General features: G+C 31.2%; 2 protein-coding genes across 6 annotated transcripts; both read right to left on the bottom strand.

The window, feature by feature from the left end:
• Window positions 1–33,486: 33,486 nt before the first annotated feature.
• Window positions 33,487–35,592, bottom strand: LOC111619728 (RING-box protein pip1-like). 5 transcript variants are annotated; one of them, XM_023361525.1, is made up of 7 exons: window positions 35,510–35,592; window positions 34,373–34,447; window positions 34,284–34,320; window positions 34,126–34,176; window positions 33,969–34,036; window positions 33,796–33,881; window positions 33,487–33,718 (listed from the first exon to the last, which is right to left on the bottom strand). In XM_023361525.1, the coding sequence occupies exons 2-6, from the start codon at window positions 34,445–34,447 to the stop codon at window positions 33,855–33,857; spliced, it is 258 nt and encodes an 85-aa protein (XP_023217293.1). In that variant the 5' UTR covers window positions 35,510–35,592; the 3' UTR covers window positions 33,487–33,718; window positions 33,796–33,854. The 5 variants fall into 5 exon arrangements, with proteins under 5 accessions (XP_023217293.1, XP_023217289.1, XP_023217291.1 ...); XM_023361521.1 differs by having other exon boundaries at window positions 35,434–35,584; XM_023361523.1 differs by having other exon boundaries at window positions 34,284–34,311; window positions 35,434–35,582.
• Window positions 35,593–55,356: 19,764 nt separating this feature from the next.
• On the bottom strand, window positions 55,357–56,661 carry LOC111619727. Its single transcript, XM_023361520.1, has 4 exons — window positions 55,980–56,661; window positions 55,849–55,917; window positions 55,688–55,777; window positions 55,357–55,548 (listed from the first exon to the last, which is right to left on the bottom strand). Exons 1-4 carry the CDS (start codon window positions 56,349–56,351, stop codon window positions 55,450–55,452), a joined length of 630 nt encoding a protein of 209 aa, XP_023217288.1. The 5' UTR covers window positions 56,352–56,661; the 3' UTR covers window positions 55,357–55,449.
• Window positions 56,662–72,089: the final 15,428 nt, after the last annotated feature.

The raw sequence follows: 72,089 nt of genomic DNA, 5'->3' as shown, positions 1-72,089 counted from the left end.
CAGCATCTCTCTTAATATAACAAAGAAAAGCAAACTGTATACCAGTGTTTTTGAACCTGTGGGTCGCGACCCCCAGATGGGTCGCAAAGCCATACACGGGGGTCGCGGGTAAAAGAAAAAGACAAGTGTTTGTAGGTCCTACACTACAATAAAGAAACTACAATTTCAGTGAGAAAGCTGTGCCTGTTTATTTTACAGTACAATTAGTTTTTTAATCGATATTTAAATCTCAACAAAAAGAAAATTAAATACGTAGTTTTTAAAATCACTGACATAGTTTTAATATGCCGTGGGGGGTCGCCAGAATTTTTTAACTTGTAAAGGGGTCGCGTATTCAAGAAGGTTGAAAAACACTGCTGTATACTATTGGTGAAGAGATTATAATAGCAGCTATAAAAAATGAAATTCAAAATGTTATGAAAAAAGACTGTCAACTAGATTTAAAATGCATACCATTAAGTGCAAATATTATGCAGTGACATACTGAGGAAATGGACGATGACATAAAAAGAACTTTGACCTCTGAGCTCCAGCATTGTAAGTTTGCTATTCAACTTGACAAATCAACTTTCATAAGTTCAAATCTTTTCATGGCTTATGTTAGGTTTCATAACACATCCTGAATGACACTGTTGATGAATTTCTATTTGCTAAGTAGCATCAAACTGATTCGAAAGGCGAAACAATTTTTTTTACGTTTGAAAGATTATTTGAACAAGCACAGCATTCCTTTCGGGAATATTACTGCAGTAGCTACTGATGGTGCACCTGCTATGGTAGGCCGTTACAGAGGATTTTTCGTCTTTCTGAAGGAAAAGGTTCCTAAATTACGTACTGTTGAGTGTGTCCTACACAGGCAGCATCTTATAGCCAAAAAACAGAGTGGCAAACTACATGATACTCTAAAAGTGTGCATTGGGTCAATAAATAAATTAAAATCATCCTCTCAATTCCAGACTGTTTGCGAAGTTATGTGAAAAAATGAAACTTTTAACCAATTAATTACTTTTGCACATTGAGTTAAGGTGGTTGTCAAGAGGTGATAGTTTACAGAGGCTTGTTGAGTTGTACGACACAGCTGAAGAGTTTCTTAGGAATGTGACTCCATCACTAAGTGAGCAGTTAAAACAGTGCAAGAACCATCTGTTCAATTTGTCAGACCTTTATTTGAAATTCAATATACAGTTCACCCTTGATAGTCGGACGTTTTGTAATTCGACATGTTCAGTATTCCGACGTTTTTTAATCCGACATGCTCAGTAGTCCGACATTTTTTAATCCGACATGCTCAGTAATCAGACATCTCAGTAATCCCGTCAAGGTACCTGTCCCTAATACGTGTCTGCTTGCACAGAAGCATGTCGCGACGTAAATCTCCCCATCCAATTCTTACACGATGACATACATTTCGTGTGTTTTCTGTGAGCAGTTCTGTTCGAACAGTTCGAGTAGGGAATATGTAAGCTACTGCTAGCAAAACAATGCAAAATATGTAATTATTTTTGGTAATCAGGACACTTTTGGTAATCATCCAATACCACTTTGGTCCCATACCTGTCAGACTGTCAAGGGAGAGCTGTATTACAGAACCATTTGCAAGGAAAAAATTTACAATTGTTCAAGCTTGAATAGTCATAATGGCCTTTCAAATAACAACGGAGTTATTTAAATCTTCACTGGCATGATCCGATTTTAAATATTTTTCAAAATTGCGAGTACTAAAAGAAAATGAAAAGATTTTTGATCGTGATTTCGAAATACAGTAGAGTCTCGAAAACTCGGCACTCGAAAACCCGGCAGTCCTGATAACTCGGCAAAAACCTGGCAGGGCAAAAAAATCCTTAGTTAATTAATTTTCATTATAGACAGCTTTATGCCTCATAAAGTATTTTTCTGAATTCTGTCTTATCAGGTAAATTACTGTACACAGTGTATTCATTAATTTTCACTTTCATGTAGTAAAGGCTCTATGCCTTCATAAAGGACGTGCTTTTCCTTTGTGTAAGGGTATTTGGGCAGTTTATTTGTTGTATTCTGAAGCAAACAATACATACAAGTATAGTACAGTATTTTCTGAGGAAACACTCATACTTATTTTTTTAACCCCATTCCCGATAACCCGGCATTTTCACAAACTCGACCACCTTCGGTCCCCATTAGGCCGAGTTTTCGAGACTCTACTTGGTATATATTAAACATCTTGATAAATTAAGAGAAGACTTTAATTAAAGAACGTTTCGAAGACTTGGAAAATATGCATATTCCCGAATGGTTTGCTAATCCATTTGCTAATAGATAATGAAGATAGTGAACCTAGCTTAGAAGATGAATTGATTGAAATATGTGTAGATCTCGAAGCTAAAGCGTTGTTTAAAAATGAAAACCACAGTGAATTTTGGAGCAATAACAATATCACCACTAAATATCCCAAGCTCAAAGCAGAAGCCGAACCTTTCTTACTTGCATTCCCAACTTCATACATCGTTGAAGCTGGTTTTAGGCACGCAAACGCAATTTTGACTAAACAGAGGAACAGACTTAACTTTGAAAACTGTGGTGATTTGCGACTGAAATTTACCAGTTTTCAACCGAATATCAATAATCTTGCTGCATCTCTTCAGCCACATCCATCCCACTAATATCAACTATTTAAATAAAAAGGTATGTTAACATATTTTTAAGGTATTCAGTAGTAGTTGCAAAATGACAGTAAGAGGTTTTTTCATCCAATATAATTTGTGTTATGTTTTCAAAGATAATTGTGTATTTAAGTATTATGACACATACGGTTTAAGAACTATAGGCAAATTTCTATCTATCCATAATTTTGCTATTATTTTAAGATTATAAATCAGTGAAAATATCTCCTTTTTCTGTTAATGTTATTTGGTGGATTTTATACGATGTGGGAACTATAAATTCTTTCAATGGGTTGTTATGCAGGTCTCCTTATCGCTTAACATCAGAAATGCAAAAAATGATTTCATGTTTTTGTTAAATACTTAATCTGGAGGTCGATAAGAGAGCAAATATTCTATAAAGGGGTCGACAGGATAAAAGTTTGGGACCCCTAGTCTAGATTATGGAATTAAGTATACAATGACTACACAATAGCCATATTCAACCATTGCATTGATTTTTAAATAATTTAGTTTAAATAATATCTGAATAGAACTGAATGTGCCATATAAACAACTCTATATACATTTGTGATAATCATGATGAAATATATTTGAAGCAGTAAATAGAAGTGTTAACACTTTATGAAGAATATAAGAACTATTTGGTTGAATGTTATTAAATGTAAAGTTTGTAAAAAATGTCGCCGATATTACCTTAAACATTTGCGTTAATTACCGAAAAGCAAACCAATGATGAATTAGGTATCAAATTTGATTTAATTCTGTAATTTTTAAACACCTGTATGTTCTTATAAAAAAGGTACAATTCAAATGCTGTAGTTGTATCTTAACTTTAACCGCGTTATACATTTTTAATAATAGATACTCAAATTCTTAAAAATTAAAAATACCTAACATATTTGGTATACTACAATATGGTAAGACCCTGTTTAATGCTGATTCAATATAACTGGGTGTGCTTGAAGCCTAATAAAAAACTCAAAATGTATGCTGATTTAAATTATCACGGCATTTCATTGATTCTTATATCATACGATTATTTCTGAACACGAACCAATCAGCAAAAGGTCACAATTCGCGGTAGCGCTGTACTTCCTCTCAATCTGTATTTTTTTAATGCAATTTTGGAAGCAATATAACATAATGGATTTTGGGAAGAATTAACTGATAAATGCATGAACGAAGTGTAGAGGAAGATATGGCTAAAAGTATCCAAGAATTCTCAACTAGAAGAGCCTATCGCTGTATCACTAAATTGACCAAATTCTCAAACTAATCGATGCAGCGGGACTAGGAGATGTAGACTAGCAGAATATTGAGGAGTCACTGCTGGTTTCTGGTAAGAGCCTTACCAAAGATGACCTGCACAAACTGGCAGAACAGGGAATTCATATAGAACTGGAAAATAGTGATTCTTAAAACAGGAATGCAAACAATTTTTTTACAGATTTTTTTAGTAAAACTTTGGTAATGATAACCAAAAACGTTGATCAAATTTTAGAAAAATGATTCTGATTTTGAAAGGAGTGCAAAAGCACGTGGATGCGATTTCCTACTACTGAGGTTTGATTACCAAAAGAGAAAAAAAAGCAACAAATGACACTAGACAATTTCATTCCAAAAAATAAAGAATTTCAGAAGAGTCAGGACCTACATTACAATAAATAAACTTTACATTTTGTGTTTATACGTTTGTATTTAACATATGAGTAGTAGTGATTCGATGCAATTTCGGATATACTTTTTAATTTGTATAGGAAATTAACGTAAATTTCTGATAAATTTTGAATTATATTAATATAAACTCTGAGAAAGTTTGGATTATATTTTATTTTAACTCAAAAATTAAATAATTCTCGATAAAACTTTCGTTTTATCGAAAATTTTTAACCTTTGACAATTAAATAATTTTAAACAAAACAAAATTATTTAAATTGATTCGATATACTTTTAAATTTAAGTTTAAAAATTATTTAATTTAAAAGTCTGATACATTACAAAATATCTAGATCTAGATAATTTAAAAAATAAACGATTGGCTGTTAGTTTCTTAAGAAAGTGTGATTGGTTGGTATTTTATATACAGTAGAGAGTCGTTTATCCGAAAGAATTCCAGTCGGCAAATTTAAATTTTCGCTAGTGCTGTCAGAGAAATTTCAAAAAGAGAAGGAAAATATGATTTCATAATTGTTGATGAGGATGAGGGAATTAACGATGTATGTATCAGATTATACAGTTCGTTCGAACGATGTGCAGAAGTCATGAGAGAAATATATAGAAAAAACGGATAAGAAAACTTTATTAATGTTAAAGGAGATAAGTCCAGGAATGAAATATTATAAGCTGAAGCTTGAACTATTGCAATGTTTAAATGACTTCACATCAGTGCAGGTTATATTGTAGATTCCATTAATTTTGGAATATTAGGTGAGTTAAACTAGTGAATGGTTGCATATTTGGAATTACTCTAAACCATAGAGATTAACGGTTGCTGTTACGAGTTTTACATTTAAGATACGTTCATATTAGAATGAAAATCATATTTTGAACAGTGTTTACCGTATTGTGACTTACGTTTATACAAAATAATAAAAAAATGACACTCCAACAAATACAGTGTATGATTGAAATATAGAAAAATTTTCTTAGTATTAAATTCTTCAGACTCTTTTTAGTATAAGCTTGAGAAGCATAAAGTGATTGTGTTATTAACAAGCAATTATTTATTTTGACATTGTCACATTTCCGGGCTCTAATTTTTAATCATATTTTTAATTTATTTAATAAAAAATATGCTTTCCACTACAAAATAGTACTGAAGTGCCTTGCCTTCGAAAATAATTTTTTCTTTAACAATAGATTCGTGCCAGTCATTGCTTTCAGGAAAAATGTTTGAATTGGGATAATGTTATTTTCAATTTGAATCATAACTCTTAGGGTTGAGTTATAAACTCTGTAATGTAACCATATCTGTATTCGTAAATGTTTGCTACACTAGATATTTATAGAAATTGTTATAAATTACTGTAAAGCTTTTTCTGTATCTGTAAAGGAACAAAGTTTTTTATGGTTTATATCGTGAGCGTACAGAAAATCATCGTCTGTTTTTTCCAGATCTAATACAGTGTTATAATTATTTATTTATTTTATAATTTTTCTATTTTTCTTATGACCAAAGTAACTTTTATCTTGAATTTTTTTATTATTCAGAAGCAGCATTGTCGGTCAAAAGTTGTTTCAACCAATTTGTCAAAGTTTGTCGGTTGTTTCCGGCACATCTTCCAATTGTATGTCAACTGATGGCTGCTTAGCACATGCGCAGTTGGTGAATTCTCTGTATCGTTACCATAAAAGTTTGATCGATCCAAACGTTTCTTACAGAATACGGTATGGCCATACAGATACAATATGGAGTTTATAACCACGCTATATGGATATGCTTATGGCAACGGATACAATTACATTATGGAGTTTATAACTCGACCCTTAAAATTAATTGGGGCCTAGTGTCTCAAAAGTTTCAACGTGTTGCCTTGATTATTACTATCTAACTCTGTTCTCGAGGTTAAGGAAAGATAGCTGAACAGACGATAGTGGGAATTTATAAGTTTACAATTTTTACAAATTGCAGCCAATGATTTAAATGTCATCCTCTCTCTCTCTCTCTCTCTCTCTCTCTCTCTGTGTGTGTGTGTGTATGTGTGTGTGTGTGTGAAGGAATGTGAATGGGTGTAAATTCCTTACAACTGATGTAATTTTTGTTCAATCCAGAAGAAATTTCAGAACATTCGAAGAATAATCACATTATACTTTCCAAAAATTAAATTGATGAAGTAATCTTCAAATTAGAAACTGTAAGGATGCAAATTGATGTAGGGTCGTGTCAAAGTTACCACAAAGAAGTAGATGCAAAATAAAAGTAAGATCATAATGCACGTTTATTCTGTAGGAAGTACGAAAAACAAAACGCCACTTAACGGGATTCAAACAAGTTATATTACGGCATAGACCGTAGAATATAGGTGTAAGATCCGCGATTTTTACGCCTATGTCGGAAAAAACTTTGTAAACAACTCCGATGAAAAAAACATTCTTCGTGAAAAGTATATCGAAGGTCACCATTGTTTTCACACTTAGGTGGGAAAGTTGACACTTAGTTGATCGGAATGCACCGTGTCAACAGAAGTCGATCACGTGACTCATTTCCCACGAAGAATGTATATATGTGCTCAAGTCCATGGAAGCTCCGAGCGACCAAAGGAAGTTATACTTGGTAATGTGTGCATGTTGTCTCCAGACTCCGAAAGGACATACGACCGACCACACATTCGAACTTCCATCGCCATATTTAACGAATGCATATTAGACATATCCGCATAGAGGTATTTGTATTGTTTTAGAGCTTCGTAAATTCTTTCTCACACTAGCCGTTAAAGCTATTAGCGCATCCCTTTTGTACAGTGAACTTATTTTATTGCATTTAACCTATCTGTCTTAGCTTAGTTATATAAATAAATGCGTGTTTAGTTTGTTAAGCCTGTCTCCTGTCATTAAACGGCACCGTCTACCGACGCACTCCCCACTCACTTTTTGCCCTCCTAGCCTTCTGACAATCAGAAATCAGGTTCTACCAACCTGTTGCAGAGTAAGTGGTCATTTTGGGGATTAGCCCAATGACCCTGCTAATCTCACATAGGGCACGACGATTCCAAGTTTATGGGTTACATTTACAACTTCCTAACACGCTCTCTCTCGGTGTGCTCAGAGTCTACACATAGGCTAAAAATAAATGTCCGACAATTTTTCTACAAACACTTGGTTATGTATTGTAACACGTATAAATCATACATATAGTGTCATTTAACTACTTTTACTAACACAGATAGTTACCGGTAGTTCTGTTTAGGTTTTTCTCAGTCCCAGTAGCTTGACATTCACTTAATGTTTACTTCTCGGGAGATCCTTCCTTAGTATATTCGCTTTCATCACTGTGGTTCGGATGTAGGCTATACTATTTTAATTTTGCCTTCTTAAGTTTCACAGGAGAAGTGATAAGTGATATCAATGTGTTTGCTTCTGCTATGGTGAATGGTATTCTTGCTTAGCTGAATACCACTCTGGCTGTTGCAGTGAACTATTGTCGTTGTATCCACGTAACTCTCAAATCCTATTTCTCTTAGCATCCTTCTCATGTGGATGTCTTCCTTCGTCACGTCGGATAGGGCCATGTACTATGTTTCCATTGTTGAAAACTCAACGGATTTTTTCTTTCTTGATTCCCAACTAACGGTTTTATTAGCTAGAATTAGCGTGTTACCTGATGAAGACGTCCAGTCGCAACATCATCGGCCCAATCTAAGTCAACATATGCACACAGCTTCTTATTGCACTTCTCGTACTATAGCTTGTAATTTATAGTATCTTAAATGTATCTCTCTTGGCCATTTCCCAATGAATGCTGCCTGGACTAGTGCAGAAACGGCTTAACACGCTTGCCGCAAATGCCAGATCTATACATGTCAAGTTCGCCAGAAAAAGGAATCTGCCGATAAGTTCTGTGTCTGGTTTTCATTTCATTTCATTCATTTTGCCCTCTGATTGTGGAGCAATTTTTTTGTCACTTTCTGATTTAAATCGGGTTTACATGCTCGCATTTTAATTTTTTTGAAGAGGTCCTTAGCGTACTTTTTTTGAGTAAGTCTAATGTTCTGGTAGCCCCTTATCTTTCTATCTGTATTTCGAGAACTTCATTTGCCAAGCCCAAAACTTTTATTTCGAATTCTTTCTGAAGAATGTGTTTGATTTATTTTATCATCTCTAAGTTGCGTAACGCAATCAGCATGCCATCAACATAAACTATGATCACAATGTTGTCTCCACCTACATCTTGTATGTAGGTGCAAGGGTTGGCACTCGTTCTTTTCATGCCTATATTTAACAGGTAGCTGTCTAATCGCTTGTACCATTCACGTTCTGCCTGTTTTAATCCGTACAGAGGTTTTGTTACTTTAATTTAATTTAAACGGCATACTTTATCTTCTTGTTCCTTCATTTTGAAGTGTTCTGGTTGCTCCATATATATTTCCTGCGTTAAATCCTATTGTATGAAAACTGTGACCACATCCATTTGGAGTACATGCATTTTCTTTTCTACACACCCAGTGAGGAATGCACAGTTCGTTCATATCTTGACATTGGAGAGATTATTCCTTCAAAGTCAATTCCTTCTCTCTCCTCATATTCACATGCAACTGAAACGGGTTTGTAGTGATCAACAATGTTATTCTTTTTTTTACTTTTTTTTATATACCTATTTATTCGAAATTATTCTTTTCTCGTTTGGATATGGGATTAATTTCCATGTATCATTTTTTCATTAAACAGTTGTACTCTGAATCAATAGCGTTTGACCTTTCTGGTTTATCTTCTCTGCTTAATGCTTCTTTTGCAAATGTGGGATCTGACAGCTGGCAGAATTTTGTCAAAATCTGCTACCTCATTGTACACTTTTTTGGTTTTCCAGGCTTACCACTTCTAATTTACCTTGGATATTCTGGTAAGCGTTTTGGTTGTGAATTTAATGTTTTATTATCATGTAAAGTAATATTTTTGTTATTCGTATCAGTAGAAGCAACTTTACTGTTATCAACTTCAAAGCATTTCATGGTCGGTATTCAGTCTAAAACGCACTAAATAAGTTTTGTTTATCTTCGGTTTTAAATTTTTCGATGAAATGCACATCTCATCAAGCTTTTATGACAGTTTTGGAGCCTTTCTCCCAAAGTCAGTATGCCATTGACTCTTGTGGATAACTAACTAGAACGTATTCTTTTCCTTTTTGTTCAAATTTGTTTTTCTTATGCCCTTTTTGAAAAGCAATTGCATTGCAGCCGAAAATTCTTATAAATCTAACGTAGGATTTATTCCAGTCCAAATTTCGAGTAGAGTTTCTTCTTCTACAGTTTTAGTGGGGCAGCGATTGCCTATATAGGCTGCTGCATTGATCGCTTCTGGCCATAAACTCTGAAGTATCTTGTATTGAATCATCATGCATCTCACCATGTCAACAAGAGTTCTGTTTGCTCGATACACTATTCCATTTTGTTTAGAAGTATGCTCGACTGTTAATTGCCTTCTCATTCCTTTTTATTCAAAATAGTTGTTAAATTCTTGTATTAAATATTATTTTACGTTGTCAGTACAGAGTCTTTTGATTCACTAACCAGTTTCATTTTCATCTCTTTCCTTGTAACGTTTAAATGCGTTAAGAACTTCAGATTGGTGTCTAAGCATTGCTAAGTCAATGTAACCTGTCTTGTTGTCAATGAAAGTCTCAATATAGTTAGAACCGCCTAGGTTCTAGGTTCCACACTCATCAGACCACATATATTATAATGGATTAATCTCAGCATATTATTTTGTCTTGTGTCAAACGACTTAAAATGTAAATGGTGAATCTTTTTTTTGTAGCATATCTCACAATCAATTCTATCTTGGGTTTGTTCCAATGTTATTTCGGCAATTATTTTTTTGTTAGCTAACTTTTTTAGGTTGTTGACATTTAGATGACCAAGTTGTTGATGCCATCTGAAAAGATTGTCAGTTCCACTTTTTTCTGCATTCAATGCGGTGTGAGGTTTTATCTCTACAACGTATAGTTGATCTCTTTTCCTTGCTATCATTGCAATGAAACCATCTTGGCAAGTAATTTGGCAAGTGGCTGATTTTCTTTTAAATGTGACAGAATTTTCTTGTTCTGTTATTTTAGAAAAAAAAATATCAAATTATTTTTTAAATCTGGAACAGCTATGTTGTCTTTAGCTTAATTGTATTTCTTAGTGTTTTTGACATACACACTTACATTAATTGATCCAGATCCAACGGATCATAATGCATTTGTTAAGAAAAAACATTTATTGCATAAACAAATGCCTTGTTTATTTACAATATATATTACTATATAACAGAAAAAGGAATATTTAAATCTTATTGGCTAGGTTGTTGTTGTATATTCATAATAATTCTATTAAAACGAGGCTCTTTTTTGAAAGCGCCACGCGTAAGTCGTCAGATGTATTTAAGCGATTTCTGGCTTTTGTTTTGATGTACAAAAGTGTTGTATTCAACGTATGCGAACACGACTAGTTTCTGTACTCCACGTGACAATGTGACTAGATTAACTGCATGTACCGACGACTGATGACAAGCGCTATGTGCTGAGAGACGGTAGTGTAGAGAGTGCACAAGTGAGATGGTAGAGAATGAAGAAGTGGGAATGCCGTGTTGCTGAGTACCATGGTTTGTAGAGAAGACGGTCGCCTCGTTCGTATTTTATTTTGTTTTTGAAATTTTTGAAATTTCTCTTGCACTCCTGGAAATGTTCTCTCGCACCCCAGGGGTGCACGCACCCCAGGTTAAGAACCGCTGTACTAATGCGATTTAACTTTTGAGAAGTAAAAAAAAGTAATTTTTTCAATTATTACTTTTCATACTTTAGCGTCACTATCTCTACTTTTTTCTTCTCCTTTCACAAATATGTCATTTTTTCACTTACTCAGTTCGCAAACTTATATGCAATAACTCTATATTATTATATAAAAACTATAATTACAGTATAATTGTTCATTCATAATATATTATATTCCATACTTACCTTCCTATATATAACACTGCAGAAAGCTACTTTTAATTTCATTCCATATAAATCTGCCATATAGAAACTTGTGTTATATATCAACACATAAATCGTAGTTATGCCAAAAAATCCTGCAAGTGTTACATAAACGTTGTATAGATTAAATTCCTGTGTGTTGTCCAAATAATGTATTGTTAGTCCCAAACAGTATACTTGGCCTGCAATTAATGCAGTTTCCTATAAATAAATATAAATATCATTTATTTCAACTGTACTAACACGTGCAATTTGAATTTCAAATCAATATTTATAGTACCTGAATGAGTACAAGTAAAAATATTATCAAGAATTTCCATCCAACGAATCTCAATACAGCTCTCAGTATGCTTGAATTTCTCTTCTGAAGTTCCTCGTTCCACTCTCTGAAAACATGCAATGAAAATAAACAATTGAAAACAATATCTAAATACTTTTCAAGTTCTGTAAATTTACGTTATATGTGGTGGTTTTTCATACTGTCGATTAATTGTGAAAATTAGTGATGTAACGAATATTCGGTTACTATTCGGTATTCGGCCTATTCGGCCTATTTTTCACTGTTCGGCCGAATACCGAATATTTAATCACTATTCAGCCGAATATAGAATACCTAAAAACAGGAGTAATAAATAACAAAAACACAGTAATTTAATCATTTTGGTATTTACATTTAATGTTATGTTAGTGTTGTTTGTTTATATTTATTTATAACTTGTAATATGCACAAAATAAAAAAAGAAAATAATATTAGTCACATGTATTCACAATTTATAATTACAAAGATCAGCACAAGTACACGTCTATCGTTGGAGAATCCTCGCACATCTGAGGGTCTGACCCTGCCTATCCTTCTTTTTAAGCGCTCGTCTTTGCTCTTCCCTTTCTCTTTCCTCTATCGCTCTAATCCACGTATGCCTGTGCATACGTCATAATACGCGCTCACGATACTTTCGATTCGTCACTTTTCCGTCCTAGAGTTCCCATTTTACAATTACGTGACTCAGCCTGGTGATAATGGAGAAAAGAGACAGATAGGACGTCGATATAAGTCACAGTTATGATTTCACAGATTCGAAACAGCTTGATAGCCCGAACGACCCCAGGCTTTCGCCCGTGCACGCTAAGTGACTTTCATTACAAGCATTTAGCTTTCCGAAGTCTATGACAACAATTGTTTGGCATTAACGGCCGCGAATTTCGTGCCAATAAGCTGCCTCGACTTGTTCGATTATGTTATCGACTCAATTTCATATTTATTTTCATATTTTCACTTCGCGGTCCTTCTCTGTTCTTTTTTTGTTATTTACACGTGTAGGTCATTTCATTGTTATCCACATTTGATATTATCATTTATCACGTACTTCCATGACACTCTTGTCTGTCCGCTACAACTGCCAAGAATTAACGCGATTGGCGAAGCGTAGTGACAGCGGGCGAATAGAGAGCAGGATCCTTGCCATAATGCGGTTTGCGCGCCAATTTTCGTACATGCGTTAATCGTAATATTCGGCTATTCGGCCACGCTCCTGGCCGAATATTCGGTATTCGGCCTGAGGCCGAATATACTATTCGTTAGAACACTAGTGAAAATACAACACAATTTTGTTAATTTATCACCTGTTAAGTCTGGAATATCAAGTAATGTATGATCATGCTCTTAGTTTGCAATGCCGAATGATTATTAGATACTTGATGCGAAATCCTCTGAGCTGCAATCAAGACAAAACTGTAAGATGCAGCTGTGCACATAAACACAGGTAACAAGATGCAAGGTATCTTAACACAATAATATTCCTATATTGTATCATTTTCAGAGTAACTAAATAACAATCGTAATCAAATCAAAAGTATACAGCTACATGAGTATCAGAGAATTTACAGCAATGTCTGCATTGAACTGATGTTTAATAACTTGTTTAATTTTTCATTCATACTACAGAATCCGGGTTTTTGCTTTTTAATTATTTGCTGCCAGTTTTTTTCTGTACAGGAACAAATTAATGAACATCCATTGTATTTTAAAATTTTCAAAATTGTAAGAAATGAACTTACTTCTGAAGTTGGTCCCCAAGATATTCCGAAGTATGATATTTTGAAGTTTTATATAAATCTTCTTCTTTTAAAGCTCGCTTTCTTCCCTTGTTTATTATTGAAAAAATCCAACTGTAAAATAAATTATTAATTGATTATTGTTGTTTACTATAATATTCTTGTACTGATGGTTTTAAAATTGCCATCATTATACTCACAAGACAAACAATGAACAATATGTGAGATATGCCGACCAATTATTACTTACTTGGCAACAAGTCGGTGAGACCCAATCTCGTTGTCTATTGAATAGCTCTAAGACAAATTGTCGGCGGGATTGTAAGATCTGGCCGATGTCAGGATGCTGACAACAGTTAGGATAGAGTTAAACGCGTCCTAACCCATGAATTGTAACCAAAGGTTAAATTGGAGAGTCTAAAATTATCGAGTGGGGAGTGCATAGGGTTTCTCATTTCCCGGTATTTTGCTTGTCCCGGGATCCCGGGATAAAAGTGAACTGTTTCCCGGGATCCCGGGAAATCCCGGGATAGAATTAATTATTTTTAAGGTATACAAAATATCTTGAAATCAAATGATATAATTATTTTCCATTTTTTAAAGTAATTTTAAAGTTTTGTAACCTCCAAAATCATATTAATAATGCTGTGTTAGGTCTATAGGCCTATAATAAAAATTACCTTTAAATAACGTAGAAATTTTCACAAATAGAAAAAAATTAATTAAAGTTTGCTGGAAACTGCATACAACAACAACAAAAAAAATGTTCTGAATTGAGTTAAAAATTAAAAAAATGAACTTCTAATTTAGAAGGTAATTTTCGTTTTTTAAATAAAATATAATACAAAATATTGCAAACTTTTATAAGATTTTAAAAAGCAAAGATGGTCAATACTCCGATAACTCACTCTAATTCTTATTTTAGTAATGAAAAGTCTTGCCACCGAGAATGCCCTTTCCGATTCAATTGATGTGATTGGAATAGTGTTTAATGCATTTAAGAGAAGACAGATATTATGTGTTTTTTCACCTGTAGCCTGGAAGCTTTCGAGTTCGTTTTCGAGATTGTAGTACTTCTTTCGCTCTCTAGTATTCTTGATTTGTCTACCTTGGCTGCTTTAATAGCGGCATCAAGCTTAGAGCTCGATAATTCGGCAATTCATTTGGCTTTAATAATCAGGTTTATGAAGAAAAACTTCATACTTGCAGACTTTGTACTCGTTTGTATCCTTGCCCAATTTGCACAATCTGGCGTCAGGCATTTATTGAAGCTACTGGGCATGGTTAAAACTCAAGACAGCGTAAGCACAATTATTCCAGATATTACAGGTTCCGACAAGTAAAGAATTTTTATAGTCATGCCACAAATAAGCTATATATTGATTATTGACCATTTGTGACATGCTATAACGAGCAAAAATTTAAAAAAACTAATAGGTAGGTTTAAAATTAATAAATACAAATGTATTCTGGCAGTGAATGAGTTAATTATGCTTTCTATTTGCAAAACTCCTCAACCTTAACACAAAATAAGAAAAAAAGTGAATTTTTAAGAAATTTGCGGGATTTCCCGGGATAAGAAAAATTTCCCGGGATATTTCCCGGGTTAAAAAAACAACCGGGATCCCGGGATCCCGGAATCCCGTTTCAGAAACCCTAGGAGTGCATGTGGGTAAGTCGAGAGAGTGTCCATTTCCCGAGTAAAAGACAGGCAAACAGGTTTAACAAACATAGGTTATAGGTGGAAAAGATAAAAACCACACTGTTAGTCATAGCTTTAGTGAAAAAGGAAATGAGAAGTAGAAGCTTGGGGGAAAGATAAAGATAAGAGTAGTAAGAGAAATGAAAAAGTGGTCCTGTACAACTGAGCATTTATGTTGATTGCTGAATGAAGCTCACTGTGCTTGTAAACTTTATCTAAGCTTGTTGCAGTAATAGTCAGATCAACAATACAAGGAAACAGGGAGTTCTCGGAATGTAACGTTCTGAGGTTGCTGAGGATAGTAATCTTTTGCCCTATGTGAGAATTCTAATGTCCTATCTATTGTTTTAATTAAATTTAATCATTTTAAAAAAAATTATAATTATTTAATTACAAAAACCTGCCACTAAAATTAAAAAGAAAAACGTTATAACACACTTCTGAACCAAGAGAAGTTGAATTTCCTTTCTCATACTCCTTATCTCAAAAATTTTAGTCACCATGCTGAAGATAAACCCCTCTGAACGACCCTACTCATTCTCTTGACGTGTAGGAAATTCTTCATGCTAATTGGATGAAATTGTTCGAATATCGCACACCACTTCCTCTGATCGAGGAGTTCGTCACATCTTCTGATGCAAAGAAGACATATTCTAGGAGAGTCAGCTCCATTTTTTCAAATCCCCTCAAATTCTGGACTGTGCAGAACTCCCTTCATGCAACTAGACTTCTAATGAAAGAAGAATTTGATCCCAGAATTTCGAAGATAAAGTTGCCGAACAACCTAAAATGATCACAATAATGTTGTCACGACGATAATCATCAGGAAAAGTACGAATACTTCTATGATATTTAATGAAGTAGTATGACGTTAGAATCAATGTAAACTCTCTCTCTCGCGAGTTAGGAGCTTTTTCATGTTGTAATCCTTTGTTTTATTGATTTTGTTTTATTAAATATGTTCGTTATATCTTAATTAATTAACTTAAGGATCACTTTCCATAATATTGAAGACACCATATAGAAAACATAAAAACAGAATGTATACTAAGTGCATAGAAGATTAAATCTCCCGATTCCAGTGGAGTGCCGTGACATTTTATGATAGGGAAGCTGTATTTCTGTAAAAAGCCGACTTCCAGGGACAATCAGTTAATTCTCTAAATGTATTTTTAATAGATTATTTATCTGACTTCATAAATAAACAAGTTCAATATAATTATCCCTGTTAATAGATTCAATAATTCCCTATGCCCTCTAAATGCCAATTCTTGCTTTGATCGAAACATATAACATCTATTTATTTAGATAAAATATATCTATTAGCCGTAATTAACTTGTTATAATTTTCAATATTTATTTTATATTATTTACTAATGTTAAATTTTATTCCGCTTCGATTTCCAAATTTCTTCAAATACGAAATAATCGACGATTTTTCGTGTCTTTTGCCAGCTAAATTGTCAAAGCTATTCTTATTCCACGCACTAATTTCATTTGAAAATAGTAGGCAAGCCAACAAAACAATTTTTGCATTTTTATGCATCTACAGACCCATTTTATCGTGAAAACGTCGAACAAATTTTTTTCGAAGTGTTTATATTTAACTTAGGCATTGGCCTTAATTTTTAAGTGTTTTTTTTTCATTATACAATTTTGAGCAAAAACTTTTTAAAAATAAATTTTTTATATCGCAATTACACTCTGAATTGCTAGCCACGATATAAGGGCTAAAATTAAAAATAAAATTATAAAAACTTACTTGGTGAAATAAAATATATGGTGGATATACATACCTGGTACAAAATATTCAATTGTATGAATACACTTTTAAAGAAAATTATAACTAAATATAGATTTGTAAAGAAACGTACATAAAAATAAAATAAAATATTGTTTAATCTATAAATGTTAACCGCTTAGTCAAATAGCTCCCTACAAGTGGAATCAGAGACGATGTTGGCAGGTGCATGCACGCGGGCTGCCAAATCCCGAGGGTATCGGTACCCTCGGGATTCGGCATCACTAGTGTATCTAGCATTTATGGCATCACTAGTATGTCTCAAAGGACGCGACATATTGCAGGGGTTCCAGGGTTGTTGCAAATTTTAAACATTTCTCACCATAGCTGTAAAAATGTAAATATGTTAAACTTAATAGATTGTCCGTCATTTGTTAAGTAATTCGTTTTAGGACCAGGTGTTGTCCACGGAAATTTCCAAAATTTACGATTTTTCGGTCACTCTCGTTGAACTGGAAAAATTTCTGTCTTTATTACAAGTAATATTTCGAAGAAATCAGTTACCACTGTACTCGGCTATAGATTGGTCGGGTTTTGTTTAAGTAAAATTACGACTCTTTTGTCAGGGTTTTGTTTATGTTCCCAATTCCCTAATCGCTTAATTATTTAATTACTTCTTAAGTCGAAATGGTTACTTTGTTCTCGAATATTTGTAGTCTCGGGAAAAAAGTGGAAAGATAAATTTTTATGACAAACGGATACATAAACCGTAAATTTAAGGAAAATAAATTCTAGAGCTTTTCCTGTACCTCGTGCATCTCTCTCATTCATTAAACTTAGTCGTAAATGATGCTGTCAAAGTAACAGTTAATTTTTTAACATCATACTAATATTATACAAGAATTGTACACGTCTTTTTTTTTTTACATCCCCTTAGAGATGGGACATACGAAATCGTGATATCACTGGTTTAACATTGAAATCCGTGAGTAATATAAAATCGGAGAGCGGAATAAAAAAATATCAAATATTTTAATGAATTTTTTAACTCCTGTCAACTATACAGAACTATCATAAAACTTACCAGTAAATTCTTATCAGTTGGGTTAAGTTGTAAATCTACTTGCGATTCGCGTAATCAAGCGAGGGCAGCCAAATACCTAGTGGGCAGGCGGCTAACAGCCCAGAACCGGTCCAGGGTAGAATTGGATGCGGTATACGTGTAGCATCCACCCGAGGTCTTAGGCTTCCACCAACTAAACCAGGTGAGGTTGGTGCTCCGTAAAGCGCATGCGCGTATCTGGCTTTTTGGATGCTGACAATACATCACTTCCACTCCGCCACTACTATTCGATATACAATAGTAATTTTATTTTTTGTCACGTGTAGTATAGAACTTTATAATAAGATAAATAATGCAGTTGTAATAAAATATTGTGCGATTATTTTCGTATAATTAAAATTAATATGTTAATTATACTATTAATTAATAATTGCAACTATTCTCACTTCCTCAGCCGTATCTTTATATATATATTTGTAAAGATACGGCTGAGGAAGTGAGAATAGTTGCAATGGCGGCACCGGCCAATTATTATAAGGTATATAGAAAAATTGCTTTGAAGCTGGTTAAGACTAACTGCAAGTTGAATTTCCTTAAGGAATGTGCTGAAAAGAAAGTATTTCCAATGTCCATACATAGGATTAGCATCCCGGTAGAATGCTATATGTTAAAAAGAAGATTCCAAGAGACATGTTTACGTAAATCTATTAAGCTTGTAAAAAACAAAAGATATAGAATTTTAAAGGAGTGTATTGAGTTGGAAGATACAATATATCAAAAAGATCCGCAATTGTTAAAAGAAATCAATGATAAGGTAGTAAGACTAACGGACAGGGTAACAAATACCCTTGAAAAGAAATATTTCAAAAAAATAAGGTGGATTTTAAAGCAACAAACTCCCATGGAGCGAAAAAGCAATGTACCACCTTATATTCTATGGGACCAGATTAAGGTACCAAAAAATGTGGAGATGGTGTTAAAGAATGGACCCAGTTACGTTCCAAATAACAAGAACGATTGGGAAACTACAATGGCTGAAATGGAAAGAGGTATGGCCGGTCTTAATGAAGTAGAAAGAGATTATTTTAGATGGAAGATGGTTTTCAGAAAAAAGGAAAGACACGAGGTGCTTTGTAGAGAAAAGTTAAATATAAAATATACAAAAGATTGGCTAACAAAAAATCAGTTGGTGTTAACAAAAGCTGACAAAACTAAACAAATGGTGATTATGGAAAGAGGAAGATATAATGAAGCCATTAAAGATTATATTAAGAAAACGGAATGTGATATCGTAGACGAAAAGATAGTAACAGTAACGATCAATAAGATTAAAAAGCTAGAAAACACGCCACTCGCGAAGTGCATGACGTTATTAAAAAAGTCACATAACCCATGCCCCCGATTACCCAGAATCTTTGCGTTCGCAAAAACGCACAAGCAAAACAAAGAAATTAGACCGGTGGTTGAAAAATGTGGTGCACCAACCTTTATACTAGAGAAAAGATTAAAAAAGTATATATATGAAAGTTTGGAAGATAGTGTGTATGTGACGCAGGATCCAAATAGGTTGGTAAAAGAATTACAAGGTTTGGCGTTGATGAATGATGAAATAGGAACGGTTATGGATTTTGAAAGCATGTACCCTTCCATGAATTTAACATCTTGTTTCAATACTCTTGTTGAATTGTATATGGAATATTATTAACAGCGTATATCTAATATTATTAATACTGCAATTTAATTTTTTATTCTCTCGATATATTTTTAATACTTCCGAGTATAAACCATGCATGCTGCTTATAGAAAATTTGTTTCCAGAGGTTTGTTACTTCAAATGCTTGTTACAATCTTTCCTACGAAAGTTACAAATTCCGAGCAAAATGTGTTAGTGTAATTCATTTTTCTATATATAGTATTTATTATTTCAGATCTCTTCTTATGCATTATTTGTAAGATATTAAAGACGTACAGTAATTATACTCGTCTGTTACTACTCTCAAAATTTTGCTACTTAAAAATAAATTAATTAAACGAAGAAAGATAATCGAAAGACCGACTGCTTTTTAAAAGTTCGAATTATGTCGTTTTATAACTGCAAATTATTAATTCGTAAGTAAGTGAACCGTAATTAAAAACCTGAATATAATCATTAGTTTAATTATCAGAATTCTGTTTGTATTTAAATAATACGCAATAAACAAGATTTATTTTAAACTACAGAAAAACATTTAATTATATACAGAAACTTTACACAAAGGACACATTTTTTTAAACTTTGTACGGATTCGTATAAACTCTAACAGTTCGTTAGTGACATGGATAAGTCTTTCTTTATATGTATAACGTTACATAAAAATACCAAAATTTATAAAATGATATAATATTGGTATTTGTAAACAGAGTTCCTTAATTAATGATATACATTATCAGTTTTGCAATCTTGATATATCAGGCCAGTCCATAAGTTCGTGCTTATTTTATGACCTTGAGAAAAATCTTGTTTTGCTGTTAAAAATGCCAGTCTAATGTGATACTTTTTATACTGAAGTGTTAAATTGGATCTCATTCATATAATACTTTTCAGAATTGAGAACATTTTAGTTGTTTATTTTCGTTAAAATAGAAGTAACAGATGAATATAAGAGACGTGTTTTATACTTTTTATTTTTAAGTGATGAGAATGCTACAAATGCAGCCAAAAAATTAAATACTGTTCATAATCAAACTGTAATTAGTGTAAGGACTGCGCAGAAGTGGTTTGAAAGATTTAGAAATAATGATTTTAGTGTGGAGGATAAGGCTCGTACTGGAAGACCTGTTGACTTTGATGATGATGCTCTCTCTGCACTAGTTGAAGCAGAACCATCTTTAACAGTTGATGAAATTGCGGAACGTTTAAATTCATCCCATTAAACTGTTCATAGACATCTACAACAAATCGGAAAAGTTTCAAAGCTAGGAAAATGGATACCACATGAACTGTCAATAGCTAACTGACAACAACGTCAACTGCTCAACTCCAAAGCTTCAACTGGGAAATTTTACCTTATACACCATATTTGCCAAATATTGCTCCCAGTGATTATCATCTTTTTCGGACTTTGCAGAATTTTTTAAAATAAAAATCTTTTGAGGATGAAAACAATGTAAAAAAGGCTATTTCTAAATATTTTGATTCAAAACCAAAATAATTTTACAAAAACGGGATTGAAACGCTACCATCAAGATGGCAAGAAATTGTACAAAATAATGGTGAATACATTATAGATTAAAATAAAATTTAATTAAAATTTTTTGTTGCTTTTTTGTAGATAAAAATGCGCACGAACTTATGGACTGACCTGATATTTACGATTAATGGTTAAATATAGAGTTTATTATAAAGTAGGAAAAAAACATTTTATTGAAAATTATAAAAGTTGCCATTTTAAAACTGTTAGTAACTTTCTCCTTTCAAAATATGACATTCAAACAAGTTCAAAATTTGCATATATTTTAAATATGTGAGAGTAAATATAACATTAAATATACAATAGGAGCTCAGAGCTCACAACAGAATTCCTTTTGTATATCAAATGTTTTTATTAAAAAGCAATTTATTATATTATTTTCGGTAATAATATTTTAATATTAATCTATTAATTTATGTTGCGATTTGTATAGATGTTACTGATATAGCTTATTAGTTATTGACACATGAGGATGGATGGAGACGGGAAAGAAAATTTTTACTGATGAACCTGTAACTGATTGAAATATGCGGACCAACGTAGGGATTTATTTACATGTTAAATCAAACTGGTTAACTCGAATTCATCAAACTACGTAACACACTCAAGTGTCACATGCGTGTACATTGTAAAGAGAGGCGGTACACTTTGTAGTTTATGTTTTACGACTTTTTCACAGGCTTTTCTTCTAAAGACTCATGTCATCTACAAGCATATTAAATCATTACTCTTGTGAGAAATGTAGAAGGGGTTTTGTTTCACCTAAACATAAACTCGGTCATTATAGTCATAACTTGTGCTACTAAAAGAAAATTCTAATTAATAACTCTTATACATAAATAATTATTTTTTGCAGTAAAATATTGTCTATTTTTTCATTAATTTTTGTATAATCTGAACTTTCATTAGTTTTTTTCAAGTTTCACTTTATATGTTACCTGATGTTATTATTTAAATTACAATCAGATTTGACCTATCTAATATATAATCGAGACGGGTTGATGATAATAATAATAATAAGCGCAGAGCCCAAACGGTAGGAGTGAAAAGTTGAAATTTGGTACACAGTTAGGTTACGTCACGAGAACGCACACGAAGAAGGGATTTTTCGAAATTCCCCCCGGGGGAGAAAGACGGGATTAAGGCGTAACACTTCCATCAAAAATGGAAGTGTTAAGTAACAATGGACGTTTTATGTAACAATAGAAGTTTTAAGTAACGATGGAAGTTTTAAGTAACAATGGAATTGTTAAGAGAAAGCGACGTGCAAGATTTACAGGCGTAGATGAAGTTTTTTCGTTTTTGCGGGAAATCGAACATATTTTTAAAACCATCTAAAATTTCTTTAATTAGTCTGGAAACGGGGGACCCAATTCTTGCATTCTGTGAGAACGGGTAAGGTTAACTGCGACGTAATAATCTTTATCTTAGTTATCGTTACTTTTGCCCGAGCAACGCCAGGCCCATCTGCTAGTTATAAATAATTGGCATCGTATTTTCAAATTTCGTATAAAATTTTTATATAAAATGGATACTTGATTTAGTGTTTTGTGGAGAGGTCAAAGAAAGTTGTTGCTAGATTGTTGCAAAAAATGTTATAAATCAATATTAAATTACAATTGTGATCCAAAAATAAAACACTGAATCAACATGGCCATTGATAAAGCAATGTTCGCTTGAAGTTCAAAAAATTTAGACTGGTAATTTTAATTATAATTATTTTTGAATATCTGCTTTAATTATCATTCTACTAAAACGTTAATTTATCATATGTTGATGATCTTGAGCTCTTCAATGAGCTGATAACATATAGAACAGTGGAATTGCAGAAGCATTAAAAAACTTGAAATATATTGCAAAAAAATAATCCAATGTCATCGTTTTCTAATCTGTTTAAACCGTCATTAATTTTTCTGACATTATCAGTTAGTGTAGCATCAATTGTTTTTCTAAACTTAACTTGTAGGGTTTGCAGGTGTCTAGCCTTCCTAGAAAAGTTTACTAGAGTTGGACAGTACAGTGGGTTAGAGCAAAAGAAAATTTTCATTCTTATTAACATCTTTTATTGATAAAGAATCATTCTACGTATTTTATTTGTTTAAAATTTTAATTTAAGTAAAATAATTAACATTCATCTATAAAATAAACGAATCAGAAACTTTCTATAAGCCAATACTACTGAAAAAAAAGCACTGTCTTGTGATAGGAAGGGTTAATAAAAATTTATAAATTTTAAGTTTTTTGAAAATATTTTTCTTATATATTACTTCAAACTTTTTATTTCTGTGGGAGTATGTCAGAACTGACTGAATCAGTTCATGGTAAGAAAAACTATCGAATTATCGTATATACTCGCGTATAAGACAAGGTATTTATTTGTTTTTTAATGCTTCAAAAACCTACGTTGTCCAATACGCGCGAGTGAAGAATTAACAATGCTAAGCATTTCCTTGTTGTAAAAATGCAGTGTATGGTATGTAATGCACAGACATATGGAAACAATTTTTCTCCTACAAAAGTACAAAACTAACATTTTTATCTTTATTTGATGTTGTTTATGACATCAGAAACTACGTTGAAAACATTACCATAGTAAAATCTGTGCATTAGATGTTTAGAACGATTAAATTAATTTTAAAAAGTCTTATAAAAATTAATTAAGCGTTAATTACGCGTCATTAAAGGAAATTACGTAATTACTAAAATAAATTGTAAATTGCAGTAAAATATAATAATATCTGGTGTTTTTTCATGAAAATTCACGAATTTTCAAATTTGTGACAGGCTATATGTATGCCATCTTGTAACGAAATTTTAAACTAAAGACCTTCCTAAATTATTTATTCACTTGTTAATACATTATAGTGTGAATTTTATGTGTTTGTATTAAAAAACTAAAAATTTATACACTTATTTTTAAAGCCTCTCTGTTTATTAAACAAAAGTATGCTATGTATTTATTTAAAAAATAAAAAAAATGTTACTTTTAATTTGGTTCATAAAAATATTAACATTTAGAATTATGTTTTTTCACAAAATTTGAATTATGTTGAATTACTTGAATTCTTTAATTAAAAAAAAAATTGGGAACGGAATTATATACAGTATTACATTTACCATGGAGCCATCTGAGATCAAAATAGCACCTATCTGTTACATACAGTACACAAATAATATATTTTATACATCATAAAAAAATTTAACTTATTAATATATTACAAAATAATAATAGTATGTATTATCTGTATTTTTTTATTCTAATAAGTTATTATTATTATTTTCGTAATAATTAAATTCATTTATAGTTTTAATATATTTAAATTTAAATTATTATAAATATCTAAACGTGTAAACAAAACCGACAGATTTTTAAATTTTTAATATTATTTATTTATTTCAACGGTATAAACTCAAAAAAAAAGTTTCACAAAGCCGTAAACCTTTACTCATATTTTATTTTTGAGTGAAAAGGAAATACTTTCAAATACTTGGAGATGTGTGAATGAGGAAGGATTACTAAATAAAACTGGAGTTGTGACTCAACGGATTATAATGTGAGAACCGAGGGGGTTAGTTGTTCCCACTTACCGGCGGCTCTGTCATAGGATGAATTTATAGGAGGGCAAAATGAAATGAGTAAAGAGGTTAATGGGTATGTTGACAGGTTCCCAGATAAATACACAGGTTGAACAAGAATAACACATTTAATAACGAACTATGAAATTGTACATATCAAAGGCGGAGGTGAAGAGCTACAAAAATTCTATTCTACGTCGCGACAATGATTCATCTTTCATATGGAACATCTAATCTCTATTTTCTAAGTTAAATTAAGAGACGGGAGAGAGACCTCTCGGAGAAAGACTTCTCAGAGAGAGAGTATACAAATAGATATCTAAAAAAATACCTCTAAATTTCCGATCCGTAATATGGATCGTTGGTAAAAACGTTCCTGGATCGTCACGGCAGTTATGGCGAGGTAGCGACGGATGGGGTGGCAAGATGTGGCAGTCGATGGCCGCCCTGGAGGTGTCCGCCTGTGGACTGCGTCCTAGCCCTTTTTATACTATTTTTGAGGGGGTGAGAACTATGACATCATTAATGATTTATACGCACACCTGTTCGTGTGTTGATGTCTGGATTTAGCAAGTACCGACCACTGGCACAGAGAAGTTTGTTTAATTTATTGATATCAGTGTCTCGAAGATATGATTTTATAATATAAATTTCTATAGGTTTGACGGCTCTCATTCATAAATAAACATTCAGCTGACAATAATTTCTGTAAACTGATCAACAATCTAGATATTGTTTATATCAAACGTCGCTTTTGACTATGAACGAGGTGATTTATTGTCGTAACCACGTGTCACGTGCAACCAAAGAGGGACAGGAAACATCTCTTATTCCCGTCTTGTTGATATTAACGTCTATAGAATTACCGTTAAACAAATGGAGGAGATTTCTTTTATTGATATACTAACGATTTTTTTTCGAGGTGATCGTCTCGGTCATCGACCACAGAAGTCCCCCTTTTCCCCTTTTCACCTAATCACGACGTTTATTAGAGGGGTGATACTGTTCTAAAACAAAAGGGGTTTGGACCTTCACAATAGACAGAAGTTTGAAAAAAGGAGGTAAAGCAGAGAAAGGAGAGAAGGAACAAAAGATAAAAAGTAGTGAAAAGGTTAAATAGATCTGTTATGCAAATATTGACCCTTAAACAACTTCTCAAAGTTTCACGGAAATCAGATAAGCGGTGTGGTAATGCATGAAAGACAGACACGCAGACATACATTCATTTTTATATATATAGATTTAATATAAATACGATAAGAATGTAAATTTATTATATACAATATATTTAATACTTAAAAATTTAACCCTGAGCATAAAAATGAATTTTAATATAAATAATTAGTAAATTATTTATATTAAAATTTTAATTTATTAATAATTTTAAATAATATTATATACCAAAATATTCACGGGAAAAAACACCCTTTAAATCCAATGGGTTACCTATCTGTATTTTTGCGAGTATATTTATAAGTCACAGGTGGGATGTTCTATACAGTAAACATACAACATTATTTATTAAATATATATTAAAGTGTAAAGGTTTATTCTTTTATTTGTTTTCGCGAANAAAACTGTCAACGTGAACATTCATAAAACCTATGCAGATATCGAAAGTATTAAATTATAAGTCTAATGTCCGTCAATCTATAAAATTTAATCTATTTAAAATGTACATAGAAAAAATTAAAAATAGACCGACTAATTGATAGGACCAACAACTGGAAATAAAAGAAATAAATAAAATGTTTTTATTCAACGATTATCCTAAAAAAATATTAAAAAAATGGAAGGATTGGATCAATAATCAAGCTAATAAAAATAGTAATTTTAATAAAGACAAAAAATGTGTAAACTTTACTTATATACCGAAATTTAATTCCTGAAAAAAATAACTTATTTAAAAGAAATTTATATTATAAATCCGATAAGAAATTTGAATTAATGGATGAAAAAGAAGTTGTTTATTCGTTTAATTGCCGTTGTGATCATAATAAAATCTATATAGGAGAAACCAAGAAAAAACTAGGAATTAGAATAAAACAGCATATACGCGCCATAAGAGGAAATTATGCAAATTCTGCTGTGGCTGAACATTGTAATAGTTACGGTTGTCACATAAAATTAGATACAGTAAAAATAAAGAGAAAAGAACCAATTAATTATAAAAGGCAGTGTATGAAAACAAAAATATAAAAAACGAAAAATTAGAATAAATAATAATCTAGGCAGGATAATCCACCAATCACGGGCAGCCATCTTAAATAAAAAAGAGTATAAATATCTTGGTCAGTTCAACACTCGCCAGTATTGTGAAATCTGTTATAACATTGTAAAGGTAAAACCATTTTTAATGAAATTTTCTAGTTTTACAAAAGGTTTTATTTCTGTTTAAAGTAATTTTTATTTTTTAATTTTAAAAATAGGCATATGAAGCAAACTAGAAATAAATACAAATTATTGTCGGTAATTGGTTGCCTGTATATCGTAAGTTTTATAATTATATTGTCGATAAATTTTTATTTTTTTACTTTTTCTTCTTTATCTATTTTATTATTTTATAGTTAAATTTCGTGATCACTGTAATCCTGCTGATGAGAGGCATAATAGCCCGAAAAACAGATGTTAACCATTGTATGCCTACAGGTAGCTTAATAAAGAAAGTCTGTTTTCTTTAAGAACTTTTCCTCAATTCTTGTGAAAAAATCTGAACACCAGTATAATTGTCCTTTTAATAATTAAGGTCCACGTTGAAAAACATATAATGAGAAATTAAATAAGCACAGTAAGGCAAATTATAATAATTTTTAGTATACTTATAATATTACAAATGTATGCAAAGCAATTAATTATATGAAGATTTGAAAAATATTTAAATTAATTATCTTCAATTGTAAAAAAACCTAGCAGCTAATTACTTAAATTTGAAATTGAATTTTTCTACAGTACAATTAATTGGAATTTCGTCGTTCTTTGCTACAAATAAAATACCTCTAACATTATCCTGAATCGCCTTCAATTTTCAGTATATTAGGTATGAGTGTTCTAAATGCATAATTTATTTCGAACGGATTTATTATCATTAACTATATCCTAGTGTTGAAAGCGAATTATTATACTTGTATTTAAATCAGCAGAAAAAATTTCGGTTTTATAAATTATTATATATTATCTGATTTATATAAATAGGTCAAACTGTAGTTGTAAATCTGTTGTTTATATAAAAATTAGTCTGTGCGCTTTATATAAGATAAAAAAAGAAAAAACTGTTATCTCAGAAAAGTCATCTCTATAACATATACGTAATTTGAATTATTTACAATTTTATTTAGCTATTTCTTGCTTATGTACCTTATTCGTGTTGACGTTAGAACCTAATGCTACGAGTGGTGTTCTCAAAAAACGATCAGTTCTCCTGCCTTCTACTTATTTAGCTTTCTACCAGATGTAAACGGAAATTGTCAGCTGAAACTTGATAATCGATTCCTTAACAATTTAAAGTAATTTTTTTTTTCTTTTGCCTTACGTAATATTTCTGTACGAGTATATTACTTAATATACTCGTACAGAAGAATACTCTGTATTAAGCAAAATTGACGCTTTTGATGAGACACTTTTGGTTCTACCTTTCTATAATTATGCAATATTGCAATTTATTCATAAAAAACTATTTAATAAAGTCATCTATGTCAGTGTTTCTTAACATAGAAACACTGACATAGATGACTTTGTTAAAACACTAGCAGACCCCGCGCACGCGTTTTTGTGGCTCAAAATGTATTTATTACAAATGTATAACACTTCCTCCGTGGGGGGGGGAAATTTTTCGAAAAATCCCTTCTTAGTGTACTGTACATTTTCTTGACATATCCTATCAAAACGCAATCAAAAACGCAAAAACCCGCATCTAAAATAGTGTAAATAGAAGCAGAGTTTTTTACCGTAAGCCTTAATCCAAACCACTCCCTTCAGTGGGGTTGAATTTCCACACGTATATTATATAAAAACACGTGCGTATTCGAATGCAGCGTTGTGTCAAAATTTCAAAGGAATCGGTAGGAACAAACGAACATTACATTTTTATTTATATAGATAGATAGAAGATGATCTGCTTTAGTTCATTTTCACATAAAAGCATAATGCCTCACAGAAAAGCAAACTTAGGGCGTCGTACTCGTAGCGCCATCTGTTGGACATAAAAGCCTTAACCTNAAAAGCCTTAACTTAGATAATATTTTTAAATTTATATGAATGTTTAACGGAATAATATACAGCCTATGTCCACCCTGAGGTTCCATTCTAAATATTGGTAAAAGAATTTTTGAAATCGGATGAGTAGTTTCGGAGATTACCCCTACATCCGAACTTACAAACATTAACTCTTTAAATATTAGTATAGATTTAGTTTAATATAGGCCGTCGTTTGTATTATATATATATACATATATAATACAAACGACGGCGTATATAATACAAAAGATGGCGTATATAGGCCTAGGTATTTTCATTATTGTACTAGCTGTTACCCGCGGCTTTGCCCCGTGCGGATTTTGCAAGCAAACCCCATTTATATTCAGTATTTCAATAACCATAGTAATTGTTATATAACACCTACCGCTGAGAATGATAAGAATTACCGAGAATTAAACGAACTGTTTTCTAGAACGTTTACAATCCTTCTATAATCGAACCAATACGCAATAACAAATTCGAATTTAAAACGGTTCTAACATTCGGTTAAAAAATCGTAATATAAAAAATATTTATAACAATAAATGAAATGTTATCAATTTAATACACCTAAGTACTCAATGAAGACTAAACGTAGTTGTAAACGAAAAATCGCATCTAAAATCGTAGAGTAAAAGCCGTTTTTCCGATTAAGCTTTAATACTCTTTCCCGCGAGGGAATTTCGGAAAATCCCTTCTTAGTGTTCGTTTTATTGACGTACCCTAACTGTGTACCAAATTTCATCTCTTTAGGTCCAACGGTTTGCTCTGGGCGATGATGAATTAGCGAGTTATTCAGTCAGTCAGGACAAGCTATTTTATATATATAGATAAATAAACGTATAAGAAACATATAAATAAACGTAGTAAGAGATTATATATCTTTTTATTTTTTGGGGTCTCAAGAACAATTAATCAAATTTCCATAAAAATTTAAGTTAAACCGATAATTGCTTAACGAACAATTTGGATATCGAAGAAAGTCTTAATACGGATTATGTTCGTTAATTAACCGATTATCCGCTGTATATAGGAAGAGAAAGTATGGAGAAATAGAATCTAAATATTGAACTGATAGACAAATAATTAGAACAATAAAAATAAATTACGGTTTAAATGAACTTATTCTGCTGTCTTTAACTTAACTTTCAATTATTAGTCAAGATTAATATATTTTGATGTTTAAAGTTTAAGAAATATAAATATATTTATTAATATTTATTTTTATCTTAAAAAACTACCATATTAATTGTCACTTGTTATGAATGATATTTAAATTATGCAACGTGAACTTTCAACAATTAAATTCTTTACATAGTAAATCCAACACGTACATACATTACAGAATAAAATATTAATCTTATATTTTTTCACTTATTGCGAGATTATTCGTATTTAGAATAAATAAACCCTTTTAATAAACTTACATGAACGCAAGGGAATTTGTATTGTTACTCTTAGTACAAGTATAATGATATAGAATTATATATATACGCAATACTTTTACTTCACGAGATACAAAAAAAATGTGTCATTTTATTGAGTGTTATTAATTTAAAATTTGTTTTTGTATTAGGTTTTTTTCTATTAATCTTTTTGATTTATTTCGAGAATCTATAAATAAATTGGTTATCAATATACAATGTAATAAAATTTAACACAAGTGGTCACACGGAAAGTATGCCGTTTAATATTTAATTTGGTGACAATCAGAAAATTAAAAGAAAAAACAACATTATAAATCTGTGTATATTCTTATAATGCTAAATGTAATGACGTTATGATAAAATGTAGGTTTTGTTTTTATAAATTACACGGTGAACATTAAACTTAATAGTTATTTATATTATAAAATTTCAGTTTTTTACGTTAAAAAATTATTTTACATACCAGAAAAATATACGAGAAAAAACACCAACTGAATCGAATGGGTTACTCTTTTCTTTTCTCTCCATCCTGTATTTAATTTCTCTTGGCCACAATGTTTTATAGACTGTGTTCGTAGTACTAAGTTACTCAACAAATATATCTATCAGATATTATAAAATTTCAGTTTTTTACGTTAGAAAATAATTTTACATACCAGAAAAATATACGAGAAAAAACACCAACTGAATCGAATGGGTTACTTTTTCGTTCTCTTTTCATCCTGTATTAACTTCTCTTGTCCACAATGTTCTATATACTGCGTTTGCAGTACTACTCATCAAATATATCTATCAGATAATATATAATATTTAGTTTATAGTGTAGAGGTGTAAGTGGTTATTAGTGTTCAGAAAACCTTGAAGTTATATAATAATATAGTAACAGCAAAATCATGTTTTAAGAGAGATTTAAATTAGTCATTAATACAACTAAAACTTCTTTTTATATACTTAAAATACTATAAATATGTGCAAAGGAAGACTTGTCTGCAGACTGATAAATATACAACATTAAATTATTTCTTACGGCAAAAAATATCGAGAAACGAGTCGCGCAACTTTCGGAGAGAAAAACACTAAGATTTATTTACACAAAGTTATAATTTTGAACGTCATAAAATATGAGATTTTGTTATAAAAACTGTTATATTTGTAGTTCTTATAAAATAACAGAATTTTATTTTTCAGGGTATATTTAAGCTTTATTTTCAAAAATTGTTTATGATAATAACGAATAAGATTTTGATTAAGTCTGACCCTATTCGAGATAAGATCCATGATTGCTATTTCTCTATTGTTTGACCTTAAGATCAAATATTTAGCAGCATTGATGATCTTTATATAAATGCTTGCCTGCCAAATTTTGATTTTGATTCATTACCTCATCTTGTAACATTAAACGAAATACAAATTGAAACACACCCTTATTTACACACAAATTTTTTATGCTTCCTGAATAATTTTTGGTTCGGGTAGTCCAATAACGTCACGTTTCTAAAAAATCTACTAGGGCTAAATTTCATACGATGTCAATACTTTCTCGCTGAGAAAGTATTGACATCGTAATAAGAAGCGAGAAAATTATTTGTATTTATTTTCTGTGAATTCCATAAATGTTCGAGTATATTAGTTAGGATATTTCCAATGCATAATATTTTTAAACGAATTAATCGTCATTAACTCTATCCAAATTGTTTTAAACCATGTATAATATTTAGTATAAAAATCTAACCCAAAATTTATAGTTAAAAATCGTACAATATTGAAATCGTATATAAAAGATAGTCTTGAAAACCTTAAAACGTTTTTTCACGATGGATGGAACACAATCAACCGTAAGGTAGTTGTATATGTTCTAAAAGATGACGCTTACTGTTCATACAGTTATAGCGGTCTTTTAACCATTATATTGTATAGTTTCGAGTTTATATTTATAATGTATAATTTTAAGTATATTAACACTTTTAGTTAATACCAATTGATGAGGAAGTAATTTCTATTAGAAAATAGAGAATAGTCTTTCACCAAAAAATCCCAAAATGCATTTTGGGTTTTTTGTTTCCATTCTTACATTGTCAATTTCACTGTACATCCGTTTTTTGTTTTTATTAAATGTTTTTACTTTGATTTCTGAGCGTTTGTGCCCATTATCACTGGTGTGATAAGCTCTTACTAATATCTACCTCACGTTTGTAGCTATTTAATTTAATTACAGTACATGTTCTCTGTCTGAATTTATATCAATTATGTAACATTTCATCGGCTATCTTTGAAATTTTTATTATAAAATTCTGTATTAATAATTTCTAAAAAGTGTTTAAAAGAATTCAACACTGTTTTTGTGTACGTCCTCAATTTTGTATACTTAAAATTTCCAAATATGTTTAACTGAGACAGAAATTAGAAACTTGACCAGGGAAGATAACATATCTGATAACAGTTCTATTCCTACTGATGTATCTCCCTTTCTTGACTAATAACCCAAGGTAGAAATCTCATGAAATTCTGGGATTTGAAAATGATTTGGTTACACCGCGGTCAACACCACATTTAGGCATACAGATGCGTGGCAAAAAAAAAACCAAATAAAAAGATTAAGCTAGGGATGTTAGAGTACGTTCGTTTTCAAAGTGCAGCCTTTTGACCGCCTTTTTCTTGATGTTTCTCCCAAGGAAGACACTGTTGTCCATTATAATATTTACAACTGGCGTCTTCCGTCTCGACAATATGTCTATTCTCAAGGACTTTGCGAATAAAAATTACTTAAATTTATTTAGAACTGCTAGGGATCCTCCATTGTAGAAATTTGAATAGTGATGATATTTACTTTTCGCGAACTGATTGTAAACTCTCTGCAGGTATGATTTTTGAGAAACCACTGTTTCTTTCATGTAATGCTATATAAACAGTTACAGTTCACTTATGTACAAGATAGAAAGCCGTAAGAAGAAAAACAATGCATATAAATTTTTCATAGTGGAGAAATAAATAAATAAAATATAATCTGAAAATAATAATATATATATAAAGAAATTTCTAATTATTTTTCGGAATCAAGGGGCAACATTTGAATTCATGATGATGCTATTAATTAATTCAAAAACATTTCAATGAATTTTTTATTAATTAAACACTTTTTTCAGCTAAAATATGTGTATTCTGTTTAACCATTTGTTATTAAATTGTCTGCCCTATAGAAATTAAAAGAACCTTTGTTATTTTATCCATAATGGGCTCAGCCAAAAGAGAATAAATAAAAAAAATAATTTGAAAATCAATCGGTTTTGTAAAATATTTTCTTTTTCAAATTTCTTCATTGTAGAAAGTGTCATACAATACACATTGCCATTTTTGTAAATGAAAGACCTTCATCACTCGTACCTTATACAAGGAAAAATATCATATTAATACATAATTTTTAACTTTACAGTGTTCGAAATTAAGTGATTTGAAGTTACTTTTGGAAGTGCCATTCTCGGTTATCTAAAGGACAAACTTGTCTTTTCTTCAGCCAACGCTAAAGGCAATGGAAATGAAATGCGTGCTAGAAATAAACAACAAAAACAATGAATTAAACTGATGAAATTACGCAGGTAAGAAACGAATGTTACGAAATATAAGGTTCATTTACATTGCAACTTCCCCAAGCCACAGGACATTCTTCACCCTCCTGATCTTTCTGGGCTAAGCATTCGATACCTGAAAAAATATGTTTTTTTTTTTTCTTTGCAAATTATCTATGTAATGTCAATTATAGGATACTTCGAATCAACGTCGTTGTTGCGTACATAAATCCGAGATTTTACATCGACAAATGGCACAAATTTCCATTTCTGTGGCTGAAATTGAAAATAAAGGTGCATTAGATAAATAATAACACCGGATATCACGAAAATAGCATTAGTAACATATTACAATAGAGTTTAGTAATATAAAGAAATCTTACCCCAATTCCACGAAGCTACGGCATTCCACTGAAAAGTCTAATATTATTCAAAGAGTATAAACAAAATGTAGTGAAGAAGTTTTACTTACCTTTATGACATGTAATCTAATTCGAGTATTGTCATCATTGACAGGAATTTCGCTTGAAGTTTTATCAGTCGCCATCTGGAAAATATTATTCTACTGGAATAAACAAGGAAATAATATGTTGGAAATAATGATTACAATAAACTTTCGTATTTTATTCATACGAGTAATTACTAAAATATACTATGAATATATTAATACATATCTGACTTATCTTAAGTAGTCTCATTATCTCTTTCGCCGTGTTGTATTTGACAGCAACGTTACATATAAATATTTTCTGAAGCCTCTTTCATAAATATTATCAATTACAGCATGTTGTGTACTTAAGTAGGGGATAGGTAGTTATAGAATAAATATAGAATTATATATTCTATATATAGAATATATAATTTCAGCTAGAAGGTTGATGGAATCGAAAACAAATGTGAATCTAAAATTGAAAAAGTAAGAAAAAGATGAGGAAAATCATCGCTACGAAATTTGTGTGTATAACATAATTATTAATAGAATTTGCCGAAAGAACGTATAGACTAAGAAGAATGAAAAGAATAAAATGTGAAGAATTCACCCATGACAACGTGTATACTGTATAGCCACTACATAATACTGATCCTACTTGAAAAAGAAATTAATCAAGTGGAACTTTGTGCTTATTCTTCGTGCATTTAATACGTACGTAAGGACCAGTATACCATAGAAAGTCTTCCAGGGAGGAAGTTCGTACTGAATCTCTTATTAGAACATAATCAATACTCACGATTACGACTTACCTCAGTCATAGATATTTATGCAAAATCTAGAAAAATTGCTCGTGGAATTTTAAAAAGTTTTATTATAAAAACATCTGCGTTCGAATATCGAAGAATTAACCGATTTCACGCGAATGTTTAAACATTCTAATATCGAATTTCAAATATTAAAACATTTTTTGGATTTCACATATTCTAAATTGCGTAAGATTTAGTTAGTATTTTATTATTTAAAATATTCGAATACCCTTTTTTAACACCCTCGCCTGCCGGCTTGAGTTTTCGGTTGTATCACGGGGCAACGAACCTCACCTGCCATTCCATCGAACCCCGTTGTTTGCTTCTTTCCAATTATTCTTGGTGAGAGGCAATTTAACCTTCCACTTACTTGGGCTCTCTGGTTCTAGTGTATTCGTCTTCCCGAAGTTCATGACAAAAGTTACGTGACAATTTATAGATTCTCACTCCGCCGTTATCGGTTTATTATTTTTTGTCGGAGAAACGAGCGGATATACGCTGACGTCACTTGAAATGACGTCATTCCTCATTTAGACGAAGCCATGGTGAATTTCTTACGGCTCTACGTTCGTCAACAACTTAACGTTATGGATTTAATGCCACCAATTTTATTGTTTTAATAATAATAATTAGTTTACAATACAGTTATTTAAGCATTTTACATATAATAAATACTTATTTAATAGTTTTTGTGCGAACAGGAAATGACTACAGAAACTCTTCAGTGATTGCACCTAAAGTGTTTTTGACACATTTACAGAAATAATATTTATTTCTAGAGTTTTAAATACGCTAAATAAACTAATTATTTATTGAACACTATGAAGGTATTTCGTATCTATTGTTAGGGAGATTGGAAATATTAATTATTTGATTTTAAATTAAATATATAATTTAATATAAATAAAGTCATTAATGCTTACCGATTCGAATCGAATATCGAACTTTAAAAGCGAATAAATCGATTTTTTGAATTCGATTCTAATATCACAGAATAAACTCTAAATTTTGTAATTTCTTTATATAAGAATATTATAAAATTATAAATATTTAAAAACAATCTGCAATTAAAACTTTCAAATTTTAAAATTTAAATCTCTATTTTCTTTTGAAATACCACTTTAAATTCCTACCGTTTCTACGTTATTATCGTTTGTTATTGTTAATTAAAAACTTTTCAGGTAATTTTACCTTAAAATTGCTTACAACGTCTTATCGCGTTAACAGTCAGGTAAGATTACATTATCACTGCTTCCGTGAAGGAAAGTTTACGTCAATAATATTGATTTGTTTTTTTAAATGCGCAACATGTAATATGAAGAAAGGAAATAATTTACAGGAAAATAAATTCAGAACATTTAGTAGACCTTCAATATACATGGTATGTTGCTGAAATAAGTTATTAAAACTAAACTAACGTTTTCAGCCCATTCAATAGTCCATCTTCAGGTTAAACGAGAAGATTAGAAGACCGTTGTTTCAAAATAAAATACATAAATTTAACTACAAAATAAAAACTCAGAAAAAAATTATATATGTAGGAATATATTGTTATATATAACAATAAATGTCCAGTAATAATACCTTAAATAAAACAGAAATAAGAGTATTAAGGTATAATTATATAAATGAAACATGAAAAGGTAAAATAAACAATAATTTAAAAGTTCATAAAAATATAATACATCACAAAGTCCGATGATATACTAATAAACCAACAAACGCCTAAATAATCGGGCTATAATATGGCTATAATTAAATAATAAATACAAATGAATTTGGTATAGAGGTAAGCGTTAGGCGCCATCTCTTATCTAAATTAAAAATTATAATTATTAATTTAGATAAGAGATGGAGCTTAATGTCTACCTCAAGTAGCAAATTATTTACTATTAATTATTAAAATCAGCATTATTATAGCCTGAGTATTTAGATGATCATTTGGCTATGTATCTATAAATATAAAAGTTTCAAAAAATAAAAAATTAGATAANAATTTATATTTATAAATTATATTTTTTAATTAATAATTATTTGAATATATAACTTTTTGAATATTTCCACGCAAACGGTAAACCTTTAGTGTTCTTTGATGCATGCGTCCTCTACTTTACTCTTATAAATTTTAGCGATCAACGCTAAAATTTATAAGAGCGCAAGGATTTAACATCTCTGCTTAGTTCCATTTTACTATATAGCCTTTAGCCTGCGCTATCTAAGAAAATACTATAGGACTGGATCCTTTTTTGACATTATATTTGTGATCCGTACGGCTGATTACTAAACTTATTGTTTTAACCCCAATATATTTCTTTTCTGATTCTAATTATACGTTTTCGTAAGGGATCTTGTACACTTTTGCTTTTTCTTCTTTTTATGAGTTCTTTATTATTCCTTAAAGGAGGTTCGGAGCACTTTTAAAATCCATTTTTAATGTTTGCAGTCTGCAATTTCTTTCATAATGTCTTTTGGTTTTCTGTTATATATAAACTTTGTGATTTTACTGAAGTCGTCGTTTGAAGTTTTTCCTGTTTCCATCTTGTAGTTCCTAATCATTCCTGCTATCGTGCTTGTTTTGTGCCCTAGAGTTTTTGCCACTTAAAAAATTCTGTCAGTCTCCTTTTTTTTTGTATCCATGACACTACTCAATATAGAAAAGCCTTTTTAATAAGAGCCCGGTAAAAATATTTGAAAATTACATTTTTTTTTCGACATTATTTGAATTTCTTTATTAATTTAATTATTATTATTGTTTTTCAGATTTGGAAGACAATATATTCAAGTTTAATTACATGTATCAATATATGCTGACGACATTAATTTTTGTCCACACCACATAAATGTTACAAAGTAAAATTGCCATTCTGGACAAATTTTGCTTTGAATATGGATGAAATATAAATGTTTCTAAAACAAAAGTAATGATATTCAAGAAGAGTGGCAAACAATCGCCCATAGAAAAATGTTTTTATAATTATCAGCCTTTACAGGTCGTCTCAAATTACATATATTTGGGAATATTGTATTTGTCTTCTGCACAATTTTTACGAGTCAAAACTTACAACATGCGTTAAAATAAACTGGCAATGGGTTCAGTACGGCCAATTCTTTTAACAAGAATTAATTCTACCTATATTTATGTATATTATACAGTTGATTTGAAAGAAGACAAATATTATGTAATGTAAAAACAATAACAGATTTTTTATATAAAGAAGACTCTTGCAACTATACTTTGACCTGTTTATACAACACATATGATATAATTATATCTTTAACTAGCGGATAGGCCCGGCGTTGCTCGGACAAAAATTAACGACAGCGAAAATTAAGATTATTACTTTATAGCCAATCTTACTCCTTTTCAAAGAATGCATGAATTAGGTCCACCTGCTTCCAGACTAATTAGAGAATTTTTAGTTTAAAACTATATTCGATTTTCCGCAAAACAAAAACACTGCATCTGCGTTCTGCACGTCGCTTTCTCTTAACAATTCCATTGTTACGTCACATCTATTGTTGAAACGTCCGTTGTTGATGGAAGTGTTAAGCCTTAATTCTCTTTCTCTCCCCGTGGTGAAAAATTTCGAGAATTCCCTTTTTAGTGTGCATTGTTGTGACGTACCCTACCTGTGTACTAATATTCAACTTTTAACTCCTAACCGTTTGCGCTCTGCGCTTATTAATATTATTATCAACCCATCTCGATAATGTTTTTCATTACTCTCAGATATTAAATTCATTTTTATAATCAATACAACTTTCCATTTTCGAAATAAAATTTTTGTTTAATTTTAAATTTTCATACGTTAATTTTGAACTTCTAGTTTTAAAGTTTTTCTTGCATATTTTGGTTCGGTTAGGTCAATAATTGCCTTCTCTGTTATATCCAACATCTACGGACAGCCACGGTACACGCCGGGACTAAGAAGCCTGTATTTTCCGAACGGTGCTTCTGTTGTAGTTTCTACCAAAATGTTTATATATAGCCGGAATAATTACATGGATCCTTAGTGAGTTTATCTTCTAAAACTTTTGTTGGCATGGTCGCTGGCTCAGCTTTTGCACAATTCTAATTCTAATTATGTGATTTTTCTAGACCTTTCTCCATGCCGGTGACCTGTTTCTATAATTAATGCTACTTGGAGAAGTTAGAAGTTTTACGTAAAAAAGACAAAACGCTGGTGCTGAAGTTTTTATCTTATAACAGAAGGTAAAATTTAATAATTTCATTTTAGCGAAATAATATAATTCANAGGAAACCATAAATATTTTCATAATAAATATTCAATAAATACTTTCACGAACAATAAATATTTTCACGAAAATTATTTTATAGATAAAGTTATACATAGTTAAATGTGTTATAACGTAAAAAAAAACGCGTGAATGTATGACGTTACAATGGATTCAAGTTTCTATTAACATCAGCTGTAACGATGGATTTAGAACATTCAAATAACAGGACATTTATACAGAAGGAAAAGAGGATAGCAGAGACAACAATCAAATTTGAGGAAATAATGTAATTGGCTGTGTTGTTTGTTAATTAAATTACAATGTTATGATAGGACCTACAGTGAGTTGAACTAAATGTGTAGTTTTATGAATCTTGCATAAAAAATCGACACGTTGCATATCTGTGCTATTCAGGCAATTACAGAGAAAGACTTCAATCTCCTCGGTCTCAGTTTTAATCTATACCTTAAATAAACTATAATTGGGTGAAAGATTTGCAAGTAAATGCAATATTATTACATATGACCGTTTGGCTGTAAAATTCTTAAATTGCACACGAGAAGCAAATGCATTATTAGAAAACCGGAAGAAAATTTTCTCTTCTTATAGGTCTAAATATAATATCAAAATTATTTTCAGAATTTCGTTCATGCAATCAACTCCTTTGCATAAATAAATATCTATTCAACCTGCCATTATCCATTATGAAACGGAAATCAGGAAGGTAAGTAACGTTCCACCTGTAACTGATTCCAGTAACCGAATTAAAAAATATATCTTGGCTTAAGGAATGTCAGGATAAGCTCTGTTTCTACGAGATCTAGTTCCTACAAATGTAAAGATAGCATTATATAATAGGTAAGCAATAGAGCCTTTGAATAAGGCAGGGTCTAATAAAAAATATAGCAGGAGTTTTACATTATGTAATGATTTATATATGTTACTGTGAAAGACCAATATTTGTGAATGTCGACATTCGCCGGTGAATGTCGACACACACAACTGTGTGAATGTTGACATTCCCCCCATTTCGGTCATTCACAGTAACATATATATTTTTACAACAGTGACAANGACTATTGTATCGTTAAAAGTTATTTTTTTATTTTGTACAAACAAAATAAATATATTGAAAAATATAAAAAGTAATAAAAAAATTATACTTCAGGTGTTAATTTAGTATGAAAAACGTAAAATATTTGAGTAGCCCAAGTCATAGCCAAAGATTGCAGCGCCACAGCACTGGCGAAAATTTAAATTTGCCGACTGGAATTCTTTCGGATGATTGACGTTTCGGATGATTGACTTTCGGAAAATCGACGCTCTACTGTATTATTATTCTGTTCTTAATTATAATCATTTTAATTGCAAGTTGCAAACATGAAATAAAGTAATAAATCCTAAAAGTAGCAATTAGCGATACAAAATTAACAAGATTTTATAACTATTTTACATCTACAGTTCGACCGGTTTATACAACTCAGCATTATAAATATATTTTTAATACCTGAATTTTTTGTATCAGTTATTATTTATTATTTATTTGGTACAACGTACAATAAGCTATGTACGATGAACAGAATAAAGACGAAAACACCGAACAAAGTTTGTGCATGACAAAACATAAATCTAATATTAAATGCAAACCCATCTCGGATGTAAAAAATGATATCACAGATTTTTTGTGTGAACAAGACTCTTACAACTACACTTCGACCTGTTTATACAACTCAGATAATATAAATATATCTTTAATAAGTGCTTTTTTTATCAGTTATTGAAATAATCTTTAAATTATAACAATATTTTAAAACGTAAAAATAAATTTTTACATTTTATGCATATTTTGTACATTATTGATGAATATGCATGATATTAAGAAATGCATATGAAATGTATGCATAATCATACATATGATATGCATAACGTAAAGATATCATATTCATAATATGCACAAAACATTTATGCAAAAAAAGAAAGTTTTTGAAGACTTCGAATCGTCTTTTCACAGTTATTGAAAGACAAATTTTACAATAAAAATTTCCTAAATATTCGATTCTTCGAAGTTTTAACAATTGTTNAGGCAGGGTCTAATAAAAAATATAGCAGGAGTTTTACATTATGTAATGATTTATATATGTTACTGTGAAAGACCAATATTTGTGAATGTCGACATTCGCCGGTGAATGTCGACACACACAACTGTGTGAATGTTGACATTCCCCCCATTTCGGTCATTCACAGTAACATATATATTTTTACAACAGTGACAAAATGCAACGAAATTTCATTATCCTTTGACAATAAAAGCAGAAGAACAGGCATTTATTTATTGGCAGTGGATAAAGTTGGAGAATTTCTTTGTTTCGTCTTTTGTCTCATTTGCATATACATCAAGATGTAAGTCGTCAAGCCACTTACAATCTGAAAGAATTGAATAAACAAACGTTTACATAAATATTCTCTTATTAAAATATATTTATGTATAATGTTATATAAATTAACTAAGATTCCATTCACAGTTATGGTATATCTAAATATTGCTACGTACAGTACCTGTGTTAAAGTGTCATTAGAAATGACAAATATTCCTAAGCAACTATAACCAATTTTTGATCCTTTCAGTCTTTCTAACGAAGTATTAATCTAAAAATATTAAATTCCTCGATAAACTTTAGCATTTATATTTTTATTTGTCATATTTAAATATTCCTTACTTGAAATATCTGACGTTTCGGAATTCCAAGAACTGGAACTTCACGTAAAATATATTCTAGACGATGAGCCTGAAATGATTAAGACATTAATAAAACTCCGGATAAATGTTTATAGTATAGAACAGGGGTCGGCAACCTTTTGAGTCGGAACAGCCAAAATTACAATTTACAAAATTTCAAAGTTTTTAAAGAGCCACAAAATTTTTTCTTGCCAACAATAAATAGTACTCGCATAAATAAAGTTTTTTGATAAAAAACTAATCTATTTATTCATAAGAAAAAATATCTATTTATTCATATATAAGTAGTGTTTTTCACAACAAATTAGATAATAGAAACATCCGACGACGGCGTCATTCGAGAGCTTCCGACGGACTGACGACGCGTGTCACGGGGGAGGGATGCGGTGAAAAGCGAGTACAAGTGGCTGAGAGATAGAATCGGTGCTTAATCCTCGTTAATCGGTTCAGAACGATTTTTAAATGTTTTTTTTTTTTTGATAAAATAAATATTTGCGAATGGAACTAAAGAGCCCCAGCTTCACATTCAAAGAGCCGCATGTGGCTCGCGAGCTGCAGGTTGCCGACCCCTGGTATAGAACACTTACCTCGGAAGATAGAAGACCAGCTTCTAATGTAACGACTAGGATAACTACGCAGCAGATTAACATATGAAAATACATAACAATATTAAAATTCGAATATTCTGCAACAATTATATTACAGAAAAGCAAAAATATCGTCGGAATGATGACAGAATAAACACAGAAAATGTATAACTGAAAGAATTCATCGGCTGCCTCTATCATCTGTAGACATTTCAAATGGTGTCTCTGCACACATTTAAGCATATAGATCATGTCTGTGTGATCGAAGAGAAATTTGAATTGCTGATTGGCTTCGTTCACTTTTTTTCTTATTATGGCAGTTACAAGCACGTAATAATAAACTGCAATTTGGATTATCACACTTATCAAAATAATGTATGTTACGTAAACTACGATGAATGCAACATTAAATAATGAATTGTGTTGATATTTTAAATATATTATTTCTTTCTGATCTTTGAAAACAAAAAATCTTACAACTTCAATGTTAATTGTTAAAGAGATTACGCAGAGGAGAAGCCATTCCAGCTTCTTCATGTAAGCATATTCAGAATGAAAAGTAAGATTGATGCAATGAACAGTTTCAAGCATTAGTTGCGACAAGACATTCTCTAATTTACATACGGCACCCTTTCTGTTGTAAATCAGTAATGTGAACAGAGCAAAAACTGAAAAATATAATCGTACTATGTTATAAATTTCTGTATTTATTATGTCAAACAAGTCTTCGTAATCATTAAGTTTCTCCATTATGTTAGTTATTAAATACAGTGATAACAGGAATATATCGACGGTCACTATCCATAGAAAACCGATTTTAATACAACTTAATCTATCACCGTCATCACAAGTGAGGCAGAGAAATCTGATTACTCTGCGAGTGTTTTTAATTATGCATCTGAAACAAACGTAGTTAAGTATTCCCGAATAGTTTGGGTGGCATTCGAGGCACTGGGCTGTCTGCATTTTTGTTGATGAATAATTTTAATCGTTAATACAAAGTATATTCATTTGAAATGGTAATCGAACGCTGTAAAAAGAAATACTTATAGATTCAAATTTCCTTGATATTTCAATGAAGAATTTGTCACGGTGTTTGCTGTTTTCTAAGTGTCTAACAATTCGTAATTATTTAACTTTTTCGTACACAATTTTCAACTAATTGTTAATATTAAATATTGTTAAAATAATGCAAGGATTCGTGTCATTTTCAGATACAGAACATAGAAATCACAAGATCCAAATAAAATGTGGTTAAACGCAGTAAACTATCTACTATAGAACAGTTAGGTAAAAGCATGAGTGACTACGTCATATTCGTGATGCAAACCATAATAACTAATTAGCAGAGAACTACGTAAAGCAATTTACTGTAGTTTATAGACATAACTTTGTCTTAATGGATATGTTATGGATTTACTGTTTTTTAGCTGAAGAATTTTCATTGCTTGGCATATAATCGAAGAAGGAAATTTGAAAATTTATTGTTTTAAGATTGCTTTCTTAAAGGAATTAGGAAGCAGTCGATTATTAATTACACGTGCATTTTAGCTATGATTTTGATTTAGGTATCGATCTATAATTGATTATCACTTTTCTTATAGAGTTCTCAGTATAAAATTCACTAGAATTGATCTAATTAATTTTGTTTATACGAATTATATTATGCATTTTATCTAAATCTCGTAAATTTTCGAAATTGTTAGCTAATGTAGAGAACGTAAGTTATATAATGGCCATGCTTAGTATAATTCACGAGAAATGACAATAACACGTGGAAATTAGTGATGTAACGAATATTAGTTTACTATTCGGTATTCGGCCTATTTTTCGCTATTCGGCCGAATACCGAATATCTAAAAACAGGAGTAAGAAATAACAAAAACACAGTAAATTAATTATTTTGTATTTAGACTTAATGTTATCGGGTTAGTGTTGTTTGTTTATATTGATTTATAACTTATAACATGCAAAAAATAAAAAAGAACATAATATTAGTCACTTATATTCACATTTATAATTACAAAGATCAGCACACGTACAGTACACACCTATTCGTTCGAGAATCGTCAAACAACTGAGAGTGTGACTCTGCCTATCCTTTTTTTAAGTGCTCGTCTTTGCTCTTCCATTTCTCCTTCCTCTATCGTTCTAGTCCACATTCGTCAATTTTCAGTCGTAGATTTTCCATTTTACAATTACGTGACTCATAGCCTGGTGATAACGGAGTGAGAAGACAGATAGGACGTCGGTATAAGTCAGAGTTTGGATTTTACAGATTCGAAACAGCTTGGTTGCCCGAACGACTCCAGGCTTTCGGCCGTGCACGCTAAGTGACTTTCATTACAAGCTTTCCACAGTCTAAGACAACAATTGTTTGGCATTCACGGTTGCAAATTTTTCGCGCCAATAAGCTTCCTCGACTTGTTCGATTATGTTATCAACTCAATTTCATATTTATTTTCACATTTTCACTTCGTCCTTCTCTGTTCTTTTTCCGTTATTTACACGTGTAGGTCATTTCATTGTTATCCATATTTGATATAATCACTTATCACATACTGCCATGACGCTCTTGTCTGAAGTGTCAAGAATTAACGTGATTGGCGAAGTGTAGTGACAGTGGGCTGATAGAGAGCAGGGTCCTTGCCATAATGCGGTTTGCGTGCCAACTTTCGTACGTGCGTTAATCAAGCCGAATAATTTGGCCGAATATACTATTCGTTGCCACACTACTGGAAATGCCAAATGCCAGGTCCGAGCTTTTTGAACACCTTAAACAAAATTTTCTTAAAATGTGTTTTCAAACAATACAGATTCAGGAACATCTTTGTGATTTCAATCTGTCTTTTTTCAGAAATTAGCAAGATGTTAATGATGCTTCCACTGTATAACTTTAGCATTTCGCTGCTGTGATGTCGTACGTAACATTTAATATATCAGCAATATCGTAGCACTAGCAGGTGGGCCCGGCGTTGCTCGCGCAAAAGTAACGATAACTAAGATAAAGATTATTACGTTACAGTCAACCTTACCCGTTTTCACAGAATGCAAGAATTGGGTCCCCTTGTTTCCAGACTAATTAGAAAATTTTTAGATGGGTCTAAAAATGTGTTCGATTTCCCGCAAAAACGAAAAAAACTGCATCTGCGTATTGCACGTCACTTTCTCTTAACAATTCCATTGTTACGTAACATTTCCATTGTTGACACATCCATTGTTACTTAAAACTTTTATTGTTACTTAAAATTTTTATTGTTACTTAACACTTTCATTGTTGATGGAAGTGTTAAGACTTAATCCTGTCCCTCTCCCCCGTGAAAAGGAATTTCGAAAAATTCCTTCTTAGTGTGCATTTTCGTGACGTACCCTATCTGTGTACTTTCAACTCCTAACCGTTTGGGCTCTGCGCTTATTATTATTATTATTATTATCATCATCAACCTGTCTCGATTATATATTAGATGAATCGATTATTGAATTTTAATTTACACTGCTGCAAAAAACCAGATAAGAACAGATATTGAAACAGATTCTAATTGTAGTTACATATTAAAGAACGGTAATATTACGTAACCACATTTGTTGTCAGTGTAGGTAGTGTCAACTTATCAATAGTATTTTCCGTAGTAATACAAACAATCATGGAAATTCGATTTTGTTTGAATTGATGACGCAAGACAGGGCAACACTGCGTAGAATGCCAAAAAGAATTATTACGGTAAAGAGTTTTATGAAAAAATAAAAGCTCACACCTGACAATTAGAAAAGAAAATTCGGCAAAGAATTTTGGTAGATGGTCGACACCACTGTATTGTTAGCAGGAATGTATAATGTGCAGGGAAGCCACTACTAATTTAGAGGTTACAGCGTATGTTTTAAATTAAATAAATAACAAAAATGTGATTAAAGATTGCAGCCGGCATTGTGCCAATGTCGCAATAATTATTTGCCTATTTAAAATAAGAAATATTTTATCTAATCTTTGAAAAATTTTTGTAAATGGGATGACGCGACCATACCCAGTATTGGTAGACAATAATGGAGGAAAGACTGAATATTAGTAAATAGACGGATCGAAAACTGTATTTGATCATATAGTTTTGCAAAAACGCCAAATTATTGCACGACATGTAGCCAGAGATTTAATAATGTTACCAACGTATCTGATGAACATGAGTGTTGAGTTAAAAATCGTTCTGAGGTCTTTATAAGAAGTAACATATTTTATAGGAATATTGTAAATATATAATTTGAGGGACTGAGTATTACAAAAAGTGAAAGACATATGATTACAGACTTTTTATATTTATTTTTGGGATAGCTTTTTCTAAAACGAAAGATAAACGGAGTAGTTGAGACTAAAAGAAATGTAGGTCATGGTTAATCAATTTAATATCGTCAGCCTAAAACAGTTTAGTCGAAGCAATAAGACCAAATTTGTTGTTTAAATAAACTGAAAAACTGTACTGCTTAAAGTAGAACCATTCTGCATAGGGAAAGGAAATACATAACTTTGAATTCGCCAAGTTTAATTTTATGGATGGCAGATGAAATAGAAATCAGACCAAGTCTTTGGCTTTTTTTAGGTACAGCCATAATGTTGGAACACAGCCATTGTTTGATATATAATTATTTTAAGCAAAGATGAAAAATAGTACTCTGCTAATCTCTTGGTAAATCCAATTAATAGCAGGTGTATCTTGCCTAGTTAGTAGGGTGTTACAATAAAGTTATTAGTTATCATCATTTGTATTGAAAATTTTATTGTATTTTCGTACCTTATACTGAGTAATTTTAATTTCTGAAATCAACTCAATAAATTTGCTAACAGTAAGTGTTTACAGCAGTGGTTCTTAACCAGTGTTCCGCAAACCCAGCTGAAACGTTCTGCAAAAAAAAATTTATAGTTTTTATTGAAATTTATTCTCATTGTATATTCGTAGATAATTCTATGTTTATATTTCATTCAATATATTACAGTTTATTGCTTCATTGTTTCTTGAAAATATCAAACATTAAATTGCTTATCGATTTTTGAATATACAGTAGATCCCCTTATTAGTAGACCCCTCACATTAGTTTCAAAATCACCCATAGTGGCGTTGACATAAAACATGTACATTGCACGAAAAATCTGTTAATAATTAAATGCGACGTTGATGTATTTGAAACTCAAATTTGTTCGTAAACCGAAAATTTTGAACATTTGCAGATTTTGATATACCCAACACGACAGTAGATTTTATGAAATTCTGATGATTACATATTCATTCTGATATGAAATAATTTTAATTCTTAATGTTTTAAAGGTAGAATATTTTATAAAGTAAAAAGATAAGGCTTCGTATAAAATATTCAAGCGAATCAGTTTATATAACGGAATTGCATTCTGTTTCTCTATCACACACGAAAGGCGATTGCATTAAATGAAGATTTATGTTACATCCATGTTAGGATCGTTAATGTATATATTGATCGTTTGCTTTTGGTAATAATTTTACATTAATTTCCCAGTCTTTAGGAGATTTAATAGCATTTTCCAATAAGAAACACTCTGAAATTATTTAATGGTATACTACATTTTCTCATTTATGAAGCAAATATCAAGAAGAAATTCTAAAACATTGATGGACGTTCTATATAAAAATTTAAGAATAAAGGAAATAATACACGAAATTAAAAAAAAATTATCTTTAAGCTTGAAAATTTTCTTTTGGTTTAAAATATCAGAAGAAATGATTTCAAAAATGTTGGTATTTTCATATCTATAGATATAATCGAGACGAGTTGATAATGATGACGATAATAATAATAATAAGCGCAGAGCCCAAACGGTTAGGAGTTAAAAATTCAAATTTGGTGCACAGTTAAGGTACGTTACGAGAATGCATACTAAGAAGGGATTTTTGTAAATTCCTTTCCATGGGGGAGAAAGACAGGATTAAGGCTTAACAATTCCACCAACAATGGAAGTGTTAAGTAATAATGGAAGTTTTAAGTAACAATGAAATTTTAAAGTAACAATGGAAGTGTTACGTAACAATGGAATTGTTAAGAGAAAGCGACGTGCAAGACGCATATGCATTTTTTTTTTTTTGTTTTTGCAGGAAACCGAACATATTTTTAGACCCATCTAAAAATTCTCTAATTAGTCTGGAAACAAGGGGACCCAATTCTTGCATTCTGTGAAAACAGGTAAGGTTGACTGTAACGCAATAATCTTAATATTAGTTATCGTTATTTTTGCCCGAACACCGCCGGGCCTACTGCTAGTTGTTTCATAAGTTCTTTGTTTGCGGTTTAGCAGATTTCATAGAAGTTATTTAAATAATTAACAGCCGTTTAAAACGTAAGTCTTCGATTAAAATACATGAAAACTTATTTTACAATAACAACCCCTCAACACGAATTTAATTGATAGCTTAATCATTTCTTCAAGACTAAAAAATTGAATTTGTCAAAATAATAGTTCCAACTTGGTGAAACATAGTGGTCTACCCTATCTTATGTGAAATTTTAAACAAGTAGGTAGATGTTTTAAGGAATTAAGAGAACTCGATTCGTTTTTAATTCAAAAATTTTAATTTCATACTAGCTAAGGAACATGAAAAGAATAGGATTTTAAAAGTACTTCCTAACTGTTAACAACCGGTATCATAAAAGATAATCAAATAACTACAAGAGATTATTTATTGTAACATCGTTACAATACCGGACTACATTATTTAATCATAGTTTTGATTAATTTAAAATATATGGTCTCCACCTCAAATTAGTAGTAGCTTGCTCCCGTACATCGTACTTTTCCTTTAACATTACATGTGTGATCCTTTAACATTAGAGTCGTGCCGGTCATCTATTTAACACCTGTCTGAGGATACATCTTGAATCGAAATAACCTAACTTTTGGTTTGAATGGGAAGTTCTTGTATCGTGAACCTCAGCTCCTTCTGTCCCTAATGTTTATTTGGTCTTATCTTTCTTCTATGAATGTTCTCGAGATTACGGAAAGATAAACGTACCAGATGACTGTAGCTATTTATATATTTACATTATTCCCAAATTGTAAAGTAATGGAACAAACAGTTTTATACATCACACCTACTTCACGAATAGTCTTTAAGTGTAACACTCAACAAGACCTAAATTCTTCGTTGCATAAAGAAATTGAAGAAAAGAAATCTTTTTTCATGCTTCATTAGACATTTTTCATTCAAATAGGAAGTTGTTCGTACACTTGTTTGCACGCATCTATCTGACGTTTTACATTTAACAAACTTGTGAAGCAGGAATACATCGTGTGACAAATCTGAAATAAAACAATTAAAATTCAAAAAGAACATATTACAAGAATAATGAGAAAGTACTCGATTGACAAAGACCAATTACTTTACAATTTTTAAATATTCCTACCTTGGGGATGCTTTCCTTTGTGACCGTACAAACATTGGCAACGGTAATCCCTATAGGGAAGTTTCCTAGTCTCTTTCTGTAGGAAATAATCTGTAATATAAATACGTAGTTGTATACATTAGAATATGAAATCTAATGTCAAGATAATACTATATCGACTTTTCTGAAAACACTGTACCTTTATCTTGTTGACTAGTTTCAGTTCATTGAAGAAGAGCAGCTCGAGAACGGGACGGAGCCGTTCCATCTGGAATAAAAAGCAGTTCATATTTTCGCACTTGTCATTACAATAGATTAAAGACTTACAGTTTTTGGTAATTTCGCCGTGGCTAAAGTAAGCGTGACAAAAATGAGCATACTGAACAGCAGGTATATTAAATTAGCGCACTTTAACATCACGTTCCCGTCTCCTAATACTCCATTGTACAGGCAGAACGACGTAATCGTCAGTTGAAACAAATAATATCCTTCAGTTAACGAGTTAACCATATCGTCGAAGGCAGAAAGGACGTGGCAGAATTCGTCGTGTCGCTCTACGACGTATCGAAAATTGATTCTTTCGCCATCAGAAATCCGTTCTTCTAATTGAAGAGAAAACAAGGACATTTCGTGTTCCAACGTGATTCCAATATCAGACAATATGAGGATGGTGTAAATAATAATTTGCACACCGTAAAATATCTCATAACTAGTCAAAACGAAATGAAATACAATCATATGAACGGTTTCTTTGTTTGCAATAAACGAATAAGCAACGGCGTGAACAATAATCGAAAACACCACAAAGATTAGCGAAGAAGCGCAAAGCCAATTGGACAATTTATATTGAATGAGATCCGGTCGAAGTCTTCTGTGTTCGAAACTCGTGCAGTATTTAGTGACAATACGATTTAATAGACTTCGATCGAGAATAGCTTGAAAGCCGTAATATAAAAGAATTACAGAAAGGGTAAACGAGAGCATGACGAGACAATTAAAAACGAAATCCTCTTTAAATAAAAGAGTGATATTTCCAGAGTATCGATTTCTTGTTTCGCCTGTTAAAATGACGAAAAGTATCATGCTAACGTTACTCGATATCAGTATACTTTGTACGAAAACACGGTATATATTTGAAACAAAAGTACTTTTTGATTCCGGAGTCGTTCTAAAGCCAAAAATTTCCAACATTCGCAGGTTACTGTTTACTCGGCACAACAGACAAGAGCAGTTTTCGTGTTGCTCTTGAGGATACATATTCTAGCAAAACAATTTTAAATAATTTTACATATCAATTTAGTAGAATTGTGTGGATCCTGGAAGTCGAGAAATATAACGTTATAGTACATTTTATTGGGAGAGTTATGAAATAAAGTGAATACTATTAGAGGTTACCGTTGTTTACTTATCGTACGTTACTAAACGTTATTGGATAGTTAAACGCGTGACTCTTCGTTATAAATTTCGATGTTACACTCAGAGAAACAGTTTTAATGTATGCAGAAGGCGAGTGCTTTTAGCCATTTACTTTAGATCAGAATTCTTTATGTTACTTATATAACATTATCGACATTTTATTTTAACATATTTTTATAAATGCAAACGCAAATTTAGATTATAAATCTGTTTTAAAGTTTATTACGTTCGTCTAAGTAGTTATTGAAAATTACTGGTTAAAAGCATTAAGAAAAGAATTTTAGAATTCCATTCTTCTTTTAGTTTTAGTTTCTTTGTTTAGTACATATAAAATCTATTGGAAATGCTGTTCGTGTTTGGCTGAATATTATATACAGTGGGTGATCGGTTAACGAACATAATCTGTTCCAAGTCTTTGTTCGCTATCCGAATTTTTCGTTAACCGATTATCGATTTACCATAGGCTTTAATGAGAATTAAATTAATTCGTTCCGCAGACCCCCAAAAATAAAAAATATATACTTTCTTACTACGTTTATTTTATGTAATAATAAAAATACATCTATACACAGTCTTGAGTTTTTATTAGTCATGTTTTTTCCGTTTGAAGGCGTTAAAGAATCTGTCTAATGTCGATTGCTTTTCTCTCTTCTTTAGGATTTTTCGTCAGTAATTGCAATTGTAGAAATCCGCAAGCCTCAACCTGGTTTGGATGCCATTCTAAGAACGTTGTTCTGACATCTACCCAGTTCTTCAAAGGATCTTTAATAACAGATATCGGCATTAATCCTATTTTTAGAAGAAAACATATCTCGCCGAGTTTCTTGGTGTTCTTCATTCAAGAGTTCTTGGCGTTCTTCTGTCGTCAGATCCGTTTCGGGTTCCATTATGAACTCTTCGATGTTCTTTATTTCTCAGATGTAATTTTTGTTACTCCTTTAGATGCATGAGTCTTTTTCATTATATAGTATTTTTCTTAAATAAGATTGAACTTGCAGACTACTATAGACCTGTTCACGCCATACTGCCCAGCAACATTTGACATCTTCTGCCCACTCTCTACCTTTGCTATTATATTCTCACCTTTCTGAACGAAAAACAGACGCAAAACTTAACGAGTGACAAGCCGACAGTCTCGCGAATATATGAAAGATTTGTTTTGTCAGAAAAATAAACGGCTGGAATTACAAGGGAAAATTTCAAAGTTCGGATGAATACTATCCAATCGGTATATACCGGCTTGAGCGTCGATGTCGACGTCTCCCACACTCCGAAAAGTTTCGAATTGTTGTCGAAGACAGGGGAAAACCAATCGGTATTCATTATTTTACGTCGCTTCTTCTTGTGTTTGTTCTGTGGGGTGTTCGTTATCCGATCATGTGTTTGTTGTCCGAACATAAATATCTTTCGCGAAAGCGTTCGTTAACCGATCACCCACTGTATTGATATATCTATAGATATTAAAAGGGACAGATCCAGCTTCAAGTGTGGATATAATTCTTACTCTTCAAAGTGATAATAAGCGCATATTCGACGTGGACTCTGTCTTTATAGTAAAAATGAAAAGAGAATTTATTTTATCCTTGTTCCTCTTTAGTGTCAAATTAAAACTACATGAATAAGAGAGCAATTATTTTTTGTCTTCTTCACAATGCGGCGCTGTAATTTTTAATCATTTTTTAAATTATATGCTCTCCTCCAAAAAATTAGTAATACTTTTGTGAGAATCGAAACGAAAATTATTCAATTAATATAATTAAATATGGAGTTTAATACATTAAGCTAGAAACCGACCATAGTCTAAATAGGAGAACTCGAACTTCCCGTTATCCCTTTCCTATCGCTAATCTTGACAACCATCTGCATATTTACTCCTTTCCACATCGTGTTTACGAACGAAAATCCATGATTACTATCGGTTGAAAAGTTCGATAAAGCGGGCAATTTTTCCCGATTCGAGAGTTCTCCTGAAGTTTTCTCTAGTGCTTCAAACCCCGACTCTCTCTCAGGAAGATTTACCTAGTGTGCCCAACAGTTCTCGCATCCATCTTCATCCACGAACGTCGTAGGCAATACATCGCCATCCGTTTCCAAAATAGAAGACTGCTATACCGATTTACTGTCGAGTTAGTATAAGTTATATTTGGTGTAAACTATCTCTCACACGGTTAGATAGAAATCTAATATCTCTGGTGTCGATTTTGTTTTCTGTCATGTTTTGTCTGTAATAAATTTTTGTTTAGTTCTTATAAAAGCCTTACTGTCCTTAAATTTTAATATTTTATTGTTAATTGTCTACTTGGACTTTACTTATTAATTAATAGGACTTTATACTTTAATCTTAATAAGACGCATTTTCATGTATTCTAAGAAATTCTATGTAAAATAAATTTGCTCACCGATGTCGTTGTCTGTGAAAATGCATGGCTTGTAATAAAGAATAAACAAACGTTATCTTATTTCATCAGTGCTATGGCAGAGAATGAAATACAAGCATAAAAAACACAATAACTGTGATAGAAATAATTTAATTTTTTGTGCGATTTTATTTTAAAATACATAGTCTTATTACAGCTTGTTCATAACTTGAAATAGAGTGAATTTAAATAATTAACTAATAGAGAAAAGCTACTACTAATTATTTAACAGTGACTATTCTATTAAAGCCACACTTAGTATAAAGAATAATTAGTAAAATAATCAATAAACATCTTTGGCTGCTAAAACACATTCGTTTGCTATACATTAACATTTTCAGTCTAATGGATATGGATGACTCTAATGTAAACGTAATTCCTTTTTATTCGTAATTCGTAGTTTACATACGGCATCCTGTACACACACCTGCTTTCTTTTCTTTCTTGATTTTTGTTATATTTCGATATTCTGTGAGTATTTGGCCTCTTTTAAAAATTATTTTATAGACAAAATGTTCTACCTTCATTACCTTCATAACGTTTTCTGTGTTCTTATAATAATATTCAAGAATGACACGTTTTATTTTCTAGAAACAAAAATCCTAGAAACAATTAACTTATTCTTACAGAATTTATTTTATAGATAATGTTATACATACACGAAAGTGTTATAAAGTAAAAGTAATTGGTTAATGTATGAGGTAACCATGGTTGGAAAGTTTCTATTGGCACTAGCTGTAACGACCGATAGAAAAACATTTAAATAATATGAAGAGATGACAGGAAAGACAACAGTCAAATTTGAGAAAATTATGTAAATTGCTGTATGGTTTACTAATTAAATTACAATTATTTGAAAACACCTACAATGAGTAAAACTAAATGTGTTGTTTTATGAATCGTGCGTAGAAATCGACACGTTGAATGACACGCTCTTGAGACAACTGAAGTCAAAACTATAAAGTTCTCATGCTCAGTTTTGTTTTATACGTCAAATAAACTATAATTGAGAAAAATATGTGCAAGTATATACAAAATTATTACATGTGCCCCTGTTACAGTAAGATGTTTAAATTGCACGCGAGAAAGTGATGAATTATTAGAAACCTAGAACTAAATTTAGTCATTTTTACGTTCAAATATAATATCGAAATTATTTCCATAATTTCGTACACGAAATCAATTCCTTTGCATCAATAAATAACCATTCAACCTTCCATTTCCATAATGAACCGGAAATCGGAGTAGTGAGTAACGTGAAGTTACCGGCTTAGAGAACAGACATTGTGTTAGATATAAACTCCGTTTGTTAAGAAGAGATCAAGTTCCGACAAATGTAAAGATTTCATTATATAATACATAAGAAATGCAGCTCTTGAATAGGGAGCATTCTAATAAAAAACATAATTATAAAGCGGGAGTTTTACATTATATAATGATTTATATGTATTATTCGCAATAGTCATAGAATGCATCGAAATTTGGTTATCAGTTGACAATAGAAGATAAAAACAGGCATTTATTTACTCGTAATCGATAAAGTTGGAAAATTTCTTTGTTCTGACTTTTGCCTCATTTGCATATACATCAAGATGTAAGTCGTCAAGCCACTAATTACCTGAAAAAATTACAAAAAGAAACATTTACATAAATATTTTTAATACAATATACATATTTGTAATATGTATATTGTTACATAAATTAACGAACATTCCATTTACAATTATAATATATTTAAATATTGTTACGTACTGTACCTTTGTTAAAGTGTTATTAGAAACAACAAATATTCCTAAACAACTGTAACCAATTCTTGATCCTCTCAGTCTTTCTAACGAAGTATTAATCTAAAAATATTAAATTTATCAATAAAGTTATGCATTTATATTATCGTTTGCTATAATTAAATATTCCTTACTTGAAATATTTGACGTTTCGGAATTTCAAGAACTGGAACTTCACGTAAAATAAATTCTAGACGATGAGCCTGAAATAATTTAAGCATTTAAGCAACTCAAAAAATAAATGTATATTGTTTATAACACTTACCTTGGAAGATAGTCCACCGGCTTCTAAAGTAACGACCAGGACAATTATGCAGCACATCAAAATATGAAAATACAAAATATTACTGAAGTTAGAATATTCTGCAACAAGGATATTACAGAAAAGCAAAAATATAGTCGGAATGATGACAGAATAAACACAGAAAATGTATAACTGAAAGAATTCATCGGCTGCCTCTATCATCTGTAGACATTTCAGATGGTGTCTCTGCACAGATTTAAGCATGTGGATCATTTCTGTATGATCGAAGAGAAATTTAAATTGCTGATTGGCTTCGTTCACTTTTTTTCTTATTATGGCAGTTACAAGCACGTAATAATAAACGGCAATTTGGATTATTACACTTATCAACATAATGTATGATACGTAAATTACGAGGAATGCAACATTAATTAATGAAATGTGTTGATATTTTAAATATATTATTTCATTTTCACTATTGAAAACGGAAACGCTTACAACTGCAATGTTAATTGTTAAGGAGATTACGGAAAGGAGAAGCCATTCTAGCTTTTTAATATAAGAATATTCAGAATGGAAAGTAGGATTGATGCAATGAGCGGTTTCAAGTATTAGTTGCGTCAAGACATTCTCTAATTTACATACGGCACTCTTCCTGTTGTAAATCAGTAATGTGAACAGAGCAAAAGAAGAAAAATATAACCGTACTATATTATAAATTTCTGTATTTATTATGTCAAACAAGTCTTTGTAATCATTAAGTTTCTCCATTATGTTAGTTATTAAATACAGTGATAACAGGAATATATCGACGGTCACTGTCCATAGAAAACCGATTTTAATACATCTTAATCTATCATTGTCATCACAAATAAGGTAGAGAAATCTCATTACTCTGCGAGTGTTTTTAATTAAGCATCTGAAACAAACGTAGTTAAGTATTCCCGAATAATTTGGATGGCATTCAAGGCATTGTATTCTCTGCATTTTTGTTGATGTATAATTTTAATTGTTAATACAAAATATACTCATTTGAAGTGTGAAGAAGTACTTATAGATTCAAATTTCCTTGATATTTCAATGAAAAATATGTCACAGTGTTTGCCGTTTTCTAAGTATCTAACAATTCGTAATTTTTTCACTTTTTTGTACACAATTTTAAACTAATTGTTTATATTGAATATTGTTAAAATAATGCAAGCAATCGATTCATTTTCAGCAATAGAGCATAGAAATCACCAGATTCAAATAAATAGTGTTAAACGCAGTAAACGGCTTTTACGTATAGTCTCCTATAGAACAGTTACGTAAAAGCGTGAGTGACTACGTCATATTCGTGATGCAAACTATAATAATTTAATTAGTAGAGATGTACTGTATGTAGAGCAATTTACTGTAGTTTATAGACGTAACTTTGTCTTAATGGATAGGTTATGGATTTACTTACTTTTAGCTGAAGAATTTTCATTGCTCGGCAAACAACCGAAGATAGAAATTTGAAAATTTTTTTGTTTTAAGTTTACTTTATTAATGAAGTTGGAAGCGGTCGATTATTAATTTCACAAGAATTTTAATTGGGAATTGATTTATGTTTCGATCGATAATTGATTACCACTTTTGTTGTGGATTCTCCTTAGAACTAATTTTGTTTATATAATACATTTTATCTAAATTTCTTAAAGTTTCGAAATTCTTTACTAATGGAAACATAGTAAATTAAAATAATGACCATTTTTATTATAATTAATTAGAAATAATAATAACACGTGGAAATGCCAAATTCCAGCTCTGAACTTTTTGAATACTTCAAACACAATATTTTATTAACAAATTTTTTTCCTACAATTCAGATTCAAGAACATGATTTCATGATTTCAGTTCGCCTGCTATAAGAAATTAGCAAAATGTTAATGAATCTGTTTGAAAATGAAAATGTAAATGAATCTCTAGCGACAAACCAGAATAAGTAAAGATATTGCGAGTAATTGTAATTACATAATTAAGAACGGTAATATCACCCATATTTGTTATCAGTTTGAACTCACCAATAGTAATTTCTGTAGTAATATGTTTAATAATGAAGGTTTGATTTGATTTAAATTGACGGAATAAACAGCGCAATTCAAGAAAGAATTTAGAGGAGAATTCTTCGATAAAGAATTTTAAATGAAATAGTAAACTTGTATATTTCCGGCTTTTTAATTAAATAAACCTACAACTTTCTCAGAATCACGCCTTAGAAACTATGAATTGTAAACTTTTTACACATCATCACGTTACAATGCTGCACGTACTGACTAGTGTTTTGTTAAGATTTAATGTATAATGGGCACTTCTGGTTCACCAAATAATGATACATGTACAAAGGCTATAGTGAGAGTAATCGGGAGTATGATGTTTACGAGGATGGGACTATCCTACCACTTACTCGACTCAATACCTTGAGTTCCGGTCTCGCTTGTCTGAAAAATAGATTTTTCTCGAGCGAAGGGTTACGTTAAGGATCGCGAGATCCTTATTTCACGTCAGGATCTGACACCAATCTATCATTTCCGTCGCGGATAGATACGCGGTTGACTGGAGGAGTTATTACGACCGATCTCGTTCGGGTTCATTAGGGAGTGGATAATGGCAGAAGAAACGCACACCAATCCAAGTTCATTAACAATATACCCGTTTATTATTGTAAATTTTTACATCGTTAATTATTTAAAGAGTCGAGGGTACAAATTCCTCTCGCGGGTTCAATCCGTAGTTCGTAAAATAGCGGGCAAAATCTATATTAGTCGCGACCGAGAAAAAGCTTACATCCTCTCGCGAGTAAAATAAATACCTCTGGTTATGTCGTTATAACGTTGATCCAAGTTCAAATTTCAAATCAGTCCAAAATCGAAGTCTAAGTTCAAAGTCTATTGAAGACGGTGGCGAGGAGTGGCAGGTAATCCACAGGCACACTCACAGTATAGAAAAAAGAACTTGTTCTTCCTGTGTCGTCATCGCACTTTCCTTTTATATGGGGGCTCGGTTTTCAACATTTCCCCATGTACTTCACAGGTAATGATTTTCTTTCACCAATAGAGAGCTAAGTGTCAAAATTATGACATAACGGTTAACTCATCCTCTACAAGGAAGTATCCCCGTGGAAACAGAATTTTATGAGCGATTTTTATAAGAAAATTTGTCGGTTGTTTTTCTCTCTTGGAATTAACCCTAACTTTTAATCTAACTTTTAACGTAACGAATAAAAATATTCGAATTTTAAATCCGGGCCCTCACACTATGTATGCACACAAGCTGCTATAGAAACTGTGCAAGAAAAATATTTTTACATGGAAACTCACCATTCAAGATAAAAGCTGAGAAAATAAGCATTATCAAGAGAATATTTCTCATTTTTGTATTGAAGTAACAGTCGGTTGACGTCGAGTAAAGTATTGTCTTGTAGACTATGTAACAGACTGAGTGTTGGATATAAGCTTATTGTACTTATCTACGGTGTTCAACGTTAAATTATGTGCTTATCTCGTCCCTTTTTCGGAATTATGTTTCAAAATGATACTAATCTAAATATATAAAATTGCTTGTCCTGACTGACTCACTCATTCACTCACTGATTTATCATCGCCCAGAGCAAACCGCTTCTTAACTTAAACAAATGAAATTTGGTAGACAGTTAGAGCACGTCATGAAAACGCACACTAAGAAGGGATTTTTCGAAATTCCCCCACGGGCGGGAGAGGGAGAGAATTTAGTCTTCATCGAGTACTTAAGAGTATTAAATTAATAACATTTCAGACATTGTGATAAATATTTTTATCTATTTCGATTTTAAAAATGTTCGAACCGTTTTAAATTCGAATTTGTTATTGCGTATTGGTTCGATTATAGAACGATTGTAAACGTTCCAGAAAATTGATCAAATTGAAAATAGTTCGTTTGATTCTCGGCAATTCTCATTATTCTCAGCGGTAGGTGTTATATAATAATCACTATGGTTGTTGAAATAATGAATATAAATGGAGTTTGCTTGCAAAATCCGAGCGGTCATAGCCGCTGGTAATAGCTAGTTTATTAAATAAACTGTGAATATCGACATTATCTTTACTCTTCTTCAGGAAGTTGTAAAAAGCTGATATAATTACAGAACTACTCTAAACACCACACTTCTCCCTTACCGTTAAAATTACGATAAAAAAACGTATGAATATTATTTATTATTTGTTTAAACACTTTATTTGTTAAGCGATTGCAAAAATAAAGATACAGTCTACCCCCTATAAGATCATAGATACGTTTCATTTTTTAGGAATCCGATTTCTTACGAGTTCTTCCAATCACAGCCCGACACGTGTGAAGTTTACAAACTACGGCTGATTGAAAGGATTTCTTCCATAAAATTCATCGATTATAGACTAATCCGACTCAACATTTCCAAAATACGTATATTATTTTTGGGAATAATCCGCATAAACTACGCTATAAACAAAAAATTGTAGGATTACTTACCGAGTGTGCACCATTCGACATGGCCATTGCTAAAGCTTGTTTTGTCGCGGAACAGCTCAGCAAACAGCGGCCGATTTCTAATAATTTATTTTTCTGCGAAAACTTCGTTGAACTTTGGAGACATCATTAATATAAATAATTTTAATCGCCGTTGAATAAGAAATGTTTCTTTCACAAGAAATGTATAAAATTACAGTACTGTATTAGACTTACGGTACCTAATTTACATACTGACAGACGATAGTTAGCGTAAAAATCTCCGTAGCGTGGCGCCACGCTAGACGGCGGAAATTATATATTTAATTATAACAAAGTTACAATAAGTTAATATATAATTATATATACAGTACCTAATTTATATATAATTAATATATAATTATATGTACAGTACCTAATTTATATATAATTTATATAATACTGTCCAGACGGTAGGAATCTCTCTGTAGCGTGGCGCTACGGACAGCGGGAAAGTAGTTCGGCTGCCTGATGACATTTTACGTAATTATAGGACTTTTTTTTTTTACATTTTTTACAAATACCGTCGCAATTTTTTCGCAGTTTTATAGAAATCGTAATTATAGGGACCGTAATTATAAGGGGGTCTACTGTATATTTTCCATCGAGTTTTTATGGACAGAAAACAGAGTCGATATTATTAAAAAAATAATAATTTTTTTTATTATTGTGACGATTATTCTGCTTGTTGTGATGAATTATTTTTATAAAGAATTCGATTTAATATAATACAAATAAAAAATTGTATTATTTTTAAAAAGAAATTTTAAAAGTGTTTGATATAAAATCATCCAGTACATAGGAAGTAGTAGCGCAGAGTCATATATTGTTATCAACTCTTCTGTTAATAAATATAATAATTGTTACTTTGCATTTTAAAGGAAAAGGAATGATTAAATTTCTAGAGAATGGCGTGACGGACAGACAAATTAGTATAAAGTTATTAGTACGAAACAGTTTACATTTTTAAATTAGATCAAATTTAATTTCTAAAAAACGTAAACGAATCACATGGATTGTACAGTACATTTGGCTTTCAACATTTTAATGCAAGCTGTAAGACATGTGTTGCATGGATGTTTGCTCGTTAAATACAGCATTTCCACGAAGACGAGCAGAAGCCTTCATGGAGATGCTATTCAGTTGGCTCATTGAACATGCAAAAATTCGGAAATTTTTCATTTTTTTGAAAAACTAACAATTTCAAATATTGAAACACGTCCTGAGTTTGAACGTTTTTCCACGAAACTTGGTAAATGGGATTGATTTATCGGCGACACACTGACGTCTCACACAGGAATAACACCTAAGATTACCTTCAGTTCGTCAAAGATTTCGACCTGGTGTAAGAGTTAATCGACTGGTTGAAGAAGCGGGCCCTCCATATCTGTTTGGTATCTTATTTTGCGAGAGGAGTGTTGCAGGGGGAAATAAATACTTGGTAATCTTGTCATCAATTGTTTTAGTTACGTTTTCTGAACGACATTATAACATTTGCTTTAACGATGGGAACGCCAAACGAATGGCAAAAGTTGCTTTGAAAAAACAAAATTAGGGATGGCAACTTCAGAGATGTTGAGAAATCCCTTGATTATAACTTGATATTTGTGTGTTAAACGTTAAGATGGGTTTTTCTTTTTAAACCCTTTCTGCTAACTTTTTCTGCAAACTTACTGTACATCATCTGTCTCTGTCTGGATGAGAAAAGTCAGTTGTAATAGACACACACTTTTTTATAAAGGACCATGAATGTCCTTATAGAAGTATGTGCATTGTCGAGAGGTGTCCGCAAAGAAGGGTTTCGCCGACTCTTCAATAAAGTAGTTAAGTTCTCAATAAACGAATACGAATAAATTATTACTCCCAGAGTTCAAACCTAAACATTTATAAAAATAAATAAAAACCTACAATGTCATCGAGATAATTGCGAAAGTGATAATTTTTTTTACTGTTTATTAAACAATACGTATTGAAAAAAAAGTTATAAATGTATAGTACCATTACTATTTTAAATAATTATAAAAATATGAATTTTATATTTCTACTGATATGAAATCATTTCTTTAATGAACAGAACACTTAAAAAACACAAAAATAAAAATTTTGGAGCGATAATACTTTAATAATTACTGCTGTTTTTACCAGATGGAAGTAGGTTAGGAGTTGCTAACAACCCGTAACGCGCTTCCATCTGGTGAGAAATAAACATACTTTTTAAACATATATATATACTACAATTCATCTGTTAATGAATCCACCGAGACATTTAATTGCAAGTAAGAGAAATTGTTATATTAGTGAGTAAGCGAGTTCAAATACAACACCTTACAAACAATGATTGTAAATGTATTAATGTGTGAATTGCAGTATGCATTAGCCTGCACTATAATGTTTATAATACTTAACATCTTTCTTAACATTATACTATTAGATATCTAGATAGAATAATACGGTGCTCACAAATGTTATACGAAAAATATTACTACACAATGCAAATCATTATACGAAGGATAGGAATTACAGGTATGATGTAATTACCTGACCTATATTGTTCAGGATTTATAAAAACATAATTTGTCAAAACTCATTGTTTTCTATATCGCAGGAAAATAAGAAATTGTTTCAAAAACTTATTTTAAGCACCAAAAGAGTATAGAATCGAATGTAAAATTAATTATATACTACAAAATAGTTTAATTTAGTAATTTATTTGCACACCTCCTTTACTGATAACATAAAAAATGCAATTTGGCATGCTATCATCAAGGATTATTATGATCGATGTCTCGAGAGAGTTCCAACCAATGACAATTGCTTGTTTTAAGTGTTCGATGTCGGCATACTGATGGTTTTGGTCATAAATTTGATCATAATGGTCATAAACTGTTTACTTCTCCTAATATACAAGTAGTCATTTTGAAAAACTGTGGTATACATTTTCAATTAAAATTTGCCGTTTTTACTTCTTTCCTTGGTTTCGTATAAATATTAACCACGCAGTCCCACTTCCTTTGTTAATAACTGCATATAATAAACCATTTTACATGGACCGGAATTAATACGATTTTAAAAACCCAATTCAGCTAAATGAGAATTATTGCTATAAATTGAATAATTTTATAAATATTATAACGATAAAACGATACTAACGATAAAACGATGAAAAATTTACAACTTACGAAACTAAATTTGTTATTAATTAAAGAGTTCAAATTTTTATCCTTTTTCGCGTGAAAAATCCTGTTTAAATAACTTGAAACAAAAGAAAATAAAATGTCATCTTTTTGCCAACGAATTTAGAGAATTAAATTAATATAAACTTATGCTTTGTTTTGTTTATTTTAATTTTAATACATTGAGATGTAAGTTAAAATATTTTTTTAAATTGACTTTTTCTATATTATTACTGTTATTAGTTGTTTTCATTGATAATATAAATCACGTATTAAATATTAAAAAACAATACAAGCAAATCCGCTGATTCTGCTTGAATAAAAGTATTCATTGTTATGTTTCTTACTCCTAAGTTTGAAATTTAAATAAGAATCAAACAAGTTTATCTGAATGTAGATTAACCACAGATCTCGTTTCTCAATTCCTTAACGCCTGAATTAATCCAATTTGTTATATGTGATCGATAAACTGATAATAGTTGCGGTATAAAGAATTGTATTGCAGAATTATTAGACTGCAATTTACATAAATTGTAGACCAATAAACTTTCATTTTCAACTGACTCTCCATCTATTTTTGGTTGATTTCAAGAACGGAGTTACATATATAAAAGACCAGACCAGATATGGAAACCTTAAAGTCAGAAGGCTCTGAGGTTAACTATACAAGAACTTTAGAAGCTAACTGATGGTCACGTTATTTCAATTTAAAATTTTTCCCCAAAAGGAGTTAGATAGATAACTGGCAGGACTTTCTTGCTAACAACAAAAGTACGATTTACAGGGGCAAAAGACGACTATACTCCACGCATGCAAGTGTTCGATGTGCTACCTGTCGCAGTAAAAACGCAATGGCGCCTCTATTTCCCACAATATCATCTTCAGCGAATATAATATTGTATATAGTTTTTTCAATTCTATTCTTTTTTGTAAGAATTGTATTTAAATAAATATGTTGTTAACATTTGTTCCAGTATATGGAGCTACATGTAAAGCCAGCAAACAAATGAAGGCAGGAATTAATCGACATATGTAGGCTAAGAACGCTTAAAGAACGTACACAAAAGCCATCAAACAAAAAGAAGAGCTGAAAACGAAAAGAAAAATTTTTGTAAATCACGTAATTATGCCAGGGTGTATCAAATATATACTACTTACGGATACAAGTGTAATTTGTTACCTTTCTATAATTACTTAATTTTATAAAATTTAATATAAAAACATCTTTTATAATTATTATAATAGATTCTGTTATTACAGATGTTTTATTCATTTTTTTATTTGCAATAAATTTGAATAATTATGTGAGAAACCGTGGGCCATAGTTAATCCCTCTTGACCACTTACTCGGCAACAGTCTGCAAGGACCGCTCACGTTGTCGTTCCGGATGGCTTTTTATCGAGTGGCGAGGGAGGTGAAAAAGTCGACAAAAATCCGTGGACAAACAAAAGACAGGGTTTAACATAACAAAGCATTTATTGAAGAACTAAATCTATGTTACAGAAGGCAATAATTAATCCTAAGGTTAAATGGTTATTCTACTTCTATTTACATATAATAGCGACTAAGCTAGTGTCGCTGACTTACTAGCGAGAGAGAGCGCTTATAAAAGTTCTAAAGTCCTTAAATACCTCTCAGAAAAATGGAGAATTGGCGAATGTCGTGTGTATAGAAGAGGTGGAGGCTTCTGTGTCTTCTCCAATGGGATCACAGTCCATGGCTTGGAGATCGAGGAGCACAACTACCAAAAATAACTTTTGTGTGCGGATGCGTGCTGAGTTCAAGGAGATCGAGCTTTTATATTATTGTCCTGGGAAATCTAACACGTGATCGACTTTTGTTGACGATGACGGTGCATTCCTGACAGCTATGATTCAACTTTCGTAGCTAATTGTCATAACATTATGAAATTGCCAAACAACATCGCCTGTCATTAATCGACTTATCAACATCGCTTACATTCCGAAATTAAACAACATCGCTGACATTCCGATAAATTCGCTTGACCCTTATTTAAATTTCATACTTGAAAATAATAAAAAACACAAATAAATTTAAAACAGTTTTAAAAACATTTAAAAATTGTAACAAACTTTTATTTTAATTGGAATAAATAATGAATATAAATACAATATTTACATAATACAGTGGTACCTCAGGTTACGAACGCCCCAGCATACGAAATTTTCAGGATACGACATGAAATTCGAACATATTTTTGCTCCACGATACGAACAAAAACTCACCATACGACGTTACATTAGTTCGCATTTTTCATTTGTTTTTCTTACTACAGTTATTTTTTTAATGTATTACTTGGCTTTAATTTGAGTATGTTTTTCGCGTTGGAACAAATTATTTGGTTTTACATGTAATCGTATGGGAAAAGATGATCCACCTTACGACATTTTCATGATACGATCTCAGTTTCGGAACGGATTAATTTCGTATCCTGAGGTACCACTGTAATGTATATCGTTTTCTCAAGGAGAAGCCTATTTGCTTGTATTGATTTTTAATATTCGACATGTGATTTATATCATCAACGAAAACAACTAATAACAATAATTTAGAAACTGTCAAATTAAAAAAATGTTTTCATGTACATCTCGGTATTTCTGTATTAAAATTAAAATAAACGATACAAAGCCTAAGTTTGTATCAATTCCATTCTCTAAATTTTGAATCCTTCGTTAACAGAAGAACTAAATAGTATTGTAAGGCAAAAGAATAAAGCATTCGTTTTATACTTTTCTGTTTCAAGTTACTTAAATAGGATTTTTCATAGGAAAAGCATAAAAATTTAAACCCTTTATAAAGAAAAAAGGTAAAAATAGACTTTAATTAGTAAAATATAATTTTCGAGTTTATAATTTTATAAAATTATTCATTTTTAATTTTTATTTAAATCGGCATTTACAATAAACTACACGCCAGCAATAGCAGCTGACATTTGTCAGTAAAGAGAATAACAAATGCAGTTTTAGAAGTAGTTAAAAAGAATTTTTCAAAATACAGTATCATTGTCCTGAAAAATCTAACACGTGATCGACTTTTGTTGACGATGACAGTGCATTCCTGACAGCTATGTGTCAACTTTCCCACTTAATTGTGACAACAAACAGTGACCTCTGGTATTATTCTCAACAAAAGCGTTTTTCCTATCGGAGTTGTTAACAATTCTGTTTTTATGACAACTGAGTTAAATTCGCAAATTTCACATTTATCACATTTAAAGATTGCTCATGTTCTATCTTCTACACTAAAGGGTTCGGTATGAGGAGTCTTGCACTTTCGTTCAAAAGAAACAAACCGTAACTTTCTGGTGTGTTTAGCTGTCAATTTTCACTCTTCATACTTAGGCGGGGAATGGGAGTTGGCAGATGAAAATACTTTCCTTTTCTGAAGTTTCGCTTTCAAAACTGAATACTAGACTTGCTCATCACCTTACATACATAACAATTGAAATGGGTCGACTTTACCGAGTGCGGGATAAATTTCTTGGCTGGCCAAATTTATGAACAGAGTGGACAAATCAATTTAAAAAACGTAAAATTTTAAAAACATTGTAAATTTGTTAGCTACGTCGGGTCCTGTGTAAGTGAGTTATCGCCCCGGAGTCCCCGGCAGTCCAGTAGAGTGGACACCAATATTTTGCATGTATCTCAATGAATTTTGAGATAATGTTCTGGCCAATGCAGAAGAAAATATGAAATACCAACTTTTTTATACTTATCTTTTAGAACACTTTTACTCTGGATTTCTATTTGGATGTTAATTTTTAATGTTTCTTAACATTAAAAAACTAACATGAATTTATTGCGGAAAATCTAGGTCAAAGCAACCACCCACTACCGTTGCCATTGCGATGGTGCACATTTGGAGTATACGAGTGCCCTCTGTTAACGAACACTAAAAGTTAAAAGGGTTATAATTTATTTATTTATTTAAGTGTTAATAAATTGCGGTATAAATTTTCGAATTAATAAAATATGAACTTTTACTCTTTTTTTTACACATCTCCAAAGTATGCTATTGTGAGGGGATAGCTGGGGGTACAGAGTTTGTAATAAAAATTAATGTTCATAATCTTTTTCAATTAGCTTCAATTAGCTTTTCAATTTCAGTTCAATAAAATTTATCAAACGTATCTTTTGATTGTTTACTATTTATAATAATTTTATTACTTGTTGCTCTATTCAATTTTGCATATTTTCGAAGTCTCGAATGTTAGGATGTTCCCTCCCGAATGTCTGGAGGCTCCTCTGTCCAGGCCCAGTAGGTCCACGCCTAAGATAGGCCTGGTTGTGATGCATAGTAAAAAATTTATATATGAGTTTTAATACAATAACTGAAAATAATTTCTTAAGCTAATTACTCGAAATCATTTTAAGTATTTTAAGTGTTTCATTGAACAAAAAACATCTTGATCGAATATTTCAAAGGTGGATTTTATTTAACATCGAAATGTTCAATTAACGATATATATATTATTTGGATATATTATTAATTTTTTGCAATAATTTATAATTTCATAGATATATTTTTAGCCTAGTTTTTCACGATATTCAGTAGTTTATAATATCATCAGTGTTAATTATTCCTGGCAGGATAAAGACATCTGCTTAATATTTTCTTTTTTTGTCAGTGTTTTTCACTGTGATGTCCTGATTTTCTTTTTAAATTATTCTTTGCCCGATTTTTCTCGTTTCGTTCTCTCGTATTCGTTTCATCAGTGTTTTTGTTCGTTTGTTATCTGTCATTCTTCCAATTGTCCTGCTAAAAGCATGTATCATTCCATGAATCTAACATCTTGCTTCAATGCTCTTGTTGAGTTAATGGTCCAACCTGTTCATAACAACACCATTTTGGCAATCATGGCACAAACGAATGGAAAAAATGTAAAATGGGTTGAGGAAAAAATAATTAAGACGATCCCCTCTCTGGCGATAGCGTTGGAAATGTATGGAGAAAATGAAAACATATAAGAGTAAATTAAATAACAATTGCTTAAATGTCGAAGACGTTAATGCTTTTCCAACGGCCTGGAAATACTAATAGAAAAGGAAATGAAAATCAAATACCCTTGAAAATTGTGGCGGTTGTATTTTAAACGGTTTAATTAATATTTTCGTTATATTAGTTTATTTTTACATTTTGTTTGATTATATAATATTGTGAGGAGCTAGACAGGTTAACTGGCTATCACAGAGTGGCTATGTAGTTTTAAATCCCCAATTATATAATTTGAATTAATTTACAATTTATAATTTTAAAATGAAATATTTTTATGATAAAAGATAAAGAGAGGAAAACAACATCCTGGAAAACTGCTGACTAACTCTACTTTTATGGAAAAAGGATAGTCAGTTTCCTTTATTATAAACCATATATTGATTTTCTCACACCATCTGGTCGGGTCAACTGAACTTCTCGTCAGCTGATGAATTTCTCAGGTGGCGATTGGGGAAAATCTGAGATAAAAGGGGCAAATTTTTACTTGCTCAAGGCAGTTCTTGCCACATAGGAGTTCTCGACCTTTTGTCAGGTGCTACTCCTCCTGCTAAGCATCCTACTACGAAGTTGAACATTGTGCTCCCCTCTACAGCTAACCCTCTCCACGGAAAATGTACAACCAGCTAATATAATTTGTTTGTAAACTCTCTCTCTCGCGACATAGGGAACTTAGGTTTAATGTATCTCCGTTTTGTATTTTTTCTTTGTTTTATTTTATTAAAAAATTGATTTTTTTTGAATTTATTAATAGTCTACTCTATTATTGCTTGCATCTCATTGCACAACCGGGCAACCATCCAATCGAATTTCTTTTAACATTAACGGATCCCTCAGATCTGACGATTAGACAGCCCTGATCCCTCGTCCGTATTCTCACAATATGTTAGTATTTTGTTGACTATTAGTCTTATGTTTTCTTTCTACACGTTTTCAAATAAAATACTTTTGCCTATATTTTGCTATTTCGTCTAATATTTTCTCTACTGTTTGATTTTTCAACTTAACCAAAATTTCAGATAGTGATTATTTACATTATTTAAATATTAAAGGGGTACAATCAATAAATAAGAATGAACATAATATCATAATACAATATTTTCATAAATTGCACTTTTTAATAAAATAGATGCGGACCAATAGTGATAACAATCAATGGTCTGCATGTATCTATCACATTGCCCATATTCTTTCAGCAAACAATGCATTTCGAGAAAATGTTTCGGCCAATACACAAACTTTATTATTCTAATCTTTTAGCACAGTGTTACTTTGAATTTCAATCAATTGTATTTGGATATGTTTTTTTGTATTTTCGTCGTTAAAATAAAGAAACCCAAAATATTTAAAAATTATGGCCTGGAATCATTCAAGTTGTAATTCAAGTTAAAATAATAATTTTCGAATATAGATACATTATCATTAGTGCAAATCATGCAAATCACATGCAAATCATTAGTGGCGTCACCACTGGTCTGCATTTGTTTTACTCCAAAACTAGCAGATGAGCCTGGTGATGCCCGTGCAAAAAAACAACACCAAAGATTAAAAGTACGAAATAATCTCTAACTATTCTATTATATTAGAATATAGTCGATCATAGCCGTTTCATTGGGTACAAGAATTAGATCATCCTAATCCGAGGCTAATTAGAGAATTCTAACATAGGTTTAAAAATACGTTCGCTTTCCTGTAAAAACTGCGTCTAAAATAGTTCAGTACAAGCAGAATTCTTCAAATAATCTTTCTCCCTCTCCTCCACGTGGAGAATTTCGAAAATTCCTTCTTAACGTACTGTACCACGTGACAATGCACACTAACAGAGTTTCAAATGTCTACGTTCAACACTTAACCGTTTGGACTCTGGGCATATTATTATTGTTATTATCATCAATCTATTTCGATTATATTATGACACTCGTATTTATGAAATAATTTATTGTCATATATTTATTCTTATTTTCTTTTTTACATTCGATTTAACTGGGTCTATAACTTAATTACACAGGCCTTACGTATAGTCTCAACCACCCACCCTCGTTGCCATTGCCATGGTGACGGAACCTATACTAATTACTTCTGTTAACGAAAACTGAAAGTTTAATAAATAAATAGATTATAACCCTCTTATGTGTTAATGAAGTGCAATGTAAAATCTCAAATTGATAAAATCTCACTTTTCAAAGCAAAATGTTCAAAAGTGTATCTTCACGTTGATCTCCAAAACCTTCATTCTCCGTGGTTAAGCAGGAAGGGTGATAATTAACACCCAAACGAAATTAAGTTTGTTTCGTTTGAACGAAAATTAATGCCTTTATGTTTAAAAAAGATGAGAATCAATTGGATATTTTTACGTTTAATAAAATAAGTTTTTCTCGAATATTTCACATTAAATAATCTGGTTTAATATTAAGACTTATTATTCTGCTGTCGTTTCTGTTTCTGTGTAAATAAAGATATTTTGTTGTTACTTTGAAGTAGGTTATTTTCTATTTGCTAATCAGGAATTACACCATTATAATAAGTTTTATAAATAAATAAGGCTACGGTTTATTAAATTGCAAGCTAATAAATCAAATTAAATAAAACGTAAAAGCCATTAATTATTCATAACTTTTGCTTCAGTTGTCTAGACAACAATATAATAACACCTGTGAATCGCAAAAATATTTATATTTTAAAGTTTTACAGTTCGTTTTCTTAAAAATTAACGTAATAAAATTTGAAAGAGACGACTTAACTTAAAACAGATTAAGTTACAAATTAGCATAACGTAAGTGTTTTTCGTAAATTCGTTTTTAGTTAGAGTTTATTAACTAATAACTATAAATAAATGACAATTGAGTAAAAGATTCTACTTATTATAAGTAAAACATGCTAATCAATTGTTAAAAGCTTAAACAGCTAAGGAGGATGACATTTGCCTTTGTTATTTGATATTTAACTTTTTTCCTGTGAAAACTGCNAACGTTTAGGAAAACTAATTCCTCTGAGGATCTATATAAGTATATAAATAGTAAGAAAACTTACATGAACTTAATAAGATCAAAAAAGAAACGTCATATGTTTAATTTAAATAAAACATTAATGGAAGTAAGAAATTCGAGCACATTTTGGAAAATCATTCATGACTATCGACATAAGAGACAAGGGTATACTAAGCAAAGAACTATTAGAAACATGCTAATCAATTGTTAAAAGCTTAAACAGCTAAGGAGGATGACATTTGCCTTTGTTATTTGATATTTAACTTTTTTCCTGTGAAAACTGCAGCATCGACTTTTATCACAAAAGTTTTAGTTATTCGTATTGTTTTTCAATTTGATTTTTGTGTTATACGTAAGTAAGCTGTTTATTTCTTTTAGTATACAAATAATCGTTTTGAAAAACTGTAGTATAGTTTAGTTGTAATTTGTCTTTTTT

The sequence above is a fragment of the Centruroides sculpturatus genome, unplaced genomic scaffold, assembly GCF_000671375.1.
Source record: "Centruroides sculpturatus isolate CEXI.00-Female unplaced genomic scaffold, Cexi_2.0 scaffold88, whole genome shotgun sequence".
NCBI classification, from domain to species: domain Eukaryota; kingdom Metazoa; phylum Arthropoda; class Arachnida; order Scorpiones; family Buthidae; genus Centruroides; species Centruroides sculpturatus.
This window is presented reverse-complemented; position numbering and strand designations above follow the sequence as displayed.

What these genes read in the sequence shown, in the direction of transcription:
- LOC111619728 (XM_023361521.1), bottom strand. An exon ending in TTAGATTACATGTCATAAAG is followed by an intron (nt 34,321 to 34,372) that starts GTAAGTAAAACT and finishes GAATAATATTAG; the next exon opens with ACTTTTCAGTGGAATGCCGT. An exon ending in TGGCTTGGGGAAGTTGCAAT is followed by an intron (nt 33,882 to 33,968) that starts GTAAATGAACCT and finishes GTTTATTTCTAG; the next exon opens with CACGCATTTCATTTCCATTG.
- LOC111619727 (XM_023361520.1), bottom strand. Translation starts at nt 56,351, where the DNA reads ATGTTGATAAGTGTAATAATCCAAATTGCCGTTTATTATTACGTGCTT. An exon ending in CCGGTGGACTATCTTCCAAG is followed by an intron (nt 55,918 to 55,979) that starts GTAAGTGTTATA and finishes AAATTATTTCAG; the next exon opens with GCTCATCGTCTAGAATTTAT. An exon ending in CGAAACGTCAAATATTTCAA is followed by an intron (nt 55,778 to 55,848) that starts GTAAGGAATATT and finishes TAATATTTTTAG; the next exon opens with ATTAATACTTCGTTAGAAAG.